At 43.3% G+C, this 68883-nt stretch overlaps 1 protein-coding gene across 1 annotated transcript; it reads right to left on the bottom strand.

Annotated features, from left to right (window-relative positions):
* Positions 1 to 19000: 19000 nt before the first annotated feature.
* LOC124698566 (serine/threonine-protein kinase RIPK-like) lies at positions 19001 to 22644 on the bottom strand. The gene is made up of 4 exons (XM_047231052.1): positions 21865 to 22644; positions 20653 to 20789; positions 19756 to 19879; positions 19001 to 19652 (listed from the first exon to the last, which is right to left on the bottom strand). Exons 1-4 carry the CDS (start codon positions 22436 to 22438, stop codon positions 19135 to 19137), a joined length of 1353 nt encoding a protein of 450 aa, XP_047087008.1. The 5' UTR covers positions 22439 to 22644; the 3' UTR covers positions 19001 to 19134.
* Between the last annotated feature and the right edge of the window lie 46239 nt (positions 22645 to 68883).

A 68883-nucleotide genomic window follows, 5' to 3' on the forward strand; every position in this document is an offset into this window, starting at 1 on the left:
TGCAATGTCAAAAAAAAAAAAAAAAAAAAAAAAAAAAAAAAAAAAAAATAGGTAGTAATGGTAGAACAGGTAAAATAATGTAGAATACCGGGAAAATGGAATATGGTATCACCAATGGTAATTGGAAATGTAGGAAATGTATCAGAACAGGTAGGTGGTAAAATGAACAGGAACAAATTAGGTAAACGTATTTAATAGAATGAACAGTAGGAATGTAGAAATAGAACGAAATGGTGGTCATTGAGGGTAGGTCGTGCCATCGCAAATGGTAATGAAAATGAAATGTGAATAATGTATCAGGAATGTGTGTAGAACGAATGGAACAGGAATGGTAATGAAAAAAAAAAAAAAAAAAATGTAGTAATGTAATGAGCAGGCTTGCATTTGCAAGAAATTAAGTGGGAGCGCTGAGACATATTTATAATACTTTATGTAGATGACATATAGTTGGTTATAAATGATGTAATTATATACTTGATTAAAAGGTTTCATTGAGAAATTAATTTCAATGAAAGGATATGGACTGAAACATATTTAGTGTCAAGATCTATGAAGATAGATTGAAACACATAATAAGTTTAAGTCAAAGTACATAGAATGGATATTGAAGTAGTTCAATATAGAAATATTAAGAAGATGTTCTTATCATGTGAAGTTTTTAACAAGACTTGAGTGTGTCTGACACTCAATGAGTAAAAACACATGAGTGATTTTAGATCACGAATAATATGTACAAAATCAGATATCTTGTGCTCTAAAATGTTATGAGCATATAACAGAATGATTCATGAGATGATCATTGGACGACGGTAAGAGTATCCTTGAGTACTTTAGAAGAACCAAGGATATATATATTTTTTTTTTTGTATGGAGAAATGACAAACAAATCGCTGTAAGATGATTACACCGATATTTGTTTTGTCACATATAAAAATAAAATTTCAATCTCAAATTAGACTAAGTGTTGTTTTTTAAAAGGTAGCACAATGACCTAGAAGTTGTCTATGCTAGATTTAGAAGAGTTCTAAATATTGTGACGGATTCTACAAAAGAAGGCAGAATATGTCATTGTTTTGACAATGACAAAGGATGTTAAAGTCAAGAAGTTCTTTGAGAACTTGGTGTAGTTCCAATAGTGTCAGAACTTTGAAGCTATATTGTGTGTGACAATATTAGTGACATATTTCAGACCACGGAATTAAGGTTCCACCAGAAGACCAAACATATTTAATGCCGACTCATTTGGAAATGAGTGATGCGTTGAGACACAAATGAATTACAAAATACATACGTTTCTGAGCGTGTCAGACCCGTTGACTAAAGCCTCTCCCATGAGCAAAACATGATAAAGCACCAGAAGGCCAATGTGTTATATCTTTACAAATGTAAACTAGATTATTGACTCTAGTGCAAGTGGGAGACTGAAGGAGATATGCCCTAGAGGCAATAATAAAGTGGTTATTATTTATATCTTTATGTTTATGATAAATGTTTATATATATCATGCTATAATTGTATTAACCGAAACATTAGTACATGTGTGATATGTAGACATAAAAGAAGTCCCTAGTATGCCTCTTAAACTAGCTTGTTGATTAATGGATGATTAGTTTCATAATCATGAACATTGGATGTTATTAATAACAAGGTTATATCATTATATGAATGATGTAATGGACACACCCAATTAAGCGTAGCATAAGATCTCGTCATTAAGTTATTTGCTATAAAGCTTTTGATACATAGTTACCTAGTCCTTATGACCATGAGATCATGTAAATCACTTATACCGGAAAGGTACTTTGATTACACCAAACGCCACTGCATAAATGGGTGGTTATAAAGGTGGGATTAAGTATCCGGAAAGTATGAGTTGAGGCATATGGATCAACAGTGGGATTTGTCCATCCCGATGACGGATAGATATACTCGGGCCCTCTCGGTGGAATGTCGTCTAATGTCTTGCAAGCATATGAATGAGTTCATAAGAGACCACATACCACGGTACGAGTAAAGAGTACTTGTCAAGAGACGAGGTTTAACAAGGTATAGAGTGATACCGAAGATCAAACCTCGGACAAGTAAAATATCGCGTGACAAAGGGAATTGGTATCGTATGTGAATGATTCATTCGATCACTATAGTCATCGTTGAATATGTGGGAGCCATTATGGATCTCCAGATCCCGCTATTGGTTATTGGTCGGAGTGAGTACTCAACCATGTCCGCATAGTTCACGAACCGTAGGGTGACACACTTAAAGTTGGATGTTGAAATGGTAGAACTTGAATATGGAATGGAGTTCGAATATTTGTTCGGAGTACCCAGATGAGATCCCGGACATCACGAGGAGTTCCGGAATGGTCCGGAGAATAAGATTCATATATAGGATGTCATTTTATGTGAATTAAAATGTCGCGGAAGGTTCTATGGAAGGTTCTAGAAGGTTCTAGAAAAGTCCGGAAGAAACCACCAAGGAAGATGGAGTCCACATGGGACTCCACCTCAATGGCCGGCCAACTCTAGTGGGGGTGGAGTCCCAAGTGGACTCCCCCTTAGGGGGCCGGCCACCCCCCCATATGGGAGGTGGAACTCCCACCTCTAGTGGGAGTCCTAGCTTGGCTAGGTTTCCCCTCCATATGGAAGGTTTTTGGTTCGGGTCTTATTCGAAGACTTGGAGACCAACTCTTGGGGTTCCACCTATATAATGAGGGCCAAGGGGGAGGGGGCCGGTCACCTCAAACACCACCAAGGTGGCCGCACCCCATAGTAGCCGGCGCCCCCCTCTCCCCAAATCCTAGCCGCCCCGCTCCTCCACTTCCCGCACGCTTAGCGAAGCTCCGCCGGACTTCTCCACCACCACCGACACCACGCCGTCGTGCTGTCGGATTCAAGAGGAGCTACTACTTCCGCTGCCCGCTGGAACGGGGAGGTGGACGTCGTCTTCATCAACAACCGAACGTGTGACCGAGTACGGAGGTGCTGCCCGTTCGTGGCGCCGGAAGCGATCGTGATCAAGATCTTCTACGCGCTTTTGCAAGCGGCAAGTGAACGTCTACCGCAGCAACAAGAGCCTCATCTTGTAGGCTTTGGAATCTCTTCAAGGGTGAGACTCGATACCCCCTCGTTGCTACCGTCTTCTAGATTGCATCTTGGCTTGGATTGCGTGTTCGCGGTAGGAAATTTTTTGTTTTCTATGCAACGTTATCCTACGGCTATCGCTGCTTGTTTGCTCGTCCTGGGCAAAACACTTTTCCGGTGCCGTTGCCACTGCTCATACTTATTTATACCACCTGTATTTCACTATCTCTTCGCCGAACTAGTGCACCTATTAGGTGTGTTGGGGACACAAGAGACTTCTTGCTTTGTGGTTGCAGGGTTGCATGAGAGGGATATCTTTGACCTCTTCCTCCCTGAGTTCGATAAACCTTGGGTGATCCACTTAAGGGAAACTTGCTGCTGTTCTACAAACCTCTGCTCTTAGAGGCCCAACACTGTCTACAAGAATAGAAGCTCCCGTAGACATCATCCAGCACCAGTTTCGCTGCCTCTATCAAGCTCTGATACCACTTGATAGGGCAAAGGTGGCCGATCTTTCGATGAGAGTATGATAGCGTCGATTTTGTTGGTGGAGTTCGTGCTTGACGATCCGACTACACGTGCAAAGCTCTTGCGCCAATGCAATCGCTAGGACAATCTCCGGGAGTTACTGATCTTGCGGATGCACGATCAGCCTGACCAGCGAGGATCTTAATTCCTACCTGAAATCGAGAACAAGTAAGAACTAAAGATGCAATCAGAATATTGCGAATATAGATGAAATCTTTATTGAAAAGGTGGGATTCCGAATAGTCGGTCTTGTTCTGGGTATTGGCCTCAAAACAAGTACACGAGAGTTGCAGCGATGGCTAACTTTTAATCTAATCAAAATCCAAGTTCTAATGACGGCCACAGAGGGATATATATGGGGGAAGTCAAGGGATTTTCGTCCAACCAGCTAGGGTTGGCCAAAAACACCCCTAAATGGGCCTTCCTCCACTTATATGACCTCTTAAAATCCCCTAAAATACCTAATCCGAAAATACATGGGCCTGGCCCATCAAATAAGGTGACGCAGCACCATAAATAACTCTTTGGACGAATTTTATGATGGAGTAACTTGTATAATTCATCTAACCATCATTGCTTCACTATGGTGGCTTCAATGTTACGAAATCCTCGCTTGCAACGCCATCCCGAATCCTTGCGGGTCTGCTGCCGGCTCCATGCACGTTCCTAATCCAATGTTTGGCGTCCATGCTAGATCCATTCCTAAATAATATAAATACATTTGATTTAGGCAGCATCATATTCTCATATATATCAGGAAGGATTCCTAGTAACGAATGTACCTGAGATGTGGTTGTAGGAGTATTGGTTGTATCTATCATAGAGATGTCCTCATCATCCTCCCCTACTTGAATTGAAGTCGTCCTCGACGTAGTCTCATCTTTTTCACCAAGATATGCCTTCAAATGAGAGGTTGGGATGTCCTCATCACTTATTAACCGAAAAAGAGATATATGGTCGAGGGTTACAATGACATACTGAAAAGCACTAACTATACTCTGATACCGAGTAGTATCTTCAGCACTAAGAGAATCTCCTTCAGTAAGAGACAACTTTTCAGATGTTGAAATCAGGGTGGTAACAGACTTGCACTCCCCCATAACAACCACGTTGCAAAACATCCAAAACATATTGTTCTTGAGATAACAACACGCCATTAGGCAAGTGTTTAACCTCAATACCAAGGAAATAGTGAAGAGATCCAAGATCTTTGAGTACAAAATCCATACGCAGATCAGTAAGAAGAGCTATAACAGCAACACTTGATGAACTAACAACAATAATATCATCCACATAAATGAGCATAAACATTGTAACTCCATGCTTGCGGTAGAAGAATAACGAGGTGTCAGTCTTGGAAGCTTGAAAACCAAGAGCATGAAGCTTAGAGGATAGACGAGAATACCCTGCACGAGGAGTCTATTTAAGTCCATACAATGCTTTATCAAGTTTGCACACAAGGCCAGGATGCTCAGAACTCTCATAGCCAGGAGGTTGCCACATATAGACCTTTTCTTCCAGAACGCAATGAATAAACACATTCTTCACATCCAACTGGTGCATGACCCAATTGTGAGAGACAACATAAGACAAAATGAGACGAATAGTGGCAGCTTTAACAATTGGACTAAAGGTGTCTTCATAATTAATACCATATTGTTGTTTAAAGCCTTTAGCAACCAACCGTGCTTTATAACGATCAATAGAACCATCAACATTGCTTCCACGCGGAGAAGGAACCAAATGCCAAGTACGGTCGTGCATAAGTGCAGAGAACTCCTCATCCATAGCACCCTTCCATTTATCATGACCAAGTGCCCCTTGAAGATTTTCAGGTTCACATGTCGCACAAAAATTGCCCCAACGAATGAAACCATCAGGAAGCTCTTTTGATTGAACAATACCACTTTGAGAACGTGTACGCACACACTGAACCGGTGTAGTTTCGTCTGGAGGAGGAGCAGTTGCAAAAGATCCCAGCTGCACAGGAGATCCAGACAGAGATCTCTCGGGACCAGATCCGGCAGAGGACAGCACGCCCTCGGGATAGCGAGTTGGGCGGGAAACCTCGCTAGGCGATAGACTGTCGGCCACCACCGTGCGGGATAGGGATGTGGAGCCGGTCCCAGGAGAAGCAGCAGTGGACGGAGCGCCACGTGATTGGTGCGGAGTGACGCCCGCGGATGACGACACATAACCGTGCACGCCCCATAGCAGCCCCGATAGCGTTTTGGGGGCCGGCGCTGTTTTTGGGCTCGCACCGGTGCGCCCCAAAAGGCGCCGGCTAGTTTTCAAGCCCAATAGAATCGCCGACAACCCCTGTCGGCCCCTTCATAGAGGGCGCGGATCGGGTGCGCCGGCGCCTCGCAGCACGTCAGAAAATGAGAGTGGGCTCCGCCTCGTAGCCAGACACACCGCTTTCCCCACCTCCTACCCACGCCTGAGCCGACTCCCACCCCTTTAGATCTCCACCGTCACCATCGCCGCCACGCCCCCTGCTTGCAATAGACACCGCTGCATGTACAAGAACCGCCGTCCATCGACACGGCTTCCACCCTCTCGACCGGCGGCCGCTATTTCGCCCGGAACAGAGCTCGCCGCCACCGCGGCAGAACCTCCCCGTCTGCAAGGTGTTCGTCGGATTGCCGCGATTGACAGCGACAACGAGATGATGGTGCAGTTGTTCACTGAGGAGCAGAACGCTGAGGCTATCCGGCAGCAACAACAACAGCTGATTCTGAAGAGTATGCTGCGCGTTCGCGAGCCTTTCTTTGTCATGCCTCGACGCGGTGGCTGAAAGATTGCGCAAGTTTGTTGGGGCTTGATGTCTACGGGAGCTTCTATTCTTGTAGACAGTGTTGGGCCTCCAAGAGCAGAGGTTTGTAGAACAGCAGCAAGTTTCCCTTAAGTGGATCACCCAAGGTTTATCGAACTCAGGGAGGAAGAGGTCAAAGATATCCCTCTCATGCAACCCCGCAACCACAAAGCAAGAAGTCTCTTGTGTCCCCAACACACCTAATAGGTGCACTAGTTCGGCGAAGAGATAGTGAAATACAGGTGGTATGAATAAGTAGTAGCAACGGCAGTAAAAGTGCTCGCCCGGGACGAGTAAACAAGCGGTAGTAATGTAGCGATAGTAACGCAGCGGTAGTAAACAAGCGGTAGTAACTCAGCGGTATTTAGGAACAAGGCCTAGGGATTACACTTTCACTAGTGGACACTCTCAACATTGATCACATAACAGAATAGATAAATGCATACTCTACACTTTTGTTGGATGATGAACACATTGCGTAGGATTACACGAACCCTCAATGCCGGAGTTAACAAGCTCCACAATAATGCTCATGTTTTAGTAACCTTTAGTGTAAGATAGATCAACGCTACTAAACCAAGTACTAGCATAGCATGCACACTTGTCACCTTCATGCATATGTAGGAGGAATAGATCACATCAATATTATCATAGCAATAGTTAACTCCATAATCTACAAGAGATCATGATCATAGCACAAACCAAGTACTAACACGGTGCACACACTGTCACCATTACACACGTGCAGGAGGAATAGAACTACTTTAATAACAAATCACTAGAGTAGCACATGGATAAATTGTGATACAAACATGCTGCAATCATAAAGAGATATGAATAAGCACCTCACTATGCCATTCAATGAGTAAGTATTCTGTGAAATATGGCCTAAGAGACCCACACGGTGCACACACTCGTCACCTTTACACACGTGGGACTAGGAGTCTCCGGAGATCACATAAGTAAAACTCACTTGACTAGCATAATGACATCTAGATTACAAGCATCATCATATGAATCTCAATCATGTAAGGCAGCTCATGAGATTATTGTATTGAAGCACATAGGAGAGAGATGAACCACATAGCTACCGGTACAGCCCCGAGCCTCGATGGAGAACTACTCCCTCCTCATGGGAGCAGCAGCGGTGATGAAGATGGCGGTGGAGATGGCAGCGGTGTCGATGGAGAAGCCTTCGGGGGCACTTCCCCGCTCCGGCAGGGTGCCGGAACGAGAGACTCCTGTCCCCCAGATCTTGGCTTCGCGATGGCGGCGGCTCTGGAAGGTTTCTGTGGTTTTCGTCAATCGTTGCGAGGTTTTTAGGTCAGGGGCTTTATATAGGCGGAGAGGCAGCGCAGGAGGGCTTCTGGGGGGCCCACACCCTAGGGGGGCGCGGGGCCCCCCTAGGCCGCGCCAGGGTATGGTGTGGTGGGCCTGTGCCCCCCCTCTGGTCCCTCTCGTGTGTTCCGGATGCTTCCAGGGATTCTAAGATCTTTGGCGTTGATTTCGTCCGATTCCGAGAATATTTCGTTACTAGGATTTCGAAACCAAAAACAGCGAGAAAACGAGGACCGGCACTTCGGCATCTTGTTAATAGGTTAGTTCCGGAAAATGCACGAATATGACATAAAGTGTGCATATAACATGTAGATAACATCAATAATGTGGCATGGAACACAAGAAATTATCGATACGTTGGAGACGTATCAGCATCCCAAGCTTAGTTACTGCTCGTCCCGAGCGGGTAAAACGATAACAAAGATAATTTACGGAGTGACATGCCATCATAAACTTGATCATACTATTTGTAAAGCATATGTAGTGAATGCAGCGATCAAAACAATGTATATGACATGGGTAAACAACTGAATCATAAAGCAAAGACTTTTCATGAATAGCACTTCAAGACAAGCATCAATAAGTCTTGCATAAGAGTTAACTCATAAAGTAATAATTCAAAGTAAAGGTATTGAAGCAACACAAAGGAAGATGAAGTTTCAGCGGTTGCTTTCAACTTATAACATGTATATCTCATGGATAATTGTCAATGCAAAGCAATATAATAAGTGCAATAAGCAAGTATGTAGGAATCAATGCACAGTTCACACAAGTGTTTGCTTCTTGAGGTGGAGAGAAATAGGTGAACTGACTCAACATTGAAAATAAAAGAATGGTCCTCATAGAGGAAAAGCATTGATTGCTATATTTGTGCTAGAGCTTTGATTTTGAAAACATGAAACAATTTTGTCAACGGTAGTAATAAAGCATATGCATCATGTAAATTATATCTTATAAGTTGCAAGCCTCATGTATAGTGTACTAATAGTGCTCGCACCTTGTCCTAATTAGCTTGGACTACCTGGATTATCACCGCAATACATATGCTTTAACCAAGTTTCACAAAGGGGTACCTCTATGCCGCTCGTACAAAGGTCTAAGGAGAAAGCTCGCATTTGGATTTCTCGCTTTTGATTATTCTCAACTTAGACATCCATACCGGGACAACATAGACAACAGATAATGGACTCCTCTTTTTAATGCTTTAAGCATTTGACAACAATTAATTCTTTTCTCATTAGAGATTTGAGGATATTTGTCCAAAACTGAAACTTCCACCATGAATCATGGCTTTAGTTAGCGGCCCAATGTTCTTCTCTCACAATATGCATGCTCAAACCATTCAACTCAGTGTAGATCGCCCTTACTTCGGACAAGACGAACATGCATAGCAACTCACATGAAATTCAACAATGAGTTGATGGCGTTCCCAGATAAACATGGTTATCGCACAACAAGCAACTTAATAAGAGATAAAGTGCATAATTACATATTCAATACCACAATAGTTTTTAAGCTATTTGTCCCATGAGCTATATATTGCAAAGGTGAATGATGGAATTTTAAAGGTAGCACTCAAGCAATTTACTTTGGAATGGCGGGAAAATACCATGTAGTATAGGTAGGTATGGTGGACACAAATGGCATAGTGGTTGGCTCAAGTATTTTGGATGCATGAGAAGTATTCCCTCTCGATACAAGGTTTAGGCTAGCAAGGTTATTTGAAACAAACACAAGGATGAACCGGTGCAGCAAAACTCACATAAAAGACATATTGAAAACATTATAAGACTCTACACCGTCTTCCTTGTTGTTCAAACTCAATACTAGAAATTATCTAGACCTTAGAGAAACCAAATATGCAAACCAAATTTTAGCATGCTCTATGTATTCTTCACTAATAGGTGCAAAGTATATGATGCAAGAGCTTAATCATGAGCACAACAATTGCCAAGTATCACATTACCCAAGACATTATAGCAATTACTACATGTATCATTTTCCAATTCCAACCATATAACAATTTAACGAAGAAGAAACTTCGCCATGAATATTATGAGCTAAGAACAAATGTGTTCATACGAACCAGCGGAGCGTGTCTCTCTCCCACACAAGCATGATGTAATCCAATTTATTCAAACAAAAACAAAAACAAAAGCACACAGACGCTCCAAGTAAAGCACATAAGATGTGACCGAATAAAAATATAGTTTCAAGAGAAGGAACCTGATAATTTGTCGATGAAGAAGGGGATGCCTTGGGCATCCCCAAGCTTAGACGCTTGAGTCTTCTTGATATATGCAGGGGTGAACCACCGGGGCATCCCCAAGCTTAGAGCTTTCACTCTCCTTGATCATAGTATATCATCCTCCTCTCTTGACCCTTGAAAACTTCCTCCACACCAAACTCGAAACAACTCATTAGAGGGTTAGTGGACAATAAAAATTAACATGTTCAGAGGTGACACAATCATTCTTAACACTTCTGGACATTGCATAAAGCTACTGGACATTAATGGATCAAAGAAATTCATCCAACATAGCAAAAGAGGCAATGCGAAATAAAAGGCAGAATCTGTCAAAACAGAACAGTCCGTAAAGATGGATTTTATTAGGCCACCAGACTTGCTCAAACGAAAATGCTCAAATTGAATGAAAGTTGCGTACATATCTGAGGATCACTCACGTAAATTGGCATAATTTTATGAGTTACCTACAGAGAATTAGACCCAGATTCGTGACAGCAAAGAAATCTGTTTCTGCGCAGTAATCCAAATCTAGTACTTACTTTACTATCAAAGACTTTACTTGGCACAACAAAACACAAAACTAAGATAAGGAGAGGTTGCTACAGTAGTAAACAACTTCCAAGACACAAATATAAAACAAAGTACTGTAGCAAAATAACACATGGGTTATCTCCCAAGAAGTTCTTTCTTTTTAGCCATTAAGATGGGCTCAACGAGTTTTAATGATGCACTCGCAAGAAATAGTATTTGAAGCAAAAGAGAGCATCAATAGGCAAATTCAAAACATATTTAAGCCTAACATGCTTCCTATGCATAGGAATCTTGTAAATAAACAAGTTCATGAAGAGCAAAGTAACAAGCATAGGAAGATAAAACAAGTGTAGCTTCAAAAATTTCAGCACATAGAGAGGCATTTTAGTAACATGAAAATTTCTACAACCATATTTTCCTCTCTCATAATAACTTTCAGTAGCAACATGAGCAAACTCAACAATATAACTATCACATAAAGCATTCTTATCATGAGTCTCATGCATAAAATTATTACTCTCCACATAAGCATAATCAATTTTATTAGTTGTAGTGGGAGCAATTTCAACAAAATAGCTATCATTATTATTCTCATCAAGTGTAGGAGGCATAGTATAATCACAACAAAATTTACTCTCCATAGTAGGTGGCACAAAAAGACCACTATCATTATCATCATCAGAAATAGGAGGCAAAGTATCATCAAAGAAAATTTTCTCCTCAATGCTTGGGGGACTAAAAAGATCATGAAAACCAGCTTCCCCAAGCTTAGAACTTTCTATATCATTATCAACAATGGTGTTCGAAACGTTCATACTAATATTACTACCGAGCATGCAAATAAGATTTCATAGGTTTTTTAATTTTCGCATCAAACAATCCATGTTTTAAATCAGGAAATAGAATAAGAAGCTCACTCTTGTACATTATGCCAAACTAGTGTAAACAAGAAACAAAAAGATGCAATTGCGGGATCTAAAGGAAATAGCTTCGAGCACACACACAACGGCGCCGAGAAAAATACTTTACACGGGACCGTAGTATGAGAGCCTTTTACCTTTCCTCCCCGGCAACGGCGCCGGAAAAGTGCTTGGCGCGTAGTTGACGAGGGAGGAAAAGTGCTTAGTTGCTCGGGCTTGCCAATGTGTGAGTGCCGTTTACCTTCCCTCCCCGGCAACGGCGCCAGAAAAGTGCTTGATGTCTACGGGAGCTTCTATTCTTGTAGACGAGTGTTGGGCCTCCAAGAGCGAGAGGTTTGTAGAACAGCGACAAGTTTCCCTTAAGTGGATCACCCAAGGTTTATCGAACTCGGGGAGGAAGAGGTCAAAGATATCCCTCTCATGCAACCCTGCAACCACAAAGCAAGAAGTCTCTTGTGTCCCCAACACACCTAATAGGTGCACTAGTTCGGCGAAGAGATAGTGAAATACAGGTGGTATGAATAAGTAGTAGCAACGGCAGAAAAGTGCTCGCGCCAGGACGAGTAAACAAGCAGTAGTAATGTAGCGGTAGTAACGCAGCGAGTAGTAAACAAGCAAGTAGTAACTCAGCAGTATTTAGGAACAAGGCCTAGGGATTACACTTTCACTAGTGGACACTCTCAACATTGATCACATAACAGAATAGATAAATGCATACTCTACACTTTTGTTGGATGATGAACACATTGCGTAGGATTACACGAACCCTCAATGCCGGAGTTAACAAGCTCCACAATAATGCTCATGTTTTAGTAACCTTTAGTGTAAGATAGATCAACGCTACTAAACCAAGTACTAGCATAGCATGCACACTGTCACCTTCATGCATATGTAGGAGGAATAGATCACATCAATATTATCATAGCAATAGTTAACTCCATAATCTACAAGAGATCATGATCATAGCACAAACCAAGTACTAACACGGTGCACACACTGTCACCATTACACACGTGCAGGAGGAATAGAACTACTTTAATAACAAATCACTAGAGTAGCACATGGATAAATTGTGATACAAACATGCTGCAATCATAAAGAGATATGAATAAGCACCTCACTATGCCATTCAATGAGTAAGTATTCTGTGAAATATGGCCTAAGAGACCCACACGGTGCACACACTGTCACCTTTACACACGTGGGACTAGGAGTCTCCGGAGATCACATAAGTAAAACTCACTTGACTAGCATAATGACATCTAGATTACAAGCATCATCATATGAATCTCAATCATGTAAGGCAGCTCATGAGATTATTGTATTGAAGCACATAGGAGAGAGATGAACCACATAGCTACCGGTACAGCCCCGAGCCTCGATGGAGAACTACTCCCTCCTCATGGGAGCAGCAGCGGTGATGAAGATGGCGGTGGAGATGGCAGCGGTGTCGATGGAGAAGCCTTCCGGGGGCACTTCCCCGCTCCGGCAGGGTGCCGGAACAGAGACTCCTGTCCCCCAGATCTTGGCTTCGCGATGGCGGCGGCTCTGGAAGGTTTCTGTGGTTTTCGTCAATCGTTGCGAGGTTTTTAGGTCAGGGGCTTTATATAGGCGGAGAGGCGGCGCAGGAGGGCTTCTGGGGGGCCCACACCCTAGGGGGGCGCGGGCCCCCCCTAGGCCGCGCCAGGGTATGGTGTGGTGGGCCTGTGCCCCCCCTCTGGTCCCTCTCGTGTGTTCTGGATGCTTCCGGGGATTCTAAGATCTTTGGCGTTGATTTCGTCCGATTCCGAGAATATTTCGTTACTAGGATTTCGAAACCAAAAACAGCAGAAAACGAGAACTGGCACTTCGGCATCTTGTTAATAGGTTAGTTCCAGAAAATGCACGAATATGACATAAAGTGTGCATATAACATGTAGATAACATCAATAATGTGGCATGGAACACAAGAAATTATCGATACGTTGGAGACGTATCAGGGCTTCACCTCAATTTAGAGGAGGAATATCAACAAGCATCGTCAAGCCGGCGAAATGCTGCTTGACGCCGACTACTTCAATGACGACGTGACTCATTCGCCGAAGGAATTTCGGTGCCGATTTACGATGAACTAGGAGTTGTTCTTGAAGATTGTCTACGGCGTCAGGGAGTACGACGACTACTTCATGGCCAAGCAAGATTGCACAGGTTTGTGGGGGCTTCACCTCAATTTAGAAGTGCACTACTGCAATGCGCTGTCTTGCATACGGAGCTCCTCCAGATACAGCCAATGACTACCTACGAATGGAGGAGTCGACATATACAGAGACTCTCTACAAGTTTTGTTGAACCGTCATAGCGGTGTTTGCTAAAGACTATTTGAGAGCACCAAGGACAGATGATACATCTCGGATCGTGCAAAAAAAAATGTAGCAAGAGGGCTTCCTGGGATGCTCGGAAGTATTGACTGTATGCTTTGGGGCTGCAAGAATTACCCTTATGCTTGGCAAGGGATCTACAAAGGACATACTGGTGAGTGCAGTGTCATTCTTGAGGCGGTGGAAGACCATGACCTTTAGATTTGGCTTGCATTTTTTGGCATAGCAGGAACAAATAATGATATCAACGTGTTGCAGCGCTCTCCGGTGTTTGCCAGGCTAGCTGAGGGACAAGCTCATGCCGTGAACTTTGAGGTAAGTGGCCACGCATACAACAAGGGGTACTATCTAGCTGATGGTATCTACCCGACGTATGCTACATTTGTGAAGACAATTCTGTCTCCAGCTTCGGAGATGGACGCTTATTTTGCAACATGCCAGGAAACAACACGCAAGGATGTTGAGCGTGCTTTTAGGGTGCTTCAGCAACGTTTCGCCGTTGTTAGGTATCCTGCTCTCACTTGGTCTGAGTGTCAGATGTGGGAGGTAATGAACGCGTGTGATCATGCAAACATGATCATTGAGAGCGAGCGCGACGAACCTAGGCAGGATGATCAACCATTTGATTATCAAGGGCACTTGCTAAGGTAGAGCATGTACCCCAAGAATTTGCCGCTTTTCTTCATATGCACAATAAAATTCGAGATGCAGGTATCCATGCACAATTCAGACGAATCTAGCTGCGCATATATGGGCGAGGAGAGGAGCCGCCAACAATACATGATTTTATTTACATTTATTTGATTGTATCAATAATTTAATTTCCATTTATTTGATTGTATAAATAATTTAATTACTATTTATTTGATTGTATGAATAATTTAAGTACTATTTGTGTGATGGTATGAATTATTAAATATAGTATCAATAAAATGTGATTGATATGCTATTTTAAAATATTGTAAATAGAAAAAAAAGTTTTGAAAACCGCCGTATGGAAGGCGCCGGTGTGAAAACAGCGTCCCCAAATAGAGGATGCGCTGCCGACGCTCGCATACAGCAGTGCTAGCAATTATTTAGGAGACATCGATGGAGATAAGATGCTCTTAGAGGACGAGTACACACGACGGTCAAAACTGAAAATCGACGGGGCAGACGAATGAAGCAGAATTTTCAATCTACTCCGACGAGCCCGCCCCGCGGCTACGGCTACGGTCCCGTTAGAATCTGGCCCGGCCTAGACTGTAGCAGTACTAGATACTAGCGGCAGTCTGCATCGACCATTTCGCCACCCACGATGCACGGGACAACGTGGGAACAGTTATACGCGCGCTCCACATATGTACGCGGTACGACTAGGCAGCAGCTTGTCGTCTTCTCCATCACGACGACAGGTTTGGGCAGGCATGTATGCGTGGCCGGCATCTGCATTCTGTCTCTGCACTCCGACACACACAGCTACGTGCCACCTGTTTCAGCCACTCACATGAGCCCGCCCGATCTACCTCCTCTTTGTGTACGGTTTTTCATTTGCGTGGAGACAAACCTAGTCTTTTTTTTTGTCAACATTTTCATCCAAGGCCATAATAATTACAAGCAGGCTAAGTGATGCTACTACTAGTATAAGGTTTTAAACTGAAACCTATTATGAATCCAAGGTATAGGATTGATGCACTAGCCTAGTTTTTTAAAAGTTCGAACTAAAGAAGAAGGCTATGTTGTATATTTATATTTAACATTTTTCATCGGGTTTAGGCTATTTTAGTCCTCAGCGTGAGTTCGGTGTAAGCTGCATGATCTTTTTTCATTTATTTTTCATACCGCACGATGTCTTGAACTTGAAACCTCATGACTCTGATACCAGATAAAATTGATGCACTTACTAAATTTTCCAAAAGTTCGAACCAAGAAAGGAGATTATGCAATATATGTATATTCAACACAAGGAAGTAATAGTTCTAGCGTGTAGGGAAAGTGGGCAACATGGTTTTTAAGCTGCCTAAGGACTTTTTAAATGGACAATGCTTGAATACAGGCCATTGTGTCTTTTAACGTAGTCTCCAAGATTAATACGGTACCGTAAGTTTGAGTTAATAAATTGAGTAAAACCACTAGGGTGTAATTAGGTAATCTCAAACTGCTTTCCTCAAGTGTAAGCATTCTACATGGTACTATTACTTTGCAAGGTACCCCCCTCACGATAATTTGTTTAGGACTAAAATCCTATGAAAATTTTCTCCATATAGCCGTTGAATGATAGGATCATGCCCCATGTGGAGCAGTCATATAGTAATCTTGTAGTGTAAATTTCGTAACCAAATAGCATGGAGTTAGATCTCATGGAAAATTACTTCGCAGCAATCTCAAATAAAATACTCCCTCCGATTCATACTAATTGACTTCAGTATGGATGTATCCGAAACTAAAATATGTCTAGATACATCCATATTAGAGTCAATTAATATGAACCGGAGGGAGTACCTCCTCCCATGGGATTCAAATAGATATAGCATCCCAATTTTATAGAATTCCTATTTCTACAATTTTTCTATCCTATGAATCATAGGAGCCATAATAAGAGACCGAGAAATCTTTGGCTAAAAACAAATGCTATTTTTGTTTTTACACTCCTGGTGGCTCCCATATTCCCCTCGGGTCGGTGAAACTTGTGTGGGGTTGGATGGTTTGCATGTTTGGCACGGCGGTGTCTTGAGAATTCATCCTCTATGAACTCTTAGTCCAACCCCATTTTCACGCATCACGCTTTCTATGAGGGGATGATGTCGTCTGGCTCACGAACTTACAATGGCCTATCAATAGACCCTCATGGCGTTATTTATACCATTGTTGATGATTATTAAAAGTTCGGCGGTCCTTTTCGCAAAAAAAGACCCCCATGGCGTCCAATGGGTTTCATCTACTTGGGGTGGTGAGCGTGTATTGATTTTTTTTGACTTTGGTTGCCTGATTTCTATACAAGATCAAGTATGCCCTTTGTTCGATAGTTTGCATGAGTTTGGTATTCTTGGTGCGGCCTCGGCTGCTCATTTCCCTTTAAGTGCAGCACGCATGCTCACATCGTACAATATTGGATGATTATTTAGTATGCCGTGGTTTGTGTACTTGGCCTTGTTTTGGTTGAGTAAAACCCGTTGATGGCATTGGCGGCGCGACTTGCAGCACTGTCATCCTTAACCATCGAGTTTCGAGTCTATTGATGTCGGTTGAGTGAATCCTTCGACGGTGTTGAAGACACTTGTGCACATGTTGTAGTCCAAATTTTGTTCTTCTTGGCCGTGGAGTTATTTTTTTTTTTGTATATTTGTGTTTTCTAGTGCACATGGTGTGAAGCTCTCTAGTGGAGTCGGAGACACTCCTCCGTGTACCACTAGAGAGTAGAGACCTATTATGGTGGTGGATATCATGTTCGCCAGATCGATACTATTTCATCATATGTGCACTTGTTGTTTCATTTTTATTCTTTTGGTTGTTTTCGTGCATCAGTTTTGTTTTATCTTCTTTTAATAGTTCTTCGTTACAGATGTCTCAACTCGAGGAAATGTCATGGAATATGAACTTTGCGTCCATGACTTAACTCCTAGAAATAAAAGCTGAGGTCTAAAATGATGAATCCACGTGACTAAATGAATACTACAATTTAGGTGGAGAGGCTTTCCTCCCCAGTGACAGTGACTATTAAGAAAATATCATATAGTTGACAACCACTTTTAATCTACTTCTCTCAAACATGATTGTCAAGGATCATAAGACTAATGGCTCCTTTGATCATAGAATAGGTAAATTGTAGGAATGCGAAACATATAGGACTGAAATGCCATGCCTAGTTGAATCCTACGGAAGGATAAATTATATATTTGATTGTGGTGAATAATCTTTTTCATAAGGGCTAAGGTAATGATTTTCTCCTATGAAATGTACACTACAAGATTCTTATGAAATTATTTTCTATAGGATATGATCCTATGAATCAAACAACCTCCAAGAAAAAAAAATCATAGGATCTCAATCCTATACAAATGTGTTAGAATTCTACGAATCAAAGAAGCTACAAAAGGTTTTTTCCATGGAAGATAACACAACCAATGAGTTCATCGACTTGATAAAACATGTTGCATCTTAATTTTCTTCCGCACGTAAGCTTGGTCGTTACGTACTTACACTTCTATACGTCGGCATTACACTAACATGGACCAGTTATATTTGGAATATGTTACACTATTTGGAAGTGAGAAATGACACAGTAATGGATTGATATAACTTCTGATGTCACATTATTAAGAAGATATCACATACTTGACAGCCATTTTCAATCTACTTTTCTCGAACATGATTGTCAAGGATCATAAGACTAAGGGCTCCTTTAATTCATAGAATAGGTAAAGTGTGGGAATAGGAAACTTATAGGACTGGAATGGATGTCTAATTGAATCCTACCCTACAAGAGGAGGAATTATCTTTGATTGTGGTGAAGAAATTTTTCATAAGGTCTAAGGTAATGGTTTTTCCTATGAAATAAACACTACAAGATTCCTATGAAATTATTTTCTATGGATATGATTATGAATTAAACGGATTTCAAGAAAAAAGTTCCATAGGATCTCAATTATGTACAAATCTATTGAAATCCTATGAATCAAAGAATCTATAAAAAAATATTGTGGATGACAACACAGCTAATTAGTTCATTGGCTTGATAAAACATATCGTATCTTAATTATCGTCCACACGAAAGCTTGGTCATTATGTACTTACACTTCTATATGTCGGTGTTATATTAACATGAACCAGTTGTATCTAGAATATGTTACGCTATTTGGAAGTGATAAATGACACCGTAATAGAGTGATATAACTTCTGGCATCACAAACAAATTTTACAGCCTAGAAACTCGGGCATAGTAAATTGGACTCTGACCAGGTTTAATTTAACTGCAAAAGAACAAGTGGCTACCTGTATCAGTTGTGTGGCTTTTGTCCCACACTGTCTAAAAAGCATCCTGCCGTGCATACTGCGCCTCTCTATTATCAGCAATAAATCAAAACAAGACCAGTGCAACCGTGCAATCACACCATACACTGTACGTGCACCTTTTTTTTTTGGATCTCGCCGTAAGAAAAAAAAAGTTTACAGTAAAAAGAGGTGAAGCCAATAGCAACTGAAAGGAACAAGGAATTAGCGACAGGGATGCAATCCTGAACCCCCCGATCAAAGGCAGTGTACTGCCGTCTGCCGGCCAGCACAATCAACATTTACATCCACGTTCCACACAAATAGACTGAGCTAGTACTAACTAAACTATACTTTACCTTCTCCAGGCATGTTCCACTCCCAGAACTCCTCAGTCTGGTTGCCCCGTCTCCTAACAGTCTTCTTCGGAGACCTAGCTTTATGCCTGTAACCACCATTACCGCTCTCCCTGTCGCCATTCCTTCTCCTCGTCGCTCTCTCCTTCCTAGCGTCATCCTGCGACGCTACATACACCACCGCCTCGCTGGGCACGTCGTCCGTGAGGCTGAGGAGGGGCTCCAGCTCCTCCACGACCTTGGACATGTCCGGCCTGCTCTTCGGGCTACCGCTGAGGCACTGGTACGCCACCATGGCCGCCCTGTGAGCTGCCGCGGCGGAGTACTTGCCCTCCAGCGCCGGGTCCATGATCCGTCCGAGCTTCTGCGGGTCTTTGAGCCACGACCGCATGTGCTCGACCAGGTGGTGCTCCCTGGTAGGCCTCGTCTTGTCCACGGCTCGTCTCCCCGACAGGATCTCGAGGAGGACGACGCCGAAACTGTAGACATCGCTCTTCGATGTGAGGTGACCTAGAGATGATGATATTGTGTGGAAGCTGTTAGGAAACTGGAATTACAGAAACATTTCATAGTGTAAACAAGTGTCGGGGGCAAAGCATTTATATGTCTGTACCAGTTAGAATGTACTCTGGCGCGGCGTAGCCATGAGTGCCCATGACTCTCGTCGAGACATGGGTGGCGTCGCCCTCCGGCCCATCCTTCGCGAGCCCAAAGTCCGAGAGCTTTGCCTTGTAGTCCTGCGCATCGATGAGACGAAAGTTCAGTCATTTTCAGCTAAAAGAAGTTCAGTCATTGTCCTATTTTTCAAAGGGAAAATTCAGTCATTTTACTGTTCACGCATGGGCCTAATTAAGCCGAATCCATCAAAATTGTTAGTTAGCTACACAAAGGCCCAACACTACCTGCATGAATTTGGTTGGACTGAAGCACAATCGTTAACATTTGGGGAGGGACGCAATTTTCTTTGGTTGGTGCGTCCTATTTTTGCTTTCACTTTGAAAGAAGAAGAGGTTACTTGAGCTGGAGACTAATTCAAATATTGGAGCATGAGTTTACATGTGGTGGTCAGCCTATAAGTATAACGAGAAATCCAAGTTTTGACTAATATAGTAAGTGCTAGTAGTAGCCGGCATGACCAAGCTTCTATCTTTTGTTCACGTACTCTCCTTGTTTCAAGGGTCGCATGCGCCAAAGTAGAAGGAAACACGCTAGTAACAAAGGTACTACCTACTTTGTCAAGGGAAGATCTATTCACCAGGTCAATCACCTACCACACACGTACCAACTTCGAAGTTTTCAAATTTTTGACGAGTTCATCATTTGCGTGAAGTCAACCCAGAAATAATGGGTTGGGAATTAGCATACGGGAAGAACCAGAAGCACTAACTTAGAATATATATACACGATCAGAAATTTATATAATGAATTGTGTTGATATATAACTGTTTTCTTCAAAACTGTGAATCCGTGAATAAAGAACAGTAGCTGTTCTAAGTAGAATCAAACTTACGGGGTCGAGCAAGATATTGGATGTTTTGAAGTCGCGGTAGATGACGGGCTTATCGGCGTCGTGAAGGAAGGCGAGGCCCTTGGCGGCGCCCACAGCGATGTTCAGCCGGGTTGACCACGACAGACCGGGAGAAAACTCTGCCAAATCAACAAACAAACAAATAAATTAGTCTGCAATCTGATATATATAGTACTCCAAACATCTGGACAACAACGATGGATGGTGTGAAAAAGGGAAATTTGCACCGCTCACATGTACATATATGCAAAAGCTAGTCAAAATTAAGTGGAGACGTTATCACGTCGTGATCCAAGTCAACGCGCCCGGTTTCTTTTCATATTGAGGCGCCTAATCATCTGCGGAACAAGTTACTGAATTTTAAAACTGAGAAACGCGCCGCGCGAGCTGGATCAGAATTCAGAAGACTGTTGGAAGAAGCTATCTCTCCAGGACAGACAGAGATGTAGTAAAAGCCTAGTTCCAACAACTGTGGCTACCAGTTCTCACCCGCCCACAGGAAATGCATGCTCGCACGTCCGTTCTAGAACAAGTTTGTACTATGGGCCAATGGAGTCAACAAGGCAACGTAGGACTGGTCAACCACCTCATATATATGTATATCTGTTGTTTTTTCCCCCTTGTCCTTTTCTTATCTCTACTGCTAATTAGTCAATACAGTAAATTGATTGTTGAAAACAGGAAGCTAGCTAGCTACAAGGAGAATACATACAAGTATACATCTCCATCAAGCTCGACAAATATGTCAAAAACTAGGGGTAGGCGGTAGTGGTAGTGCAATACAACTAACTGAAGTCTAGTCAGAGGCCGGCAAGCTAGCTCTAGCTGTGATGAACCGATGACTAAGCAAGTGGTCGATGCTGACATGGCGACATGGCATGTACTACTGCCATCGGCCTAACTAATCAACACATACATACACCCGTGTATGCAGCTAGCTCAGCTGTACGTTTGGTTTCTTTAATGGCGGCATGCTGCACACGTTGGTAGACCGTACCGAGCAAAGCATGCACACTAATTAATCTCCTACCTAATGGAGGAACTAGTCGAGGTCGATATATGTCGGTCTTACATAATCCTGGGGCTTCATTAATTCAAGTTAGCTCAACTGTAGCTAGCATGCAGGAGTTAATATGTCGCAGCAAATTAAAAGGAATCACAGTTGAATGAAGTATGGCGATCGAGGGGGCTTACTTCTGAAGAGATGGTTCTCTAGGCTGCCCTTGGGCATGTACTCGTAGACGAGCAGCCGGTTCTCGTCCTCGCAGCAGTAGCCGATGAGCTTCACCAGGTTGGCATGCCGGAACTGCCCCAGGAAGATCACCTCGGCCAGCCACTCCTTGTGGCCCTGGGTGCCCTCGGGGTCCCAGAGCTTGACGGCGATGGACTGCGCCTTGAGCCCCGGCTTGGCCTTCTCCTCCAGGGAGCCCTTGTACACTGGGCCGAACCCGCCCTCGCCCAGGAAGTTGTCGTCCAGGAACCCCTGCGTCGCCGCCTTCAGCTCTCCCACCGTGAACACGTGAAGGTTGGAACCAACCAGCGACACCGACAGATCCTGGTCCGACGCCGCGCTCATCACGTCCGTGAACGACAGACGCTGCCCCAGCGCGGCCACCGCGTCGGCCGCGGCGTGCTTGATCCTCCTCGAGCTCGACCCAGGACCGACCTTCCCGCTCCCCGTCTTCTTCCCGCCGGAGCCGACGCAGCACCCGAACAGGGAGCTCCACGCCGACCGCTTCTGCTGCTTCTTCGATGATCTCGACATCATACCATGCAACTCTGATCTCCTACGGTCGGCCAAGCTAGCACACTGCTCTTTCCTGCTGAAGAGGCCGGAGATCGGCGGACAAACGGGCAAGAAATCTCTGTCAGTTGTGACTTGTGAGCTAGGAAATGTTGGTTGGATCGGATTGGGTCCAGGGAGCCGCACGAGGAGTATATATTTGTAGTAGGGATCACAAGCTGGAAGAAGAAGAGAGGAGGCCGTGTGTGGCCGTGTGGAGAGACGACCGTGCCTCTCACCTACCTACCGCCCGTGCCGAATACATGGACGCCTTCTTCTTCTACTATACTACAACTCCGACTCAAAGGCCGCGTTGAGGCTTTCGACTTTCGTCGATCAGATGACATGTCACTTCGCTGACCGTTGACTCCCAGAAGCCACGGATTGGTGAGATCATTCATCGCCGTTTTCTTCTTCTTCTTCTACTTTTATTTTCCTTTCAGCATTCCAGCTAGCTTGTATTGTGGGAAAAAAGTATTGCATTATTAATTGTTGCTAATTGGGTGCTAAAGAAATGACTTGGTTATTCCTACTAGCAATTGTATTGAAAAAATTGGCATGTAAATGTTTAAGACATGTACTTGTATTATTTCTCTTTATAAACGTATAAGTACTATTAACTCAAAAGGCCGCGTCTAGGGGCTACGATCTAAAGATTGTACACCCTTCTTTTGCATAGCTAACTAGATGCATGCACAACAAGTGCCAAATGTTCTACAAAACAAATATTTCCTACATGGTCGATGTTGTATGTGTTGAAGCGGTTCTCCCATGCACCGAAGGCCCCATGTGTTTAGCTATCGATATGTTGCTTTAAGATTCGTACCACGGTGTTTCGTCAAGTTTCATGAAGCTATAGTGAGCTGTGATCTGTTTGGGTCTAATGAAACTCAACGAAATATAATGAAACCATGCACGGGACCTCCCGTGGTGCATGAAATGAAAGCATTTCTCCAAGCATAAGTACATGGCCCTCCTTTCCCCATCAGCTTAGGTTTTTGGGTAAATTGATTCCGTGCATACAATTCTACATGATATCGGAGCCAAAAAAGGAAATGAGTTCAAGACTAGGTTAGCGCATTTTATAAGTGCACTAACCGTTCGGTGCATGCAAATATTTGTTCTTGGCAGTGTATAACATTTTTTTATCAGAAGTAAGTGCCCACATATTAACCTTCAGACATGAAATTGGATTAGTTATAGAAGGGGTAATTGCACGTAAGTCACAAAACTTCAACCGTGTGGTAATGAACTTGACAAAATGCAACACACATGGTCGAGAATCAAGTTGACACATTAAGCCTTGTGATCATTCACTGACTTGGCCGTCGGGGGTTTTGGTAAGGAAAACCCATGTAATGTTCATCTCTGTAGAGCTGAGGATCCCAAACAATATGTGCTCTCCAAATAAGCCAATGCCCAGCTTTTTTTGGATCTTGGGAGGTGGCACATGGCTGCGGCATGGTCAAAATCGTGTTGTTGGTGCACGTCATCAGTCCGCGGGGGGGGGGGGATAGTGGCTAAGCTCGGTGATAAGATTCTACTGAAACAAAATGGTCATATGAGGTGGAGGGTTGAAACAAAGGGGTTTCTAGGAAGCCACGCATATGATGTAAATATGGCGGAAAATGACCGACGGCAACATCCGCGAGGGAAAAACAAAAGAAGAGCATGTGGGCTCATGTGCTTCCGTGGGCACTGTGAGGGCACTTGAGAAGTTTAGATACTATTTATAGTTTTATTAAGGTTATTATCCATCTCGGAATCAGGCGTCCTCCCGTGGGATTCAGGGGTGGCAGAAGAAGATGGAGACGATACTAGAAGACACTTCACAATAACGCCTAAATCGGAAATGTTTGTGGGCGCAACTACTTAAGGTAACATGGCTCTACTCAGGGAGGGGGACAATTCCATCCACCATGGTGTGTTGCCGGTGTGACTATCTATGGACGGTGGTCATGATAGGTAGGAGAATTAATTGCATGATAAGAGCAACCGGTGTCGGTGAAGTAGACACCACCGAGCGCGTTCCTCCTTGGAGGCGTCGTGTGGGGTGCATGTCGTTCCTCTGGTTACAAGGTGATACATTTGTTCCATTTCTTGACCAAGCGGTGCCGACACTCCCTTCTTGGAGATGTTGCATTAGGAACCTCAATTGACGGGTTCTTGCTGGTTGGCGGTCATTGGCGGTGCCTTATTCGATATGGTCTCGACTCCACTTTAGTTATTCATGCTCATCTTGCCTCCCCAGCATTGGCACTCTTGCCATCTTACTTCCATATGTGTTCTTGGGTGAACTTTTCCAACTTCTTACTTTACGATGCTCTTTGAGCCAGGGCGAGGGGCAAGAGGGCCCTCTGTAGAAGTGGATACGAATCGTGTCACGACTATATAGAAGGTAGAGGTGGACATGGTTTCATCGGTGGGTCATCTTCTCTGACCTTAAGATCTTGCATTCATGCATTTGTTTCACCTCCGATTGACGATCGTTGCAGCCGATGATGCTTTGGTGCAATTTCAAGTAACTCATCTTGTTTATTCTCCCATTTGCTTGTCTTTGTTCTTTCTTGTAAGTTGATTTGATCATAACCCAACATCTCATCTGTGGCCTTATGACATCTCAAGTAAACCATAGTGATTTGTACATACTAGTTGTCGTTCAGGGTACTAGCCGTTAGGTCTAGCGATGGTGGTGGCGACCTAAACTTTTTCCGTTGCGCCATGCCGGCGGCAGGCGCCGCCGTCGCCTCACTCTGGCGCTGGGCGGTGGGTGCAGGACAGCTCCGACTCGGTGCTCGCCGGACCATTTTCGATGTGCTTTCCGCCGTGGAGGATGGTTCGGATGCCGAGGTCCCCATCGAATCCACGCTCGAGGTCCTGGACTCAGACCCGGTGCCGGAGTGGTCGACGGTGATCCGAAGAGGGACGACAGACTAACGAAGAGCTGGTTCGGGATTTTTGGGCGGATATGGGCTATCCAACTCCGGCGTCAAGATTTTGGGAGGTGGCTTCCACCTCCAGCTTCAGTAAGTCTGACGTTTTCTCTGATGTGTGTAAGGTTGGATCGGCGATGGAGGCGCACGCAGATGCCGGGGCGCTCGTTCCAACGCCTCCTCCCCAGGGCATCGTCGGAGTTTAGAAGACAGGGGAGAGGGTTCCTCGATCGGCGACGGGCTTCCCGGTAAAGAAACAGCCTACGGCTGGGGCGTGGCGTGGCCCTTGCCCCCCGAGGCGGGTCACTCCATTGCTGGTGCTTGGCCAGTTCCTCCTCAAGGCCGGTTGGTCGCCGACGGAAGGCCCGACATCCCCGGCGAGCATTGCTGAACGGACGGAGGAAGAGGAGCTTTTTCGGGTCCAGTTTCCACCGAGTGGGGCCTAGCTGCATGGCTGTTTTTCGTGGGCCGGCCTAGGAGAAACCGTCAGGTAACTCTGGGTTGACCCACGTCTTCGCTCGATCGCTGTTCCGTCGCCCTCCTCCTCACCTGTCGCCGCCACGCCGCATTGGACCAACCTTGACGCTGCCTCTTCGACAACTCCTTTGTCGTCTTCTGCATCAAAGTTTCTTCGCAAGGGATCGGCAGTGTCGGCATCTTCTTCCTCGTCGCCGGCTTCACAATCTCCAAGTTCGTCGTCGCCACCGCCGCCCTCGCTGCCACGGACTTGTGGCCTCGCTGCTGCAGCGTCTCTTGGTGGAGGCCGCTTCGGGTGGGGGCTTCGCTGCCGCCCTTCCTTCGCAGAGGTCGCGGATAGGCGCCCGCAAGTCATGTCGGGGTCGCCCCCGTCGCCTAGGGGGCCATTCCCGCAGCTTGGAGGGAGCAAGCCAGGGATGGTGCCTCCTGCTGCTAGGCACGGCTTCCCTTCGACGGTCCCTCATCCGCAAGCACCGCCCTTCCGCCCACAGCCGTCTCCACCTGGCTACGTGGCGCCTTCGGCTCCGAGGCCAGCATTCCTTGCGCCGTAGATGCGCCCGACTTCTGCTGCTCCCCAGCACTTCCCCGGCCCTCAGCCGCAGCTGCAACAACCTGCAGCCTCGGATATGTACCGACCTCCTGGAAGTGTGCAGCAGCCCCCGCTTCAGCAGCCCACGCAGCAGCATCACTCTACGGGTTTCGTGCAGCCGCAACCGGGGGTTTTTGCGCCGGGAGCCCCGCCAAAACCCAAGAGAAACAAAAAGAAGAAGTTCGTTCCGCCCGGGTTGCAGGGACCTGTTTTACCTTTGAATGTACCGCAGCCACAACAACAACCGAGTTTTGGTACTGGAGCACCTTTCATGCAGGGGCAGCCTTTGTTTGGCCTTGGGCAAAGCAACTTCCAACCTCCATACCAAAATTTGGGTTTGGCCATGTACTCATGCATCAGCAGCAGTTTGTACCTCACCCGTTGCCGGCCCCTACTGTTCAGGTTCCAACTACAACTTTGGGGGGGAGGGGGTCAACAATTCTGGTTCTTCTTCTGCCGTGATCCTTGGCGGATAAATCGCAGCCGCCGGTAAAAGTTAAGAAGTCCTGGTGTTGGAAATGTGCTTGTCACTCTCATATGACCAAGGACTGTAAAGCCACAGTGTGTTGTCCAGTTCTTAAGGCACTGAGACCCACTACTTATATTGCTGGTTCTGGTTTGGCGGAGACATTCTTCACTGCGTTGCCAGATTCGGTTTTCCGTGAGGATCTGACACATACAAACTCCCCCGTTTCCCGTGTGATTGTTACTGGTGACGTTGTGCCTGCTGTTTCGGTGGACAGGCAGGTTGCTAGGAGATGCTCTGATCTCCGGGATGGAAATGGGAGGCGGTTGCATTTGGGGAGAACGAGTTCTTGGTTAGTGTGCCAACTTTTGATGACCTTAACAGGATGGATGGTATCCAGGTGGGAGTTCCTAAGTCTACTTCGTCTCTTAGTCACCAATTGGAAGTCTTCTGAGGTTCCTCATAAAGTTGATTTGGAGCAAGTCTGGTTACATGTTGAAGGAGTTCCTCACACACTCTGGCACTTCTTGGATCTTTGGGATGTGGGGTCTCTGTTGGGCAAGACCCTGGATATTGATCTTCTGAGCCTACGCCGTCGTGGTGTTGTTCGTGTGTTGGTGGCCATGCTGAATTCTTCGGTCTTGGATAGGACAGTCTCGGAGCCTGGTTCTTACGCTACTTCGCATGCGGTGGTGAAGTTGAAGTACTTTGAGTTCCACTTCCGTAGGGAGCCTGCTGATTTTATCCCTGATCCCGACTTTGTTCCCTTTCTTTGGGAGAAGAGGAATGATGGTAATGATGAAGGTCGGGCACCAGAGGCTGAGGATGATGATGCTATGGACACTACTGAGGGTCGGGCTGACCCTCAGGTTTCAGCTGCTTCTCAGGTGCACAGTGCTGGTATCGGTGGGACTGAGGGGACACACACCCGAGTGAATAGTACTGTCATGGCGGTGACACCGTTCAATAATAATCCGCTAACTCTTGCAGCCAAGGAGATCGTTGCGAGGCTGCGAGAAGTGAGCCCGATTTAGAAAGGCGGCCACCTACGGCATGCGATACTTCTTCTACGAGCGCACCACCAGGGAGGGTTGTCTTACCTGCCAGAGGTAGGGTGCATACATTGGCAAGGACATCCTCGGGGTCATCTCGGAGTCACGTCGCAACGCAGGCTTCCATGCCTGCCGTGGGTGTGGAGGGTGGCCGGGGGCCTGCTGCTTTCGCCGCCTCTCCTTCCTCCGGCTTCATCGGCTTCGGATCTCCTGAGGAGTGCGATGTGGCGCTGGTGCATGCGGTCGATGGCTGCACAGCCACGCCCTCCCATGCTACTGCGCGTGGCAACCCCTCCTCACATGTTCATGCCATGCAATAGGCATGTGGGGGTGCCGCTAGTACTGCCATGCAGCACACACGGGTTGGTGCTGCTACTGCGTCGGACTGGTTGGTCTCTTCAACCGCTGCGGCACGGGGGAGGCCTCAGCGCAACCCCGAGAGCACCACGCCAATGCCAGCGGCTTCGGCGGCAACGGAGGCCTGGCGGTCATCTCCCGCTGCCATGGCGAAGGGTTTGGGTGAGGCTTCTCTGCAGCCGGGACGCGGTACGGGGGCGTCTTTCCTGTCTCCGCAGCTGATGGAGAGTGGCCGGCCTGGGCGAGCCGTGCCTCCGACGGTCGCGGCTACCACGTCTTCGGCGGTTCCACCGCATGCTGCTGCTATCACCAGGGGGCTGCACCACCCTCTGCTCCCCCAAGGTGGCTTCCTCGACTACGGCGAGCTTATCGCATGATGATGCCGTCATCGGGGGCTACATCGCCCACTCCTCCCCCCAAGATGGCGTCCTCGCGTCACACCACGCTTGTCACCCCATCACGTAGGAGCACGCGACATGGGTTGGCAGCGGATGAGCCGATGTGACGGACGAGGACTCGATGGCCAAGGCCATGAGACGCAAGGCGGCGTCAAATCTCAATCCTGCAGGTATTGCCTCAAGTGATAAATCTTATCTTTCTTTTTCCACGCCGCAGATTTCTTCTAAGTTGAATAATTTGGGCATTTTGTTGGGTACTTCCCTTGATTTAGTTTCTGTTTCGACTAAGGCTCTGAAACACATGGAGTTTGATAGATTAAAATATACTCCTGTGTTGAAGAGCAAGTCAGATACCTCTCATACAAGTGATGATGATGATGAAGCGTATGCTATTTCAGATGGTCATCTTCTCACACATATTGTTGGAGAGGTATCAGAGGTTGGACTAGATGATGCGATGCTTAGTTCGTGCTACAAACTCAAGGCAAAAGATCGCAAGTCTAGGGCCTCTTCGATTAAAAAAAGTGTTTGGCCTAATAAAAAGGCAAGAGTGGCTAAATCTTCTAATGTTTCCAAATGAATGGCATGTCTAAGAATATCAGAGGTCTTAGTGACTTGGCTAAACACTTACACATTGCTGACTCCATTCAGGATCATGCTTTAGATTTTATTGCGATCTCTGAGACTGGGAAGCGTCACTACTCCACAAATTTTCTAAACCATCTTTCTGGTGCTGAAGATTTTGCTTGGGTGTCGCGACCCCCAGAGGTCGGTCCGGGGGGTTACTTATAGGCATCCGAACTTCGACTATGGAAATATTGGATAACTCTAGTGGTGACTTTCATATAAAGCTTCACATCCGGAATAAATCTGATAATTTCATTTGGAATTTAGTGTCGGTCTAAGGGGCGGCTGATACGTCTCCGACGTATCGATAATTTCTTATGTTCTATGCCATATTATTGATGATACCTACATGTTTTATGCACACTTTATGTCATATTCGTGCATTTTCTGGAACTAACCTATTAACAAGATGCCGAAGTGCCGGTTCCTGTTTTCTCGCAGTTTTTGGTTTCGAAATCCTAGTAACGAAATATTCTCGAATTGGACGAAACGAAGACCCAGGGGCCTATTTCGCCACGAACCTTCCAAAGACCGAAGAGCATACGAAGTGGGGCCACGAGGTGGCCAGACCACATGGCGGCGCGGCCAAGGGGGGGCCCGCGCCGCCCTGTGGTGTGGGCCCCTCGTTAGCCCCCCGACTCTGCCCTTCCGCCTACTTAAAGCCTCCGTCGCGAAACCCCTGATGCGAAAAACCACGATACGGAAAACCTTACCGAGACGCCGCCGCCGCCGATCCCATCTCCGGGGATTCCGGAGATCTCCTCCGGCACCCTGCCGGGGAGGGGATTCATCTCCCGGAGGACTCTACGCCGCCATGGTCGCCTCCGGAGTGATGAGTGAGTAGTTCACCCCTGGACTATGGGTCCATAGCAGTAGCTAGATGGTTGTCTTCTCCTCATTGTGCTTCATTGTTGGATCTTGTGAGCTGCCTAACATGATCAAGATCATCTATCTGTAATACTCTATGTTGTGTTTGTCGGGATCCGATGGATAGAGAATACCATGTTATGTTAATTATCAAGTTATTACATATGTGTTGTTTATGATCTTGCATGCTCTCCGTTACTAATAGAGGCTCTGGCCAAGTTTTTGATTTTAACTCCAAGAGGGAGTATTTATGCTCGATAGTGGGTTCATGCCTGCATTGACACTGGGACAAGTGACGTGAAAGTTCTAAGGTTGTGCTGTGTCTTGTTGCCACTAGGGATAAAACATTGGCGCTATGTCCGAGGATGTAGTTGTTGATTACATTACGCACCATACTTAATGCAATTGTACTGTTGCTTTGCAACTTAATACTGGAAGGGGTTCGGACGATAACCTCGAAGGTGGACTTTTTAGGCATAGATGCAGTTGGATGGCGGTCTATGTACTTTGTCGTAATGCCCAATTAAATCTCACTATACTTATCATGACATGTATGTGCATTGTTATGCCCTCTCTATTTGTCAATTGCCCGACTGTAATTTGTTCACCCAACATGCTTTTATCTTATGGGAGAGACACCTCTAGTGAGCTGTGGACCCCGGTCCATTCTTTAATACTTGAAATACAAATCTGTCGCAATACTTGTTTTACTCGTTTTCTCCGCAAACAATCATCTTCCACACAATTCGGTTAATCCTTTGTTACAGCAAGCCGGTGAGATTGACAACCTCACTGTTTCATTGGGGCAAAGTACTTTGGTTGTCTTGTGCAGGTTCCACGTTGGCGCCGGAATCTCTGGTGTTGCGCCGCACTACATCCCGCCGCCATCAACCTTCAACGTGCTTCTTGACTCCTACTGGTTCGATTAAACCTTGGTTTCTTACTGAGGGAAACTTGCTGTTGTGCGCATCACACCTTCCTCTTGGGGTTCCCAACGGACGTGTCAACTACACGCATCAAGCAAATTTATGGCGCCGTTGCCGGGGAGATCAAGACACGCTGCAAGGGGAGTCTCCACTTCCCAATCTCTTTACTTTGTTTTTGTCTTGCTTTATTTTATTTACTACTTTGTTTGCTGCACTTTATATCAAAACACAAAAAAATTAGTTGCTAGTTTTACTTTATTTACTGTCTTGCACTCTATATCAAAAACACAAAAAAATTAGTTACTTGCATTTACTTTACTTGATTCATCATGTTTCCTTTTAATTTTACCACAAAAACATACCGGTAGGACAAGGGTCTATAATTGGGAGGAACAATATAGAAGAATTTTTCACCCATGTTAGTACCGTTGAAGATTTTGAAGATAGACACTTGGTAGAACTTGCTCCTACTTATGAAATTGCTGCTGCTGCTTTAGTTCGCTTGTTGGAAACTAAATTTGTTAATCTCAATCCTATAATCCAACATATGTTTCTTACACTTGGTGATTTGGAAGGGGGGAAAAGAAAGATTTTGTTTTAGAAACCCTTCTTAGAGAATTTGGTGGTCTAGCAAGAGAGGCTAGAAAAGTCTTTGCTAAATTTAATATGCTTGGTTCTCATACTAATTTTGTTGGTCTCCTTGAAAAAATGGATATGGATAGGATAAGGTACACTAATAATGCTAATGATGGTGGGGAGATCAAAGCACCAATACCATGTAAACTCCTAGCTATGAATGATGCACTAGAAAATAACTATGCTTGGCTTGTTCCTGAAAATTTGTTTGATGAGAGTAGCAAGCCCAAGACTAATGAAAAGGGAGACGCTGAAACTTATGTATCCAATATACTATGCATGGTTGAGAAAACTCCAAACCCCGCTGTAGGTGCACCTCCCTTTGATAATACTTGAGTTACACTTTCTGCGCCTAGCTGAAAGGCGTTAAAAAAAAGCGCTTATGGGAGACAACCCATGTTTTTACTCCAGTATTTTTGTTTTAAATTTGTGTCTTGGAAGTTGTTTACTACTGTAGCAACCTCTCCTTATCTTAGTTTTAAGTTTTGTTGTGCCAAGTAAAGTCTTTGATAGTAAAGTAAGTACTAGATTTGGATTACTGCGTAGTTCCAGATTTCTTTGTTGTCACGAATCTGGGTCTACCTCCCTGTAGGTAGCTCAGAAAATTAAGCCAATTTACGTGCATGATCCTCAGATATGTACGCAACTTTCATTAAATTTGAGCATTTTCATTTGAGCAAGTCTGGTGGCCTAATAAAATCCATCTTTACGGACTGTTCTGTTTTGACAGATTCTGTCTTTTATTTCGCATTGCCTCTTTTGCTATGTTGGATGAATTTCTTTGATCCATTAATGTCCAGTAGCTTTATGCAATGTCCAGAAGTGTTAAGAATGATTGTGTCACCTCTGAACATGTGAATTTTTATTATGCACTAACCCTCTAATGAGTTGTTTCGAGTTTGGTGTGGAGGAAGTTTTCAAGGATCAAGAGAGGAGTATGATGCAATATGATCAACGAGAGTGAAAGCTCTAAGCTTGGGGATGCCCCGGTGGTTCACCCCTGCATATTTTAAGAAGACTCAAGCGTCTAAGCTTGGGGATGCCCAAGGCATCCCCTTCTTCATCGACAACATTATCGGGTTCCTCCCCCGAAACTATATTTTTATTCCGTCACATCTTATGCACTTTGCTTGGAGCGTCGGTTTGTTTTTGTTTTTTGTTTTGTTTGAATAAAATGGATCCTAGAATTCACTTTGTGGGAGAGAGACACGCTCCGCTGTAGCATATGGACAAGTATGTCCTTAGGCTCTACTCATAGTATTCATGGCGAAGTTTCTTCTTCGTTAAATTGTTATATGGTTGGAATTGGAAAATGCTACATGTAGTAACTCTAAAATATCTTGGATAATTTGATACTTGGCAATTGGTGTGCTCATGTTTAAGCTCTTGCATCATATACTTTGCACCCATTAATGAAGAAATACTTAGAGCTTGCTAATTTGGTTTGCATATTTGGTTTCTCTAGAGTCTAGATAATATCTAGTATTGAGTTTTGAACAACAAGGAAGACGGTGTAGAGTCTTATAATGTTTACAATATGTCTTTTATGTGAGTTTTGCTGCACCGTTCATCCTTGTGTTTGTTTCAAATAACCTTGCTAGCCTAAACCTTGTATCGAGAGGGAATACTTCTCATGCATCCAAAATACTTGAGCCAACCACTATGCCATTTGTGTCCACCATACCTACCTACTACATGGTATTTATCCGCCATTCCAAAGTAAATTGCTTGAGTGCTACCTTTAAAATTCCATCATTCACCTTTGCAATATATAGCTCATGGGACAAATAGCTTAAAAACTATTGTGGTATTGAATATGTACTTATGCACTTTATCTCTTATTAAGTTGCTTGTTGTGCGATAACCATGCTTCCGGGGACGCCATCAATTATTCTTTGTTGAATATCATGTGAGTTGCTATGCATGTCCGTCTTGTTCGAAGTAAGAGAGATCTACCACCTTTATGGTTGGAGCATGCATATTGTTAGAGAAGAGCATTGGGCCGCTAACTAAAGCCATGATTCATGGTGGAAGTTTCAGTTTTGGACATATATCCTCAATCTCATATGAGAATAATAATTGTTGCCGCATGCTTATGCATTAAAGAGGAGTCCATTATCTGTTGTCCATGTTGTCCCGGTATGGATGTCTAAGTTGAGAATAATCAAAAGCGAGAAATCCAAAATGCGAGCTTTCTCCTTAGACCTTTGTACAGGCGGCATGGAGGTACCCCATTGTGACACTTGGTTAAAACATGTGCATTGCAAAGATCCGGTAGTCCAAGCTAATTAGGACAAGGTGCGGGCACTATTAGTATACTATGCATGAGGCTTGCAACTTGTAAGATATAACTTTCATAACTCATATGCTTTATTACTACCGTTGACAAAATTGTTTCATGTTTTCAAAATAAAAGCTCTAGCACAAATATAGCAATCGATGCTTTCCTCTTTGAAGGACCATTCTTTTACTTTTATGTTGAGTCAGTTCACCTATCTCTCTCCACCTCAAGAAGCAAACACTTGTGTGACCTGTGCATTGATTCCTACATATTTGCATATTGTACTTGTTATATTACTCTATGTTGACAATTATCCATGAGATATACATGTTACAAGTTGAAAGCAACCGCTGAAACTTAATCTTCCTTTGTGTTGCTTCAATGCCTTTACTTTGATTTATTGCTTTATGAGTTAACTCTTATGCAAGACTTATTGATACTTGTCTTGAAGTACTATTCATGAAAAGTCTTTGCTTTATGATTCACTTGTTTACTCATGTCATTACCATTGTTTTGATCGCTGCATTCACTACATATGTTTACAAATAGTATGATCAAGGTTATGATGGCATATCACTTCAGAAATTATCTTTGTTATCGTTTTACCTGCTCGGGACGAGCAGAACTAAGCTTGGGGATGCTTGATACGTCTCCGACGTATCGATAATTTCTTATGTTCTATGCCATATTATTGATGATACCTACATGTTTTATGCACACTTTATGTCATATTCGTGCATTTTACGGAACTAACCTATTAACAAGATGCCGAAGTGCCGGTTCTCGTTTTACTGCTGTTTTTGGTTTCAGAAATCCTAGTAACGAAATATTCTCGGAATTGGACGAAACGAAGACCCGGGGGCCTATTTCGCCACGAACCTTCCGGAAGACCGAAGAGCATACGAAGTGGGGCCACGAGGTGGCCGGACCACATGGCGGCGCGGCCAAGGGGGCCCGCGCCGCCACGTGGTGTGGGCCCCTCGTTAGCCCCCGACTCCGCCCTTCCGCCTACTTAAAGCCTCCGTCGCGAAACCCACGATGCGAAAAACCACGATACGGAAAACCTTGCGAGACGCCGCCGCCGATCCCATCTCGGGGGATTACGGAGATCTCCTCCGGCACCCTGCCGGAGAGGGATTCATCTCCCGGAGGACTCTACGCCGCCATGGTCGCCTCCGGAGTGATGAGTGAGTAGTTCACCCCTGGACTATGGGTCCATAGCGGTAGCTAGATGGTTGTCTTCTCCTCATTGTGCTTCATTGTTGGATCTTGTGAGCTGCCTAACATGATCAAGATCATCTATACGTAATACTCTATGTTGTGTTTGTCGGGATCCGATGGATATAGAATACCATGTTATGTTAATTATCAAGTTATTACATATGTGTTGTTTATGATCTTGCATGCTCTCCGTTACTAGTAGAGGCTCGGCCAAGTTTTTGCTTTTAACTCCAAGAGGGAGTATTTATGCTCGATAGTGGGTTCATGCCTGCATTGACACCGGGACAGATGACGAGAAAGTTCTAAGGTTGTCGTTGTCTTGTTGCCACTAGGGATAAAACATTGGCGCTATGTCCGAGGATGTAGTTGTTGATTACATTACGCACCATACTTAATGCAATTGTACATTTGCTTTGCAACTTAATACTGGAAGGGGTTCGGACGATAACTCTGAAGGTGGACTTTTTAGGCATAGATGCAGTTGGATGGCGGTCTATGTACTTTGTCGTAATGCCTAATTAAATCTCACTATACTTATCATGACATGTATGTGCATTGTTATGCCCTCTCTATTTGTCAATTGCCCGACTGTAATTTGTTCACCCAACATGCTTTTATCTTATGGGAGAGACACCTCTAGTGAGCTGTGGACCCCGGTACATTCTTTAATACTTGAAATACAAATCTGTTGCAATACTTGTTTCTACTGTTTTCTCTGCAAACAATCATCTTCCACACAATTCGGTTAATCCTTTGTTACAGCAAGCCGGTGAGATTGACAACCTCAGCTGTTTCGTTGGGGCAAAGTACTTTGGTTGTGTTGTGCAGGTTCCACGTTGGCGCCGGAATCTACGGTGTTGCGCCGCACTACATCCCGCCACCATCAACCTTCAACGTGCTTCTTGACTCCTCTTCGGTTCGATTAAACCTTGGTTTCTTACTGAGGGAAACTTGCCGCTGTGCGCATCACACCTTCCTCTTGGGGTTCCCAACGGACGTGTCAACTACACGCATCAGCGGCTCAGGATGCCTTCAAACCAGCTTTTCCTCGGGAGATGGTTAATCTAGCGAAGGATAATCCACACCCTACTATCATAGGAGGGGATTTTAATTTGCTTAGATATCCACATGAGAAGAGTAAAGGCAGGTTTGACAGTCATTAGTCTTTTCTATTCAATGTTGTCATAGACAATTTGGATCTGAAAGAAATATCAATGACTGGGAGGCAATTCACCTGGGCTAATAGTCTTCCTGATCCGACATATGAGAAGCTCGAAAGAGTACTAATGGACTCAGACTGGGAATTGAAATTCCCTCTAGACTCGGTACGTGCTCTTCCTCGAATTGAATCTTTGTCGGATCATGCTCCCATACTATTAACTATTGGTGCTCCTTCTCCACCTTGTAAACGTCCGTTCAAATTCGAACTCGGATGGTTACAGAGAGAGGGGTTCTCGGATATGGTTAAAAATGTGTGGGACCAGCAGTTCGTTGCAGGCTCTCCGATCAAAAGGTGGAATAGCAAGCTTAGGGTTGTGCGTAAATACCTTGGAGGGTGGGCGCGGCACATGACTGGATAGCTCAAACAGGAGAAACTCAGCCTTTCGACGTCAATTGACAAGTTAGAGGCAATCACGGAATTTAGACGGTTGACAACGCATGAACTTGATTTGAAGAATCAATATAATGTGAAGTTAGCGCGAGGAGGAACTCAAGTGGCATCATCGATCAAAGGCTCAATTCTTATTGGAATGAGACTCGAATACGAGATACTTTCATAGTGTTTCTAATGGCAGACACAGAAAGAAACGTATCCACACCCTTATCCAAGATGATGCCACGATCGAGGGACAAAAGCGTTTAAAGTCTTACATTACTTCTTATTACAAAAGTCTGTTTGGGGCACCTGAGGAGTCACATATATCTATGGATGAATCCAGGATAGATGATATCCCTCAAGTGTCCCCTCGGGAGAACGCCATCCTTACCGCCCCATATACAAAGGAGGAGATTAGGAAAGCAGTTTTCCAAATGGAGCATAACAAGGCACCGAGACCTGATGGTTTCCCAGCTGAGTTCTATCAAACATTCTGGGATACTATTAAAAATGATCTCATAGAGTTGTTTCAAGAGCTACACGTTGGCCAGCTTGAATTGTTCCGGATTAACTTTGGGGAAATCATTCTTCTCCCTAAGGTCAACGACGCAGTTCATATTCAGCAGTTCAGACCAATATGTCTCCTTAATGTTTGCTTTAAAAGAATTACCAAGGTTGCTACTATTAGACTTAATCCAGTGGCTAATCAAGTAGTGCGTCCAACTCAAACTACGTTTATGTAAGGTCGATACATCCTCAATGGTGTTGTGACTTTGCATGAGACGATACATGAGATGCACTGCAAAAAATTGAATGGGGTCATCCTCAAAATCGAATTTGAGAAAGCATATGATATAGTCACATGGTCTTTCCTACAACAAACACTCCGGATGAAAGGCTTTTCTCCTGAATGGCGTGCTTTAATAAACAACTTTATTTCGGGTGGAAGTGTTTCCATCAAAGTCAATGATGATGTGGGCAAATACTTTCTAACAAAGAAAGGGTTGAGGCAAGGAGATCCGCTGTCTCCAATGTTATTTAACATTGTGGCGGATATACTTTCTATTTTAATCAAAAGAAGCCTGGTGACCGGGTGTATACGTGAGCACGCATCCATTGGTTGACACGTGTCACATCTAGCAATCCACTGTTACCATCATTGTTGGGTTAGCAAACCACATCAGGACTAACAACACTTCCAAATCACGTAGGACGCACCTTTTTGAATTCAAATAGTGGGCCAGACGCACTGATGCGTGTAGTTGACACGTCCGTTGGGAACCCCAAGAGGAAGGTGTGATGCGCACAGCGGCAAGTTTCCCTCAGTAAGAAACCAAGGTTTAATCGAACCAGTAGGAGTCAAGAAGCACGTTGAAGGTTGATGGCGGCGGGATGTAGTGCGGCGCAACACCGGAGATTCCGGCGCCAACGTGGAACCTGCACAACACAACCAAAGTACTTTGCCCCAACGAAACAGTGAGGTTGTCAATCTCACCGGCTTGCTGTAACAAAGGATTAACCGTATTGTGTGGAAGATGATTGTTTGCGAGAGAAAACAGTAAAAACAAGTATTGCAGCGAGATTTGTATTTCGAGTATTAAAGAATGGACCGGGGTCCACAGTTCACTAGAGGTGTCTCTCCCATAAGATAAAAGCATGTTGGGTGAACAAATTACGGTCGGGCAATTGACAAATAGAGAGGGCATAACAATGCACATACATGACATGATAAGTATAGTGAGATTTAATTGGGCATTACGACAAAGTACATAGACCGCCATCCAACTGCATCTATGCCTAAAAAGTCCACCTTCAGGTTATCGTCCGAACCCCTTCCGGTATTAAGTTGCAAAGCAACGAGACAATTGCATTAAGTATGGTGCGTAATGTAATCAACAACTACATCCTCGGACATAGCGCCAATGTTTTATCCCTAGTGGCAACGAGCACAACACAACCTTAGAACTTTCATCGCCATTGTCCCAGGTGTCAATGCGGGCATGAACCCACTATCGAGCATAAATACTCCCTCTTGGAGTTAAGAGCAAAAACTTGGCCAGAGCCTCTACTAGTAACGGAGAGCATGCAAGATCATAAACAACACATATGTAATAACTTGATAATTAACATGACATGGTATTCTCTATCCATCGGATCCCGACAAACACAACATAGAGTATTACAGATAGATGATCTTGATCATGTTAGGCAGCTCACAAGATCCAACAATGAAGCACAATGAGGAGAAGACAACCATCTAGCTACTGCTATGGACCCATAGTCCGGGGGTGAACTACTCACTCATCACTCCGGAGGCGACCATGGCGGTGTAGAGTCCTCCGGGAGATGAATCCCCTCTCCGGCGAGGTGCCGGAGGAGATCTCCGAATCCCCGAGATGGGATCGGCGGCGGCGGCGTCTCGGTAGGGTTTTCCGTATCGTGGTTTTTCGCCTCAGGGGTTTCGCGACGGAGACTTTAAGTAGGCGGAAGGGCAGAGTCGGGGGCCAGACGAGGGGCCCACACCATAGGGCGGCGCGCCCCCCCCCCTTGGTCGTGCCGCCATGTGGTGTCGCCACCTCGTGGCCCCACTTCGTATGTTCTTCGGTCTTCGGAAGCTCCGTGGAAAAATAGGCCCACAGGTCTTCGTTTCGTCCAATTCCGAGAATATTTCGTTACTAGGATTTCGAAACCAAAAACAGCGAAAACGAGAGCGGCACTTCGGCATCTTGTTAATAGGTTAGTTCCAGAAAATGCACGAATATGATATAAAGTGTGCATAAAACATGTAGGTATCATCAATAATATGGCATAGAACATAAGAAATTATCGATACGTCGGAGACGTATCAAGCATCCCCAAGCTTAGTTACGCTCGTCCCGAGCGAGTAAAACGATAACAAAGATAATTTCTGAAGTGATATGCCATCATAACCTTGATCATACTATTTGTAAACATATGTAGTGGATGCAGCGATCAAAACAATGGTAATGACATGAGTAAACAAGTGAATCATAAAGCAAAGACTTTTCATGAATAGTACTTCAAGACAAGTATTAATAAGTCTTGCATAAGAGTTAACTCATAAAGCAATAAATCAAAGTAAAGGCATTGAAGCAACACAAAGGAAGATTAAGTTTCAGCGGTTGCTTTCAACTTGTAACATGTATATCTCATGGATAATTGTCAACATAGAGTAATATGACAAGTACAATATGCAAATATGTAGGAATCAATGCACAGTTCACACAAGTGTTTGCTTCTTGAGGTGGAGAGATATAGGTGAACTGACTCAACATAAAAGTAAAGAGAATGGTCCTTCAAAGAGGAAAGCATCGATTGCTATATTTGTGCTAGAGCTTTTATTTTGAAAACATGAAACAATTTTGTCAACGGTAGTAATAAAGCATATGAGTTATGTACATTATATCTTATAAGTTGCAAGTCTCATGCATAGTATACTAATAGTGCCCGCACCTTGTCCTAATTAACTTGGACTACCGTATCTTTGCAATGCACATGTTTCGACCAAGTGTCACAATGGGGTACCTCCATGCCGCCTGTACAAAGGTCTAAGGAGAAAGCTCGCATTTTGGATTTCTCGCTTTTGATTATTCTCAACTTAGACATCCATACTGGGACAACATGGACAACAGATAATGGACTCCTCTTTAATGCATAAGCATGTGGCAACAATTATTATTCTCATATGAGATTGAGGATATATGTACAAACTGAAACTTCCACCATGAATCATGGCTTTAGTTAGCGGCCCAAAGTTCTTCTCTAACAATATGCATGCTCCAACCATGAAGGTGGTAGATCTCTCTTGCTTCAGACAAGACGGACATGCATAGCAACTCACATGATATTCAACAAAGAATAGTTGATGGCGTCCCCGAAGCATGGTTATCGCACAACAAGCAACTTAATAAGAGATAAAGTGCATAAGTACATATTCAATACCACAATAGTTTTTAAGCTATTTGTCCCATGAGCTATATATTGCAAAGGTGAATGATGGAATTTTAAAGGTAGCACTCAAGAAATTTACTTTGGAATGGCGGATAAATACCATGTAGTAGGTAGGTATGGTGGACACGAATGGCATAGTGGTTGGCTCAAGGATTTTAGATGCATGAGAAGTATTCCCTCTCGATACAAGGTTTAGGCTAGCAAGGTTATTTGAAACAAACACAAGGATGAACGGTACAGCAAAACTCACATAAAAGACATATTGTAAACATTATAAGACTCCATACCGTCTTCCTTGTTGTTCAAAACTCAATACTAGATGTTATCTAGACTCTAGAGAAACCAAATATGCAAACCAAATTAGCAAGCTCTAAGTATTTCTTCATTAATGGGTGCAAAGTATATGATGCAAGAGCTTAAACATGAGCACAACAATTGCCAAGTATCAAATTATCCAAGACATTTTAGAGTTACTACATGTAGCATTTTCCAATTCCAACCATATAACAATTTAACGAAGAAGAAACTTCGCCATGAATACTATGAGTAGAGCCTAAGGACATATTTGTCCATATGCTACAGCGGAGCGTGTCTCTCTCCCATAAAGTGAATGCTAGGATCCATTTTATTCAAACAAAACAAAAACAAAAACAAACCGACGCTCCAAGCAAAGTACATAAGATGTGACGGAATAAAAATATAGTTTCGGGGAGGAACCTGATAATGTTGTCGATGAAGAAGGGGATGCCTTCGGCATCCCCAAGCTTAGACGCTTGAGTCTTCTTAATATATGCAGGGGTGAACCACCGGGGCATCCCCAAGCTTAGAGCTTTCACTCTCCTTGATCATATTGCATCATACTCCTCTCTTGATCCTTGAAAACTTCCTCCACACCAAACTCGAAACAACTCATTAGAGGGTTAGTGCATAATAAAAATTCACATGTTCAGAGGTGACACAATCATTCTTAACACTTCTGGACATTGCATAAAGCTACTTGGACGTTAATGGATCAAAGAAATTCATCCAACATAGCAAAAGAGGCAATGCGAAATAAAAGGCAGAATCTGTCAAAACAGAACAGTCCGTAAAGATGGATTTTATTAGGCCACCAGACTTGCTCAAATGAAAATGCTCAAATTGAATGAAAGTTGCGTACATATCTGAGGATCATGCACGTAAATTGGCTTAATTTTCTGAGCTACCCCTACAGGGAGGTAGACACAGATTCGTGACAGCAAAGAAATCTGGAACTGCGCAGTAATCCAAATCTAGTACTTACTTTACTATCAAAGACTTTACTTGGCACAACAAAACACAAAACTAAGATAAGGAGAGGTTGCTACAGTAGTAAACAACTTCCAAGACATAAATATAAAACAAAGTACTGTAGCAAAATAACACATGGGTTATCTCCCAAGAAGTTCTTTCTTTATAGCCATTAAGATGGGCTCGAGCAGTTTTAATGATGCACTCGCAAGAAATAGTATTTGAAGCAAAAGAGAGCATCAAGAGGCAAATTCAAAACAAATTTAAACCTAACATGCTTCCTATGAAAAGGAATCTTGTAAATAAACAAGTCAATGAAGAACAAAGTGAATAGCATAGGAAGACAAAACAAGTGTAACTTCAAAAATTTCAGCATATAGAGAGGTATTTTAGCAACATGAAAATTTCTACAACCATATTTTCCTCTCTCATAATAATTTCCAGTAGTATCATGAGCAAACTCAACAATATAACTATCACATAAAGCATTCTTATCATGAGTCTCATGCATAAAATTATTACTCTCCACATAAGCATAATCAATTTTATTAGTTGAAGTGGGAGCAAATTCAACAAAGTGGCTATCATCATATATAGGAGGCATATTTTAATCATAAAAGAAAATTTTCTCCTCAATGCTTGGGGGACTAAAAAGATCATGCTCATCAAAGCCAGCTTCCCCAAGCTTAGAATTTTCCATAGCATTAGCAACAATAGTGTTCAAAGCATTCTTATTAATAACATTCCCATTAGCATGCATATAAAGTTCCATGGGTTTTTTAATTCTCTCTTCAAACACATCATGTCCTAATTCAAGATAAAGTTCATAAAGATCTCTCATATTTTTGTTGTTTTCCATTATGCTTAACTAGTAAAATAAAAACATGCATGATATTAAGTAAAACAAGTAACTAATTTTTTTGTGTTTTTGATATAGAGTGCAAGACAGTAAATAAAGTAAAGCTAGCAACTAATTTTTTTGTGTTTTGATATAAGTGCAGCAAACAAAGTAGTAAATAAAATAGAGCAAGACAAAAACAAAGTAAAGAGATTGAGAAGTGGAGACTCCCCTTGCAGCGTGTCTTGATCTCCCCGGCAACGGCGCCAGAAATTTATTGCTGGCGTGAAGTTGACGTGGGAGTTAGAGATCTCTGTGGTGTAACTTTTCTTCAGGTCCCCGGCAACGGCGCCAGAAATTTGCTTGATGCGTGTAGTTGACACGTCCGTTGGGAACCCCAAGAGGAAGGTGTGATGCGCACAGCGGCAAGTTTCCCTCGTTAGAAACCAAGGTTTAATCGAACCAGGTAGGAGTCAAGAAGCACGTTGAAGATTGATGGCGGCGGGATGTAGTGCGGCGCAACACCGAGAGATTCCGGCGCCAACGTGGAACCTGCACAACACAACCAAAGTACTTTGCCCCAACGAAACAGGTGAGGTTGTCAATCTCACCGGCTTGCTGTAACAAAGGATTAACCGTATTGTGTGGAAGATGATTGTTTGCGAGAAAACGAGTAAAAACAAGTATTGCGAGCAGATTTGTATTTCGAGTATTAAAGAATGAACCGGGGTCCACGAGTTCACTAGAGGTGTCTCTCCCATAAGATAAAAGCATGTTGGGTGAACAAATTACAGTCGGGCAATTGACAAATAGAGAGGGCATAACAATGCACATACATGACATGATAAGTATAGTGAGATTTAATTGGGCATTACGACAAAGTACATAGACCGCCATCCAACTAAAAAGTCCACCTTCAGGTTATCGTCCGAATCCCTTCCAGTATTAAGTTGCAAAGCAACAGACAATTGCATTAAGTATGGTGCGTAATGTAATCAACAACTACATCCTCGGACATAGCGCCAATGTTTTATCCCTAGTGGCAACGAGCACAACACAACCTTAGAACTTTCCATCACTCGTCCCGGTGTCAATGCAGGCATGAACCCACTATCGAGCATAAATACTCCCTCTTGGAGTTAAGAGCAAAAACTTGGCCAGAGCCTCTACTAGTAACGGAGAGCATGCAAGATCATAAACAACACATATGTAATAACTTGATAATTAACATGACATGGTATTCTCTATCCATCGGATCCCGACAAACACAACATAGAGTATTACGGATAGATGATCTTGATCATGTTAGGCAGCTCACAAGATCCAACAATGAAGCACAATGAGGAGAAGACAACCATCTAGCTACTGCTATGGACCCATAGTCCAGGGGTGAACTACTCACTCATCACTCCGGAGGCGACCATGGCGGTGTAGAGTCCTCCGGGAGATGAATCCCCTCTCCGGCGGGGTGCCGGAGGAGATCTCCGAATCCCCGAGATGGGATCGGCGGCGGCGGCGTCTCAGTAAGGTTTTCCGTATCGTGGTTTTTCGCCTCAGGGGTTTCGCGACGGAGGCTTTAAGTAGGCGGAAGGGCAGAGTCGGGGGCCAGACGAGGGGCCCACACCATAGGGCGGCGCGGGCCCCCCCCCCCTTGGCCGCGCCGCCATGTGGTGTCGCCACCTCGTGGCCCCACTTCGTATGTTCTTCGGTCTTCTGGAAGCTCCGTGGAAAAATAGGCCCCTGGGTCTTCGTTTCGTCCAATTCCGAGAATATTTCGTTACTAGGATTTCTGAAACCAAAAACAGCAGAAAACAGAAGCCGGCACTTCGGCATCTTGTTAATAGGTTAGTTCCGAGAAAATGCACGAATATGACATAAAGTGTGCATAAAACATGTAGGTATCATCAATAATATGGCATAGAACATAAGAAATTATCGATACGTCGGAGACGTATCACGCACTTTCAAATCACGTCGGACCCACGCCAAGTACGCTTAGCGATGGATAAGACAACGTCAAATCAATAGATCCAATTGATGAGAACCGGATCTCAACGCAGATCGTGTGGCATCTAGAGGGTGCTCACGTATACACCTAGTCACCAAATCCCCTCTCCTATTTTAATTCAACGCGCCAAGGTAGATGGTCAGATTGAAGGAGTGGTGCCCCATCTGGTTGATGGGGGATTGTCTATTCTGCAGTATGCCGACGATACGATTCTTTTTATGGATCACGACCTTGATAAGGCAAGAAACCTGAAATTAATACTCTCAGCTTTCGAGTAGTTATCTGGTCTAAAGATTAATTTCCATAAGAGTGAATTATTTTGTTTCGGTGATGTCCAAGACGAAGCCGACCAATATGCTGAATTATTCGGATGCGGTTTAGGCTCCTTTCCAATTAGCTACCTAGGTATTCCGATTCATTATCGGAGACTTACTCTAGCCGAATGGAAAATAGTCGAGGAAAGGTTGCAGATAAGACTGAGTAGTTGGAAAGGTAAATTACTATCTCTTGGTGGTAGATTGGTACTCATAAATTCAGTACTCACAAATATGGTACTATATATGATATCATTCTTCCAATTGCCGAAAGAATTTTTCACAGATTGGATTATCTCCGATCAAGATTTTTCTGGCAAGGAGATGGTGAGAAGAAAAAATATCGGTAGACAAAATGGAGTGTCATCTGCCACCCTAAAGATCAGGATGGACTTGGTATCCATGATCTCGAGGTTAAGAACAAGGTCTTACTAGGAAAATGGTTGGATAGAATCTTAACCGAGGATGGGATCTGGAAAAACTTGTTGAGGAGGAAGTATGTAGGCTCAAAGGCATTTTCTCAGGTTTTTTGGAAACCCGGAGACTCACACTTTTGGGCCGGCGTTGTTGCTACTAAGAAGCACTTCTTCCCGTACAGGTCTTTCTCCATTAGGGATGGGTCAGAAATTCGATTCTGGGAGGATAAGTGGTTGGGGACAACCAGCCTCCGGGAACAATATCCGGCTTTGTACAGGATCGTACGCCATAAGGATGTAACTCTTCAGAGGGTGTTGGAAACTTCTCCACCATCTATGACGTTTAGGCGTAATGTAGTTGGTCCCCTATTAACCAATTGGAATGAATTGCTACAGAGATTAGCTTCAATCCAACTGGTTGACGGGAAAGATGTTTTCCGCTGAGAGCTTACCAAGAATGGTAAATTCTCATTAAGATCCATGTATGAAGCGTTAATTTAACCTATTCAACCGGTTTATAATAATAAAAGGATTTGGAAATTGAGGATACCATTGAAGATGAAGGTATTTGCTTGGTACCTACGCCGTGGTGTTATCCTCACCAAAGATAACCTTGCGAAAAGAAACTGTCATGGATGTAAGAAATGTGTTTTCTGTCAAGAAGATGAGACAATTAAACATCTTTTCTTCCGGTGCCAAAGCTATATGGTCAATCATTCGGATATGACCTAGCTTATACCCTCCTCGTAGCATTGCAAATATTTTTGGCAATTGGCTAAATGAGGTAGAGGTCAGGTACAGGAGTCTTATCAGAATGGGAGTGTTAGCCGTCATATGGTAGAAATGACAAGGTTTTTAATGACAAAAATATTTCTCTTATGCAGGTGATTTACCGGTCTACGGCTACGCTCCGTTTATGGTCACCGCTTCAACGCTTGGAGGACCGCGACCTCTTTACGGAGGTGTCTACACGATTGGAAAATTCGGTCAAGGAGTTTTTTATCCAACATGGGTGACTGCATAGTCTCAGGATAGCAACTCCTTCGCCATGATTGGATTTTCTTCTTTACAACTCTAATAGATGTTGAACTTTATGTGGTTGGTTTGTAACTTGGAACGGCTGTGTGCATCCTAACTATGCAGAGGCCGGGTGTATTACGTCAAACTATGAGTAATAAAGCGCCTTTTTTTCGAAAAATCTCATCTGTGGCCGCTTAAGGCATTATTGATTTAAACCCTTATTTGAAAAACAAGGTGAGGATGGAGCAAGTGACTATATGCGTAAAATGCACTTAAAATGCAGTCTTCAAGTAGGAGATTGGTGCATCTCAAAATCAAACGGATTAATTAAAGCCATACAATTCGAGATTTATTAAACATAAGTTGTATTACATTGACATGTGCATGTTTTGTTAGGAATTCAAGCCTTCACCAAGTTAGGCTCGAGCATGTTTCAGGTGATATATATGTCTCACTCCGAGCAAAAGCTTGTTTCACAATTTTGTTCCCTCTTAATTACGTCTTTTCCGGTGTGTCGCTAGAGGAAGTGTCAATTAGGATCCATGATAATAAATCATCGGGAAACTGCTTCAGCTCAGTTATCCCTCTCACGAAAGCAACGTCGACTGGCCAATGAAATCCATGGCACGTCCATGTCTTCCTGTCAGAAGCTCAGATGTGGCCATCAAATAAAAACCAGAACATTATTTTGATCTCTCTGCGTTTAGTGCGACTCCTAACCATGTTATGCGGTGCCTCGTTTGCCACACGTATCCAGCTTTAGAGGGCTGGGAAAGGGGACATTTTACCATCGCCTCGACAGGAGATGGGCTAAGTTTCTAGAAACCTTTTTAGCACGAGGCACTCGAGGGCATTGAAAGTTCATCGATCAATTGATAATCATTTAAAGTAGGAGTAGTACTACGTACAAAGAATTTAGAAAGTGATAAAAACTGTAAATTCAGTGACGGAGATAGCTTGAAATTAGAGCCCGGCTTTAGTCTATGTGCATTTTCATTAGTGAGTATGTGCCCCGCGGAGCCCACGCATGCCGGGCCGTGGCTTCACCAGTGACCAATGTATATAAATTACTATTTAGACCACCTAGCGAATGACTATAGATATTAGTGCATCGCTTCATTAGCGGAGTCGGGCAAAATTTGTTGTACTCCCTTCATTAGAGCATCTTCACCGACGGTCCCAAATAGTCACCGGCAGGGGCGCCGGTACTGCTGTATAGGGGACGTCGGTAGTGCATCCTTCATTTGGGGATGTTGTTCCCACTCGTTCTCCCAAACGGCGGCTCTCAATTTTTTTTCCTTTTACAATATTTTGAAACAACATATCAATCACATTTTATTCATACAATCACAAATAGAATTAAATTATTCATACAATCAATTAAATAAATAGTACTTAAATTATTCATACAATCAATCAAACAAATAGTACTTAGATTATTCATACAACCCAACAAACAAATAGTACTTAAATTATTATTCATACATCCAAACAAATAGAAATAAAATCATGCATTGTTGACGGCTCCTCTCCTCGCCCACAAACGCGCAGCTAGATCCACCTTCAGTTGTGTATGGACATCTGCATCTTGAATTTCATTGTGCATATGAAGAAAGCGGCAAATTCTTGGGGTACATGCTCTACCTCAGCGATTGGCTCTTGATAATCAAATGGTTGATCATCCTGCACAGGTGCGTCACGCTCGCTCTCAATGATCCTATTGTGCATAATCACACAGGCGTTCATCACCTCCCACATCTGAGACTCAGACCAAGTGAGTGCAGGGTACCTAACAATGGCGAAACGCTGCTGAAGCACCCCAAAAGCACGCTCAACATCCTTGCGTGCTGCTTCCTGGCATGTTGCAAAATAAGCTTCCATCTCGTTTGCTGGAGAGGGAATTGTCTTCACAAATGTAGCATACGTCGGGTAGATACCATCAGCTAGATAGTACCCCTTGTTGTATGTGTGGCCGTTTACCTCAAAGTTCACGGCGGGAGCTTGTCCCTCAGCTAGCCTGGCAAACACCGGAGAGCGCTGCAACACGTTGATAACATTGTTTGTTCCTACCATGCCAAAAAATGCATGCCAAATCCAAAGCTCATGGTCCGCCACCGCCTCAAGAATGACACTGCACTCACCAGTATGTCCCTTATAGATCCCCTGCCAAGCAAAAGGGAAATTCTTCCAGCCTCAATGCATACAGTCAATGCTTCTGAGCATCCCAGAAAACCCTCGCTGCATTCTTTTGCACTAAGGTGTATCATATTTTCTTGGTGCTCTTAAATAGTCTTTAGCAAACACCGCTATGACGGCTCAGCAAATTCTGTAGAGAGTCTCTGTACATGTCGACTCTGCCATCCGTTGGTAGTCATTGGTTGTATCTGGAGGAGCTCTGTATGCAAGACAGCGCATTGTAGTTGTGCACTTCTGAATTGAGGTGAAGCCCCACAAACCTGTGCAATCTTGCTTGGCCCTGAAGTACTTGTCGTATTCCCTGACGCCGTGGAAAATCTTCAAGAATAGCTCCTTGTTCATCCTAAACCAGCGCCGAAATTCCTTCGGCGAATGAGTCACGTCGTCGTTGAAGTAGTCGGCGTCAAGCAGCATTGTGCCAGCTTGATGATGCCGGTTGATGGTCCTCCTCTTTCCTGACTTTGAGCCACCGCACCGAGGCACGACGAAGAAGGGCCGGCGAACGCGCAGCATGGTCGTCAGAATCAGCTGCTGTTGTTGCCGCCGAACAGCCTGAGCGTTCTACTCCTCCGTGAACAGCTGCACCAGCATCTCGTCGTCGCTGTCCATCGCGGCAATCGGACGAACACCTTGCAGGCGGGGAGGTTGTGCCGTGGTGGCGGCGAGCTTTGTTCCGGGCGAAACAGTGGCCAACGGCCGAGGGGTTGGCGGCCGTGTCGATGGACGGCGGTTCCTAGACAGGCGGCGGTGTCTATTGCAAGCAGGGGCGCGGTGGCGATGGCGACGGTGATGATCTAGAGGGGTGGAAGTCGACTCGGGCGTGGGTAGGAGGTGGGAAATCGGTGTGTCTGGCTGCCAGGCGTAGCCCACGCTCGTTTTCAGATGTGCCACGAGGCGCCGGTACGCCCGATTCGCGCCATTGGCGAAGGGGCGGCACGGGGTTGCCCGCGATTCTATTGAGCTCGAAAATTGTCCGGCACTGTTTGGGGCGAGCCCGAGCCTATTTTCGCTGCCGGCCTCCAAAACGCTATCGGGGCCGCTAGTGGATATAAGGCCCTCATGTGTTCCTAGGTTGTAGATTTAACTAACGTAATTAAAGATATATATTACAAAATATATGTCCTTAGAAAATTTAGATGTTCTACTTTCTAATGACATAATTTTTGTATTGTGCAATTCATGTTATGTTGGCTAAATTAATAACCTAGAGATACGTGTCGGTCTTATAATCCCTAACAGAGGTAGTAGTACACAAACGAGATGTCGTGCTAAGGTCCCAGAGGACCAAAGCACCAAAGTAAACAACCATCGCTAAAGATGAGATTTGTAGATCAAAAGAACCATACCTAAAACCACATCAATAGACACGAAAACCGATAGAATTCTAGAAGATCCGTGGGACACACAACTTCATGCATCTCACCGAAGCGAGGATAGAGCGGAGATCGAGTACTTTATTCTAACTTCAAGATGTAGTCGACGCCTCACCATCTCGAAAAAGACACTAAAAAAAATAACGGGAACCCACTGGGGGGTGGGGGGGGAGTCCGTGGTTCGCCACGTTTGAAAGGCCACGAATAGGCGGAAAACAAAACCGTATGGGTTTCTTCACGATCGCCTCTCTCTCCTCATCTAGCTCTCTGCTTTCTTAAGTTGTCGCCAAGGGGAATTGATTTTGATGTGTTGGTATCTCGAGCTTGCAAGGCTCTCTGTCTCAATTAATGCTATAATGAGTAGGAATCAAGACAAATTAGGCTTGAAACTTACAAATCCAAAACGGTAACGAAGACAAGTCCCCTCTTGTAAGTGAATGCACGAAAGTTCCTCTCTGGTTTTAGCATATTTTCGCACGCATTTTACTGCACTTTGAGTTTGATACGGCATTTTTTTATGATCATGGATGTGCGGCGCTCCAAGAGTCCAAGAGGTGCGGGACTGACGATAAGAAAATGAACAGGCACTTCGAAGCAAACAAGACGTGATATAGAGTACAACAATGGATTCAAGAAGAAGAAGAAAATCAAAGAAGAGATGTTAGTCAGCTGGGATTTCCCTTTCCTCATGGAGGTCAACTGTTCATCCGTGCGTGTGAAACAAATCAAAATTGCTGTCCTCGCGACATCCACAGCCACGGCCGGCCGTGCGTAAGTGTATGCGTGTGTTCGTTACGGCAGCAGGTAATTAAGCTAGTTAGCAGCTAACTAAATCCGTCACGTGCGCTTGAAGGAGCGCATGATCCGCGTTGCAACTTGCAAGAAGAAAATGTACACGATGACACGACCGGTGGAAAGATTATTAGATTTACCTGTGGGACGGCCAACATGACAGATGGGCGTGTTCCGATGTGGTCTTCAAACACGAGTAGATCGATCGCCAGCGTGTGCACATAAATTTTATTTTGCTCTGATACCCTCAATATATCATTTTCTGGTAACAGATACCTAAATACACATGATTAACGAGCTCATCAGCTAATTGATTCAGAATTACCGATTTTACCATTTCAGCAAAATACGTAACATGCAACCACGTGCAAAGACGAAATTAGGAAGACCAGTACAAGCCTCGCCTCTCTAATGCATGCTACAACAAGGTTGGCCCCACTGGTAGAAAATGGATCTTTTGTCCTGGTTTTGGAGGCGCTTTAGTCCTAACTACCCAACCGTGGCTGCCAAATAGGGACTAAAGCCCCCTTCCTCCCTCTTTAATCTCGGTTGGGTCACAAACCAGGATTAAATGCCATCCACATTGCCGTGGCGGAAGGATTGGACTAGGGGACCTTTAGTCCTAGTTGGTAACACCAAGCAGTACTAATGTTCGCACCAGGGTTTAGGGTTCTAGCCCTTGTATTTTGTGTTTTACATTTTTATTCATTTTTTCATTTATACATATTCTATGCTAATACAAATATATTATACACGTTGATGCACATATAATATAATGTCTCTTACGATCACTAGATTACATAAAATTTGGCATAGTCTCTATCTAATTACATGGAGATCACTAGATTACATAGAGGCATTGGCGGCAATAAAATTCTACGGCTTTATGTATGACCTTGTTAAGCAAAAATGCCGCAAATTCTTCTTGAATTGCTTGTACGTAGTCCTCCAATAGGACCTAGCCCCGCAGCTTATCGTCCTTTAAAAGAAGGAGATCAATATGAATATATGAGTTGTATGAATGAAACTCAACATAATTGAGGTAATAAAGAAATTTTTTCCACTGCGAACCATCAGTGGGATGTCTCAATATCGCGTCTTTCGTATGATCTTATTGTGCCATCACAACAACTTCGCATAGAACAAACGTTTCAATCGTGGTATTATAGGAGCATACCACATCACCTTGGCAGGAACCCTCTTTCCTGGGGCACTCGACCTCAACATCATCAGGGTCATCTCGTCTGATTTTATACCGCAATGTAGTGCATACCGGGCATGCATCTAAATTCTCGTAATCCCTACCGCGGTAGAGGATGCAGTCGTTAATGCATATATGTATCTTCTGCACGTCTAATCCTAGAGGGCAGACAACCTTCTTCGCTTCGTACGTACTGGCGGGCAATTCGTTACCCTTTGGAAGTTGTTTTTTCATTATTTTTAGCAACTTTTCAAATCACTTGTCAGTCACACCATTCTTTGTCTTCCATTGCAACAATTCTAGTGTGCTACATAGCTTACTTTTGGCCATGTTCGCAAGTTGGGTACGATAATTTTTTGTGATCTCTGACATCTAATCTTCAACCTCTTATTTTCAATTTCGCAGTCTCTCTTTGCATCAGCAATGGCCCGATCAAGATCATCAATAGGCTCATTTGATATCTCCTGATCTTATGCTTCTCTCGTTGCAGTATCACCGTATTCAGGGAAGATAGGATAGTTATCATCATCTTCTTCTTCTTCATTGTCTTTCATCATAACCCCACTTTCTCCATGCTTGGTCCAACAATTATAGCTGGGCATGAAACCGGACCGAAGTAGGTGGGTGTGAAAGGTTCCCGAGGAAGAGTAATCCTTCTTATTCTGACAGACAACATATGGACAACACATAAAACCATCTCTTTTTTTTTCATCAGCCACACAAAGAAAACTTTTCAGGCCTGTAATGAACTCGTCACTGCGTCGGTCAACATACATCAATTGCCGGCTCATCTACATTATATAATTAAGTACCTCAAAAACCATTACAGAACATCATGAATAGATAAGCGATGTACATCAACACATGCATTTTATAAATAAAGGTGAAAGGATAAGGTTGTTAACCTCGATCGAGAAGGAAAAAAAGAGGAGAAAGCTTAAGTGTGGCTCAGGCACTTCATATAATATATTTTTTGTGCGAACTCAAGTGGCATCATGCTCTCAAGCATTTCATCGAGCTCCTCTTGTCCATAATAAGGGGAAGCAAAGCAATATACACCTCTTGTGCTAAGAAGGAAAAAAATCTAAGTGTGGCTCACAAGGTTGGACATGGCACGAGGTATATATAGAGATGGACCTTTAGTCCCGGTTGGAGACATCAACCGGGACTAAAAGTCCATACCGAACCGGAACTAGAGGTGGCCGTACCTCCGTGCGCGTCCTAGTCGTTGGAAACGGAACTAGTGCTAACATTAGTCCCGGTTCCAAACACGACCGGGACTAATGCTCCGGGCAGCTTAGAACAAAAGACTCATTTTCTACTAGTGCCCTAACGGATGATTACCATTTTTGCCCCCTCCCTGTACTTTATTTCTTTTTTCGTAAAGGACACTTTATTGCTTAAAATGTTTAAGTCTTACATCCGGTCTCTGCATAGCGAGGTTGCACAGCCGCACACACAAACATAATATTATTAAAAAATGAAAGTACTAAAAAGGAACAACTAAAAGGTGCACGCCTAAGAAAGAGGAAGGTCGATCCACAGATTACGCCTCCATCCATGTTGGGGAAAAAATCCCTTACTGTATCCTTCAATCATGTAGATAACTCCATAAATAGCTCGCGATACTCCACACGCTGAAGCAAAGATCATGAACGTAGCAAAGCGGTGCACCGGTAAATAACCTGCAACAAAGAATTTGTTTATCATTAAAGACCTTGTCATTTTTACATAGCCATAGTGACTAAATAATGGCAATCACTCCTATCCTAATAAATTGTTTAACCTATGATCCACCCTATTAAGTCAGTTGCCAAACATATTCGCACGCTTCGTGGCGGGTACAAGGTAGAACCAATTTGGGTTACTGACCATATAAATCTTGCAAATTGGCACCGGAAGAAAATGTGTTTGATGGTTTTGTCATGATGATAGAATAAACACTAGACATTGCTCCTTAATGGAATGCTCATTCTCGGAATTTTTCTATTATTATTAACATGCCTGTGAGAACCGGATCAAAGCACTATACATAGAATTGCCAGAAAATTTAAGACTCCCATTAAGATTGTACCGGATCTCATCAGTCCCTTGTGGTAACTGGATAAACGCTGAAGCAAAACATTCCAAGGTACTAACCTAGGACCAATAAGATCACGTCTGAATGTTACCTCTGGCTGAGCTTTTTCCAACCTAATGCTAGACACAACCAGAGAGAAATTTAGAAAATTCGTTAGCAACATCAAAGGATGTGTAACACTTACCCAATGGATCGTTGGCTTTGGTTGCATGTCGTCTCGGATACTCTCGTGGAACAAAAACTTTCGAAGTGAAAAGTTCTTCTGGCATATTTACAAGTTTGAAAAAGTTTTTTGAAACAATTCTGAACTTTTTCAATCATATATCCCACGAGCATGCAAAATCAGAATGCGAAATTTCTTTTGTTATGGGCTACGTAAAAATGAAAAATATTTTTTGAGATTTGAAAATGTGAAATTCATATCCATATTTTTGTATTTTTTGGAAGGTACAACCACATCTCAAGAATTGGACTCTTGTGTGATCTCACTGATGTTAACCATGTACATTCTAGCTAAACGAGATCTCATTTCTTTAAGCGAAAAAATATACGTGGACATACATCTTATCTTATCTGCATTCTCATTCTATCTATTCGTAGCCTCAAATTCTAATTCAGATATAAACTAGTCCTAGCCGGCTAGCCCAAATGTTCTTATATTGTGCTAGCCATATTCCCTCACGCTAGAAGATATTGTAAACTAGTTTGTTTTTTCAGAATGGGGGCAAAAAATTTGTAAGGAGATTCTTTGCTATCCTTGGCGTTAGTTGGGACACACCAACATCGGTGCTGTTATATATGTCTGCTCCGATCATCACAGCCATTAGGTAATATACTATTGATTATTAAGCTATATATGATGTATAGACATCCTAATTTGCCGGCCAGAAGCAAGCAACTGGATCTTTGTTTTCTGATTTCGTCAATCATCTTCAGACACAAGATTGCTGAAATATACAGTAGCCGTGTTAGCCCATCAATACTAAACACATGAGGAACACCATGTCTAGTCACGGGTTACTTCTGATTTCTTCCTGTAAACTAATTCTGAACATTGACTTGCGGTGCAAGGTGCGTGTAAAGGCTCCAGTTCTCTGCAATAGTAAAAATATCCCCGTCTGTTTCCTTGGATGTCAATGTTAAAGGCTCTACAATTATTGTTCAGCTACAGAGATATACAGCAAAATATCGATGTAACTATCGGTACGTAGATTCACAAGTCGTTGCAACTTTTCTCAGCCATGGATTACACGTATGGTCAAACTAATGAGTCATGTTTCAAGTTCTCTGCAATCATTGTAATTTTGTAGCTAGCACAATGTTGCGAAGACAGTGCGTCATTAGCGTGTACATGTGTGCATGGTACAGTCTTTGCAGAAGAATGGATTTTTGTTATGTGGCTGTAAGAAGAGGGGTCAAGGTCCAAAGTCCAAACAAGCTGCTCACTGATCGCAGTCAAGATCGTTTTTAGGGGAGAAGAAAGATTATAATTAGTTACTCATGCTTCGCACTATTTCACACTGAATGGGTAGCTTACGTCAAGACTGAAACTCACGAGTCTCAGAATTACTATTATTCGAATTGAACGAGTCTCAGCTCGAATTATTAGCTGGTGGTAGAAACTTGAAAACCAAATTAAGGGGTGGCTCTGGTGTGCGATTTCACACCATGGATTCAGAAGGAATAGCATGGAAATGTTTGTTAGTGGAGTACTTTCTTTTCATGGCAATTAATCCCCCGTAAGTGCCAACTGAATTTGAGCTGCCCTGAGGCAAATCCTGAAGCTCAGGTGCAGAAAAAAGAGAAACATTCTGAAGTTTGATGTGCATCTCCGTACGGTCAGTAGCTCAACACCAATACGGAGCAGATGATACATAGAAAATGAGACAAGTGTGAGAAGGCGTTCAGAAAGGTGTAGCAACTTTAGGGAGAAGTCGTGAGTTTAGCCGAGTCTTCGGAAGAAAAATCACTCGACGTATCGCGAGGAAGGCAACAGGTAAAACAAAGATATGAAACAGGGGATCTGCGGTATGAATATGAGGACTATTATGGTGAGATTGTTTTTTTTTTCGAAATGGGGGTATACCCCGGCGATGCAGAAGTCCTTTATTAAGAAAAGTTCAAGAAAATATTGTTTACAACTCACGCATCACCGAGGATTGATACAAGAACCAACCATCGAAACCAAAACATACTAAGACTACAGATCAGCATAGCCTTCTAGTATGTCGTCAACCAGTCTGGCACAAGATATCCTGAGCAATCATCAGGAGCCGTGTGCATCCAGAAGCCATGGCATCCCGCTGTCCCTCCGTGGAGAGTATGGCCCAGAGTTGGACCCAGTGGGAGACCATATGGATAACCTGCAAAAAATGAAAAGAGGATTTTTTTTATTAAAAATTATATCCTTTCTGACCCTCCAAATACACCAACATAAAGCAGAAACCCCAATCCGGATAAAAACTTTAGATTGTCTATCTACTCCATTTAACCAATTACCAAACATATTATTAATATTGGTGGGAGGTGGAAAATCATATGTGAAATTAACCGTACGCCATAAGAGCTTAGCTAACGGACAATCAATAAAAAGGTGTTGAATGGTCTCCTATTCCTCACAGAACACACATTTTGTACACTCATTCTAATAACGTTTAGCTAGATTATCTTTGGTTAACAATACTTTATTACTCAAGAACCACATAAAAATCTTAATTTTAAGCGGTATTTTAACCTTCCAGAGATACTTTCTTAAAAAAGGGGTATGGTCAGACATAAGATCTTCATACATTGACTTAACAGTAAACACCCCATTAGCTCTCAACGTCCAAACAAAACGATCCTCCTCATTATTCAAAGTAACCATCATAAGTTTCCTGCATAATTGTAACCAGGAAGTCTATTTACTACCACTCAGTGCCTTTGGGAATGTAATATTCAAAGGTGGTTGGGCAAGCACCTGTTTAACTGTGACATTCTTATGATGTACAATATTATAAAAGGACGGATATTGTTGAGTCAAAGAAGTATTTCCTAACCAGGTGTCTTCCCAGAAGCGGATGGACCTACCATTCTTATGGTGAGATTTTTGTAGTCTGCATTAGTTAAGCGCGCATGCATATACACTATCTCGTCGCATCTTCCATCTGGGAAGACCAGCAGTGCTCCCATGAACAAGTGTGCGTTCGGGGAATACTTGACAAGCAGCAAGAGGCCAAGTTAAACAAAGAAACGAGACTGATTATCCAAGAAGCAACTGCCCCTCTGTCGCGCTCATACCAGCGATGCCGGCGGTGGTCACGCGTGTCAATTTTCGTGTCGGTGCTGCAGACTAATTCATGGATAGGCTCTTAGAACCGTAGCTTAACCTCTCGTCTCGTGACTGCTGCGGTCCATGTTTTCTGTACGTGATTATATTTCAATGGGTTGCTGTTTGTGGCAAATGTTGTTGTTTAAGAGAACGTGTTGTTGTTTGTAGCATGCTATTGTTTGTAATTTGTTGCTGTTTATAAATTATTATGTTACAACTAGAGGAGCATGAAACGAGGTTTTCTGTACTATTGTTTGTAGCATGTTTACAAACAATTTGGTTTTGAACATCCGATTAAAAACAACCTCCTCGTTTCGGCAATTCCAATTGCTCACACTAAAGCGCAAACCCCTACACGAATCCGAGCTTTTGTTTGTTAGGGCATGTTCGGCAACTCTCCAGCTCTCAGCTTCCCGGAAATCCGCGGCGGAGCAGCACCGAACATCCAAACTCTGCGGAGCTGGATTCGAGAAGCCAGCCAAAATTTGTGTACAAACCGCGGAGCACCACATTCGCCGATTCCCGGATCAGCAAAAGACGGAGCAGCGACAAATTACGGGGCTGTGCCACCGCAAAGTCAAAAAAACGATTCGCTGGAGGGTGTATTCGCTGTCATCTCCTCTATTCCATCGTCTCCCCAATCGACCGCACGACCCCAACCTTTCCTGTGAGTATAACATAGCCGCCACGCCATTTGCCACCTCACCGCCGCCGGAATCTCTCCTCCGGCCACCAGGCAGAGTAGCCACTACGCCCCACTCCTCCGGCTTCTCTCCGCACCACTCCTCCCTCGAGTAGAAGCATCCAGCCCCGACCTGGGGCGAGTTCCTCCACCGCGGCCTCAACTCTACTCTGCGCCGCCGTCCTCCTACAGTAGTTGCAGACGGTATTGTCGACCTCCTCCATTCACTCCTCGGCCACGACTCCAGCAACGCCTCCATCCACTCCCGTCCGCGACCCCAAAGCTGCCTCCATCTTATTCCCATCCGCAGCTCCGGCTCGATCCCGGCCTAATTCACGAGCACGCCCCGAACTCGCCGGCATAGGCACGAAAGACTGCCCTCGTGCTCATTCCCTCCTCTCTTGGCTATGGAGGGTACGGTGGTGAGGGCAGTCAACGGGGGATTTGGGTTGTGGGGATTGGGGAATCGAAACTATGTGCTCTGGAGAAGACGACCAGTAAACAAAAAAATAAAAAAATCTAAACGTGCCAGAAGCAGGCTGGCCCAGTAGAAACAGGCTTCCGGCCCAGCCAAAGCGTGGAGTGGTGCCGAACGTTTTGTGCTCCATGCCAGACGCCAGAGTCGCTAGCTGAAGCGGGATCCAGGGAGTTGAGCGAATCTGGAGGGTTACCGAACACGGCCTTAGTCTATCCCATTCAACCAATTTCCTCAAAAATTATTGATACTTGTGGGAGGAGGTATGCTATAAGTGAAATGAACAACTCGTCAGACAAGACGTGAAAAAGAGCAGGATATAAAAAGGTGGTCAATTGTCTCTTGGGAACCACAAAACACACATTTAGTACATCTTGTCCAATGTCTTTTCGCAAGATTATCCTTCGTTAAAATCACCGTGTTATAAAGAAACCATATAAAAATCCTATTTTTTTAGTGGAACCTTTATTTACCACAAGTACTTTTTAAGAAATATTGTATGCCCATTCATACAATCGGCATACATGGATTTAACTGTAAAAAAGTCATGTAGTAGTAAGGTGCCATTTATATATATTCGGTTCACCATTTAAATGAATATTCGTTAGCCTTGTTACCAAATGTATCCAAGCATCCCATTTCTTCCCGATTAAAATTCTATTAAACCTTATGTTCAATGGATTTTGAGAGAGTACATCAGCAAATAAAACCTCTTTAGTCCTAACTATGTTATATAAAGTTGGGTATTGATTTGCTAATGAAGTATCCCAAGCCAAGTGTCTTCCCAAAATCAGGTCCCTGTGCCATCCCCAACACAAAAAGATCCACGATTAAAAAATTCATTCTTAACTCCCACTAATCCTTTCCAAAAAGGCGAATCGGTTGGTTTTGCTTGAACTTGGGAAAGCGTTTTGTCACGGAGGTATTTATTAGAAAGTAGTTCTTGCCACACTCCTTCCTCTGAGAGAAGTTTAAATAACAATTTGCTAAGCAGGCACTTATTCTTAATATCTAATACCTCAATACCTAGACCCCCTGGGTATTTTGGTCGACAAATAATGTTCCATTTAGTAAGTATGTACTTATTTTTGAGCTCGTCGCTTTGCCAAAAGAAACGACACCTATAATAATCCAATCTCCTCCGAACACCCTTCGGTATTTCAAAAAAAAAATAGTAGGAACATAGGTAGGCTTGTTAAAACTGAGTTAATTAGGACTAATTTATCCCCATGGGAGAGTAATTTTCCTAACCATGAAGCAAGTTTTTTTTCGAACCAATCTTCTACCGGTTTCCATTATTTATTAAGCAATTTCCTATAATGAATAGGAATGCCTAGGTACATAAACGGGAGAGTGCCTATTTCACAACCAAATATTGTTATGTAGTCATTCTCATCGTCTTTGGCCTTACCAAAACAGTATAACTCGCTCTTATGAAAATTATTTTTAAACCGGATAGTTGCTCAAAGATAGCTAAAATCAACTTCATATTGACGGATTTTGCTAAGTCATGTTCCATGAACAGAATAGTATCATCCCCATATGGAAGTATTGAAATGCCACCATCTACTAAATGAGGCACTAAACCTCCAACTTGTACATCCTATTTTTCCCTTGCAATGAGAATAGCAAACATATCGGCAACAATGTTGAAAAGAGTAGGGGGATAAAGGATCACCTTGCCTAAGTCCTTTTGGCATTTGAAAGTAGTGTCCAATATCATCATTAACTCTGATGCCTACACTTCCTTCCTATAAGAATCTAGCAATCCAGTTGCAACAAACAGACGGGAAGCCTTTCATTCGTAAAGCTTACTGAAGAAAGTCCCGTATGAATTTATCATAAGCTTTTTCGAAATCAATTTTAAAAAAGACATCATACATTTTCTTACTATGAAGTTCATGAATAGCCTCGTGTAAAATCACCACACCCTCTAAAATATTTCTACCTAGTATAATGTCGAGTGTGTTGGTCTAATCACTTGGTGTGCAATCACAGTTGCTCTATTAGTGCCAACCTTAGTAAAGATTTTGAAACTAACATTTAAAAGACAAATGGGGCTGTATTGCTCGATTTTACTTGCATCTTCCTTTTTGGGTAGTAACGGTTATGCCTCCAAAATTGAGTTTGTATATGTGATGTTATGGTAACATGGCTAGTTACCACCTCAATCTCTTTCTTCATTTGTTACCATGTCATGTCACAAAAATGTATTAAGATGTGTGATGTTACTCCCACTATAAGTAGTTTTAGAAAAAAATCAGACCGTCTATTTATGAACAGGGGTAGTACGATAATTTACAGATGAGAAACTAAATGCTTCAAGGATAATGAGATAATCGTGCAATAACATGGATAATATATGGGGTGCAATCAGGAACGCAGCTTGTCACGGACATGGCGAACTCAGGAGCCAAATAAAACTGAGTTCGAGTAGATTGGGAGCCTTTGTCGTGCTCTGCTCTCTCTTTTTCTTTGTCTTTGGCTATTCACCCTTTATATTTTTCTTCAGCGGTTCACATATATATATTATTTTCTAAATGTTGGTTTCATTAGTTCAAAGTTAAACTCATTACGAGCCTACCATCTAAGAAACATTGCTGACAACAGGGAAGTTGATTGAGTGACTTGTTTGATCCACGATTTGCCACATTGATGAAGCTGTAGTTTGGCCGCACACTTAAGAGGCCTATTTGGTTCCTCTCACGTTTTTTTATATGTTGAGATTTTCTCCCTATAGATATGATGGACTATGCTAAACCCAAAATCATGTTCTGCATCTAGCTTGAATGCCAACAAGATCATTTGCGCATTTTGGTGGAAAAAACGCAGGACGTTTGGTCGGCTATTTTAGGGTAGGAGGAAATAGAGAGGAGTGTTTGCTTACATGCATAACGACAGGTAGGATAACCTATTCGCCGAGGGGTGAGGATAACAACACATAATAAGAAGCACATCAAAATAGCACAACACATAATAAGAAGCACATCGAAATAACACAACACATAACATAAGTAGTCGAATATAGCATAAGACGGTAACAGCTAGTTCAGCACACGACGTTATGAACCAAGTTCAGGACACGAAGGTAAGTACCAAAGTTCAGGAGAAGAAGCTAACAACAAGTTCCGGACACGACGGTAACGCATTTCACTCTTCCATAATGGCAAGGGCTGGATCATGTGTGTGCACTTCTTCACAATCTCAGTCATGGAGTAGTCAAAGATCGTAACCTTGTAGGCATCGCACATGAATGCTTTGAAGGTCATGAAGTAACTGAGCATGATGTGGTGAGCTATTGCAAATCCATCCCACCATTGATCCATGGAATCTTTACATTTACTTCTCTCAGCTTGATCATCCATGAGCAGTCGGTGTTGGTCTTCAACATAATGGTCCTGGGGACGTTGCCAATGTAATGCATGAAGCCTTCAGGAATTGACAATAGTTCCAAGCCAGGTGACATGATGACCTTGGTAAAATGGATTGGACCAGCATCATCATGAAAGTGCCCCAGCTTCACAGGCCTTCCCATCGGCATATTCCTGGGTCTACCTTCTGCAGGTGTGTTGGAGCTCCCTTGTCCTAGGTTAGGGGCACCAGCAACAGCCATGGAGCACTGCCGCAGAAACAACCCAATTGCAGAACATAAGTTGGATCCATGAAGTTACATGTTATGTTAAGCACACTATTGCAAGCCAAGTTGGATCCTCATATCATTGACCCGGGCACACGAATAATCCTTTTTGACCAAAAGTAATGCACATGATTTAGTAACTGAATATTGCTCAAGGTCAGAAAGGATCACGTGGCAACCAATGAGAGGACATACTTTAATCATTGGCATATAAGATGAGAAGAAAAATGATCAATCATAGTAAGGCATGATACAATAGTCAGCGAGATGAATCTGTGTCTAACTAGGTTGGTGTACAAGAATTGTTCTTGGACACAACACAAGGTAGATACAGATCATCTCGGTGACATTTTAATCACTGGCCAAATGATACATAAGTAAAAGGTGGCCTCATTTCATAGAACTCGGCCATATATAATCACATGATAGGGGTGAGTGAACCTAGTACACTGCAAACACTCATGTTAGCAGAAATGTACATGGTTCCATTACCATTACCCTAGGATTTTGCCATGGTTTTAATTATTGGCCAATGCACAAAATCAAGTTCAATGACCTGCAAAAATTATGCCTCATTTCATAGAAGTAGATATAATAAACTTAGGGACGGAGTCAGTGAACCTAGCATACTGCAAACACTCCTTTAGAAAAAATGTACATGGTTCACTAACCCCTTCCCTAGGTTTGTGGCATGGTATAATCATTGGACGATGCAGAAAAACAAGTGCCATGGCATGCAAAAAATATGCCTCATATAAACGGAGGGAAGAGATGATCTACTAATTTGAGGGCATGATCAACAATCCTTTACGATCATAGTACTAGGTTCGCTAAAACATACATTCCCTCTGCTAGAACACCATTATAATCTACATGGAAGAGATGTTCCTGCTCAAACTAGGCCATGATTAAATCATGGTTGACAACCCACAAGAATAGGGAATCGCAGCAGTCTTCGAGGGAAGTAAAACCCAAATTTATTGATTCGACACAAGGGGAGGTAAAGAATACTTATAAGTCTTAACAACTGAGTTGTCAATTCAGCTGCACCTGGAAAAGCACTAACAACAAGGGTGATGTGAAAGTAGCAGTGATATGAGAGCAGTAGTAATAGTAACACAGCAAGGGTGATGTGAAAGTAGCAGTGATATGAGAGCAGTAGTAATAGTAACACAGCAGCAGTAATAATAGTATGAGAGCAATGGCACCAGAAAATAGTTGATACTACTTCCAATGACATGTAGAACGAATATATGATGATGAAATATGGACCGGGGTTCCCAGCTATCTACACTAGTGGCAACTCTCCAATAACAAGTGTTGGGTGAACAAATTACATTTGGGAAATTGATAGGATTGAAATAGCATTAAGACAGAATATCAAGATCATTAATCATGTAGGCATGTTTTCCATATATAGTCGTACGTGCTCGCAATGAGAAACTTGCACAACATCTTTTGTCCTACCAGCCGGTGGCAGCCGGGCCTCAAGGGAAACTCATCGGATATTAAGGTACTCCTTTTAATAGAGTACCGGAGCAAAGCATTAACACTCCGTGAACACATGTGATCCTCACATCACTACCATCCCCTCCGGTTGTCCCGATTTCTGTCACTTCGGGGCCTTTGGTTCCGGACAGTGACATGTGCATACAACTTGTAGATACAATCTAAGAAATAAGTATAGAGCTTAAATCTAAGATCATGCCACTCGGGCCCTAGTGACAAGCATTAAACACAACAAGATTGCAACAACAATAACTTCATAAACTTTGTAGATAGACAATCATAACGTAACAATCCATCGGATCCCGACAAACACAACACCGATTACATCAGATGAATCTCAATCATGTAAGGCAGCTCATGAGATCATTGTATTGAAGTACATGGGAGAGATGATACCAACTAGCTACAGCCTAGAACCCGTAGTCCATGGGGGAACTACTCACGGAGCATGATGGAGGCGATGGTGTCGATGGAGATGGCTTCCGGGGCACTTCCCCGTCCCGGCGAGGTGCCGGAACAGAGACTTCTGTCCCCCGAATTGGAGTTTCGCGATGGTGGCGGCGCCCCTGGAGTCTTTTTGGAGTTTCGTCAATTGGTACTGCGTTTTTAGGTCGAAAGGGCTTAAATAGGCGAAGAGACGGAGTCGGAGGGGCCACGGGGGCTCCTCACACCAGGCCGGTGCGGCCAGGGTGGAGCCCGCGCGGCCCACATGTGTGGGGCCCCCAGGGCACCCCTCTGGCTCTCCTTCGGTGTTCTGGATGCTTCCGGGAAAAATAGGATCTTGGGCGTTGATTTCGTCGAGTTCCGAGAATATTGCCCGAACAGCCTTTCTGGAACCAAAAACAGCAGAAAACAGGAACTGGCACTGTGGCATCTTGTTAATAGGTTAGTTCCGGAAAATGCATAAAAACATTATAAAGTGCAAGCAAAACATGTAAGTATTGTCATAAAACAAGCATGGAACATCGGAAATTATGGATACGTTGGAGACGTATCAGCATCCCCAAGCTTAGTTCCTACTCGTCCTCGAGTAGGTAAACGATAAAAAGAATAATTTCCGTAGTGACATGCTACTTACATAACCTTGATCATACTATTACAAAGCATATGAGATGAATGAAGTGACTCAAGGCAATGATCTATAGTTGCTAACAAATAGATAACATATAGCAAAACTTTTCATGAAGAGTACTTTCAAGACAAGCATCAAAAGTCTTGCACAAGAGTTAACTCATAAAGCAATAGATTCAAAGTAAAGGCATCGAAGCAACACAAAGGAAGATATAAGTTTCAGCGAGTTGCCTTCAACTTTCAACATGCATATCTCATGGATAATTGTCAACATAAAGTAATATGATGAATGCAAATAAGAAAGTATGTAAGAATCAATGCACGAGTTGACACAAGTGTTTGCTTCTAAGATGGAAGGAAGTAGGTAAACTGACTCAACATAAAGTAAAAGAAAGGCCCTTCGCAGAGGGAAGCAGGGATTAAATCATGTGCTAGAGCTTTTTAAGTTTTGAAATCATATGGAGAGCATAAAAGTATAGTTCTGAGAGGTGTTTGTTGTTGTCAACGAATGGTAGTGGGCACTCTAACCCCCTTGCCAAGCAGACTTTCAAAGAGCGGCTCCCATGAAGGACGTTATCTCTACCAGCAAGGTAGATCATCCCTCTTCTCTTTTGTTTACACATGTACTTTAGTTTTAGTTTTATGGTTGACACTCCTCCCAACCTTTTGCTTACACAAGCCATGGCTAACCGAATCCTCGGGTGCCTTCCAACATTCACATACCATGAAGGAGTGTTTATTTGCAAAATTAAGTTGCTTACTGATGAATCGAGCAAAACATGTGAAGAGAATTATTAATGAAGGTTGATTAATTGGGGGCTGGGAACCCCGCGCCAGCTCTTTTGCAAAATTATTGGATAAGCGGATGAAGCCACTAGTCCATTGGTGAAAGCTGCCCAACAAGATTGAAAGATAAAACACCACATACTTCCTCATGAGCTATAAAACATTGACACAAATAAGAGATAGTAAAGTTTTGAATTGTTTAAAGGTAGCACATGAAGTATTTACTTGGAATGGCATGAAATACCACATAGTAGGTAGGTATGGTGGACACACATGGCATAGGTTTTGGCTCAAGGTTTTGGATGCACGAGAAGCATTCCCTCTCAGTACAAGGCTTTGGCTAGCAAGGTTGTTTGAAGCAAACACAAGTATGAACCGGTACAGCAAAACTTACATAAGAACATATTGCAAGCATTATAATACTCTACACTTGTCTTCCTTGTTGCTCAAACACTTTTACCAGAAAATATCTAGACCTTAAGAGAGACCAATCATGCAAACCAATTTCAACAAGCTATACAGTAGTTCTCCACTAATAGGTTTAAACTACATGAAAAAACTTAATCATGATCTACTTGAGAGCTCAAAACAATTGCCAAGTGTCAAATTATTCAAGACAATATGAGGCATTTTCTGTTTCCAACCAAATAACCATAAGTGATGTAGCTTCCAACTTTTATCATTGAACATTAAAAGTAAAACGAAGAACAAGTGTTCATATGAAAAAGCGGAGCGTGTCTCTCTCCCAAACAAGGATTGCTAGGATCCGATCTTATTCAAACAAAAACAAAAATAAAAGCACATAGACGCTCCAAGTAAAGCACATATGATGTGACCGAATAAAAATATAGTTTCAATAGAAGAAACCTGATAAGTTGATGAAGAAGGGGATGCCTTGGGCATCCCCAAGCTTAGACGCTTGAGTCTTCTTAAAATATGCAGGGATGAACCACGGGGGCATCCCCAAGCTTAGACTTTTCACTCTTCTTGATCATATATCATCCTCCTCTCTTGACCCTTGAAAACTTCCTTCACACCAAACTTCTCATAAACTTCATTAGAGGGGTTAGTACTTAAAAAACTTGAATCCACCTTGGTCCTGTAGTGACACATTGCAAGAAATCAATAAAACATTAGCTACAGCTCTCCACGTGTAGAAAGCCTTTCTTAAAGTCCGCAAGAGACAATGCAAAAAACAGAGACAGAATCTGCCAAAACAGGACAGCCAGTAAAGACGAATTTAAAAGAGGTACTTCCGTTGCTCAAATCAGAAAACTCAAAACTAACGAAAGTTGTGTACATATCTGAGGAACACACACGTAAATTGGCATAATTTTCTGAGTTACCTACAGAGAAAACATCCCAGATTCGTGACAGATAGAAATCTGTTTCTGCGCAGAAATCCAAATCTAGTATCAACCTTCGATTAGAGGCTTCACTTGGCACAACATTGCAATAAAATAAAGATAAGGAGAGGTTGCTACAGTAGTAACAACTTCCAAGACACAACAAAACAGTAGCAAAATAAACACATGGGTTATCTCCCAAGAAGTTCTTTCTTTATAGCCATTAAGATGGGCTCAGCAGTTTTAATGATGCACTCGCAAGAAATAAGAGTTGAAGCAAAAGAGAGAATCAAGAAGCAAATTTAAAACACATTTAATTCTAACCCACTTCCTATGCATAGGAATCTTGTACACAAATAAATTCATGAAGAACAAAGTGACAAGCATAAGAAGATAAAACAAGAATAACTTCAAATTTTCAGCATATAGAGAGGTGTTTTAGTATCATGCAAATTTCTACAACCATATTTTCCTCTCTCATAATAATTTTCAGTAGCTTCATGAACAAACTCAACAACATAACTATCACATATAGCATGCTTTTCATGATCCATAAACACATAATTTTTATCAAGCTCAAAAATAGTGCGATTAAAACTTTCAAACACACTTTTATCAATAATATAACAAGATGGTTGATCAATCTCAAGAGATATGGGACTCATAGATAATGCCAAGACCTCTCCAATCCCATTTTCATTAGTAGTACAATTAATATTATCAAGTAACATAGGACCATCATCAAGAGCTTTATCATAAACATTTGCTACGCAAAATTCTTTAGTACCATGCATTTCGACATCGAGGCACAAACAAAGCATTATCATAAGATTTATCAAAGTAGCATGGATTATCATAAATAACAGTAGCATAATTATTCTCACAAGTTTTACTCATAGGGAATATTTCAAGAGAATCCACAGGAACATAACATTCAACCTCTTTCGGTAAGCATGGAGGACAATCAAATAGTGTAAGAGATAAAGAGTTACTCTCATTAGAAGGTTGGCATGGGTAGCTAATCCATTCTTCCTCCTTTTGTTCATCACTCTCCTCTTCTTTTTCATCCAATGAGCTTTCAGGTTCATCAATTTCCTCCTCCACAGGTCCCTGCAAATTGTGAGTGCATTCTTGTGCATTAATGAGTCAGCGAGATGAATCTGTGTCTAACTAGGTTGGTGTACAAGAATTGTTCTTGGACACAACACAAGGTAGATACAGATCATCTCGGTGACATTTTAATCACTGGCCAAATGATACATAAGTAAAAGGTGGCCTCATTTCATAGAACTGGCCATATATAATCACATGATAGGGGTGAGTGAACCTAGTACACTGCAAACACTCATGTTAGCAGAAATGTACATGGTTCCATTACCATTACCCTAGGATTTTTCCATGGTTTTAATTATTGGCCAATGCACAAAATCAAGTTCAATGACCTGCAAAAATTATGCCTCATTTCATAGAAGTAGATATAATAAACTTAGGGACGGAGTCAGTGAACCTAGCATACTGCAAACACTCCTCTTAGCAAAAATGTACATGGTTCACTAACCCCTTCCCTAGGTTTGTGGCATGGTATAATCATTGGACGATGCAGAAAAACAAGTGCCATGGCATGCAAAAAATATGCCTCATATAAACGGAGGGAAGAGATGATCTACTAATCTGAGGGCATGATCAACAATCCTTTACGATCATAGTA

Source organism: Lolium rigidum, chromosome 3 (genome assembly GCF_022539505.1).
Source record: "Lolium rigidum isolate FL_2022 chromosome 3, APGP_CSIRO_Lrig_0.1, whole genome shotgun sequence".
In the NCBI taxonomy this organism is placed as follows: Eukaryota; Viridiplantae; Streptophyta; class Magnoliopsida; order Poales; family Poaceae; genus Lolium; species Lolium rigidum.

Excerpts from the sequence above, each read along its gene's own strand:
- LOC124698566 (XM_047231052.1), bottom strand. The coding sequence starts at position 22,438 with ATGATGTCGAGATCATCGAAGAAGCAGCAGAAGCGGTCGGCGTGGAGC. Across the intron at positions 20,790-21,864 it reads AGAGAACCATCTCTTCAGAA|AGTTTTCTCCCGGTCTGTCG; the intron begins GTAAGCCCCCTC and ends TTGATTTGGCAG. Across the intron at positions 19,880-20,652 it reads CCAATATCTTGCTCGACCCC|GACTACAAGGCAAAGCTCTC; the intron begins GTAAGTTTGATT and ends ATCGATGCGCAG.